The 68,931-nt window shown below is 38.1% G+C and overlaps 3 protein-coding genes and 1 long non-coding RNA gene across 8 annotated transcripts; all 4 read left to right on the top strand.

Moving 5' to 3' along the window:
• The first annotated feature begins 8,207 nt into the window (after nt 1-8,207).
• LOC135650463 (receptor homology region, transmembrane domain- and RING domain-containing protein 1-like) lies at nt 8,208-12,438 on the top strand. 3 transcript variants are annotated; one of them, XM_065169833.1, is made up of 4 exons: nt 8,208-8,774; nt 9,071-9,409; nt 10,227-10,631; nt 11,734-12,438. In XM_065169833.1, exons 1-4 carry the CDS (start codon nt 8,621-8,623, stop codon nt 12,228-12,230), a joined length of 1,395 nt encoding a protein of 464 aa, XP_065025905.1. In that variant the 5' UTR covers nt 8,208-8,620; the 3' UTR covers nt 12,231-12,438. The 3 variants fall into 3 exon arrangements, with proteins under 3 accessions (XP_065025905.1, XP_065025891.1, XP_065025897.1); XM_065169819.1 differs by having other exon boundaries at nt 8,209-8,774; nt 11,599-12,438; XM_065169825.1 differs by having other exon boundaries at nt 8,211-8,774; nt 9,185-9,409; nt 11,599-12,438.
• A 3,089-nt stretch (nt 12,439-15,527) lies between these two features.
• Nucleotides 15,528-35,191, top strand: LOC135650457 (transportin-1-like). Of its 2 annotated transcripts, XM_065169806.1 has the most exons (29): nt 15,528-15,936; nt 20,000-20,287; nt 21,507-21,596; nt 21,697-21,774; nt 21,863-21,943; nt 22,243-22,293; nt 22,719-22,804; nt 24,023-24,089; nt 24,177-24,233; nt 24,344-24,373; nt 24,465-24,524; nt 24,699-24,812; nt 25,418-25,531; nt 26,374-26,472; nt 27,845-27,970; nt 28,047-28,121; nt 28,259-28,330; nt 28,481-28,591; nt 29,357-29,440; nt 30,530-30,637; nt 30,925-31,026; nt 31,130-31,192; nt 31,318-31,392; nt 32,776-32,847; nt 32,916-33,040; nt 34,173-34,224; nt 34,317-34,385; nt 34,466-34,525; nt 34,620-35,191. In XM_065169806.1, exons 1-29 carry the CDS (start codon nt 15,760-15,762, stop codon nt 34,701-34,703), a joined length of 2,670 nt encoding a protein of 889 aa, XP_065025878.1. In that variant the 5' UTR covers nt 15,528-15,759; the 3' UTR covers nt 34,704-35,191. The 2 variants fall into 2 exon arrangements, with proteins under 2 accessions (XP_065025878.1, XP_065025883.1); XM_065169811.1 differs by lacking the exons at nt 34,173-34,224; nt 34,317-34,385; nt 34,466-34,525; nt 34,620-35,191 and having other exon boundaries at nt 32,756-32,847.
• Nucleotides 35,192-35,514: 323 nt separating this feature from the next.
• Nucleotides 35,515-39,424, top strand: LOC108952527 (uncharacterized). Its single transcript, XR_001977561.2, has 2 exons — nt 35,515-35,825; nt 39,173-39,424. It is a non-coding gene; the product is annotated as an uncharacterized LOC108952527 (long non-coding RNA).
• A 1,212-nt stretch (nt 39,425-40,636) lies between these two features.
• LOC135650448 (uncharacterized) lies at nt 40,637-42,303 on the top strand. 2 transcript variants are annotated; one of them, XM_065169793.1, is made up of 4 exons: nt 40,653-40,923; nt 41,240-41,655; nt 41,737-41,855; nt 41,955-42,303. In XM_065169793.1, exons 2-4 carry the CDS (start codon nt 41,263-41,265, stop codon nt 42,100-42,102), a joined length of 660 nt encoding a protein of 219 aa, XP_065025865.1. In that variant the 5' UTR covers nt 40,653-40,923; nt 41,240-41,262; the 3' UTR covers nt 42,103-42,303. The 2 variants fall into 2 exon arrangements, with proteins under 2 accessions (XP_065025858.1, XP_065025865.1); XM_065169786.1 differs by having other exon boundaries at nt 40,637-41,655.
• Nucleotides 42,304-68,931: the final 26,628 nt, after the last annotated feature.

Here is a 68,931-nt window from a genome sequence, read left to right as displayed (position 1 = left end):
ACCGACTTTAAGATTTGTGCAGCGAGTTGACTGGCTTTTCGCAGCCATTGTTGATTTTTCTCGTTACTGAGTTCCATATAAAACGATATACTTACTTTAATCAACAACATATAATATATATATATATATATATATAATCCTTCTCAGTGCTAAAAGACTTTGACTCGTCTTGCAACCGTGCCATAATGCAGATGATAAGGAGAGTGAGAGGAGGATTTTCCACAGCAGCCTTACTTATTCCATGTACTTAGCAGTCCATAACGAAGTTGGCAATTGGACTCGTTGCAATTGCAAGCAGACAATTCCAGAGAGTCCCGTAAACGTGGCGTGCCACTGTTGGTGCACCCGGTGGGCCCCCGCTGCGAAGGAAAAGGCGTTTGGTGCCGAGTATTGTGTGGAGAATCAAAAGATTTCGAAAGCTAATTAGAATTTATTTATTTTTATTTATTTATTTATAATCAAAATAGATGAATAATTGAAATTAAAATATAATATTGATTATTGAACACATATTTCATATATATATATATATATATATATATATATATATATATATATGAGAGAGAGAGTGAATCTACGGAATGCTCCAATGTAAATGCGAAGAATACCTTATCGTTAATAAGATCCAAACACTGATACAGTGACCAAATTTTGCTGCCACTTCTGAATAATTTGTGTCCTTTCTCCACCTCACGATATAAATTTTCTTTTGGGAGGTAAACCTCATAAGACGAACAATTACATGTATCCCTTCAATGGTTTTTTTATTTATTTATTCAAATTTATTATATATATATATATACTCGTAAAATTTCTTTTGTGCTGTCTATTGTGCACACAAGACATTCAAACTTTATTTGATATCAATGACAAATAATTTAACACTTAATTTTTTTTAATATATTTTTTGGATAATTTATCTTGAAAAAAATAGTCATAATCAGTTTTTATTTGGAATGTCTCTTTTTTTAAAATTTACTATTCACACACTTAAAGCAAAAGTCATCGATATCGTATTGCCTTAATATGATCGAGAAATATGTCTCCATCGTCTCATTATTTTCATCATTAATTATAACAATATAATCGAAAGAGATAGAGAAGAATTAGTTTCGGAAGAAGAGCTTAATTGAACCAGGTTAGAGTAGGCAAAGTTTGCATCATCTCAAGCTCCCCTAACACTTCAATAGCTTCTTGTTGACACCTCGCTCGTATTGAATCGATATCATTTTTAAAAAACTCTATTTGATATCAATAATAAATATTTAAATATTTAATATATTTTTTGATTATTTATTCAAAAAATACTATAATTAGTTTTTACATGGAACACCTCTTTTTTCAAAATTTATTTTGAGGTATATGATTTTTTTTTAACTTTTGAATAATGTTTATTTAGTTAGTTTAGTTCAGTTGTTTATTAAGTCTGTTTATTTCAATTAAAATTAGATAAAAAAGTATTTAATATTTATTTATTATTAAGAGTCCAAATAATTATGATCTTTAGGTGGAACTCTATAAATAGTGATGTAATCTTTTCTTTCAATCAATCAATCAGTGGAATATTATTTCAGTATGTGACGAAACCCTAGGAGCTTGATCAAGGAGGCTAATCCCCTCGAAGCGATCATTTCCTTTTTTTTTTTTTTTTACGATAAAATCTAACCTTAGGATCCTATCATTTGGTATCAAAGCGATGAGACGATCATTGATGTTCTCGTTGCAGTGTTGCCATAGTTATAAAAAAAAAAAAAAAAATTGTTGGAGGAAGGATGAAGCCGACATCCACGAACGCCGATCAATCGAGAACGAACCTCAACCGCCGCCACTATTGCCCAGCCACTAAGTAGCTATCATCATTAAAAAAAAAAAAAAATGGTGACAGAGAAGAAGAAGAAGAAACGGCGGCCACTCCTGCTTCCGGCCAGCCCACTCGCCGCCGCTGCTCTTCGGCCAGTGGTCACTACCGCCGCTACTTCCTGGCCGACGGACCACCACTGCCGATGTTGCTGCTCAGCCAGCAGCCACCACCACTGCCTCCTTCTCCACCGCCGCCCGCATCCCCTTGCGTCGCAGCCGCAGCCGCTCGACCTCCCCTCCTCAGCGATAGTTGGAGACGCTGCTCCCAGCCGCGCCACCACCGCTGCCTCCTTCTTCACCGCCGCCCACCGGTCTCCCCTACCGCTGCGAGCGCTGGTTGCCTCCCTCCTCGTGGTGACCCTTGGTGATACAGCTCCCAGCAGCGCCACCACCGCTGCCAGTTGCCGCAATCCTCTCCTCGTCGATCCTAGCCCTCGGTGAGGCTTCGGCGTCACCAGTGGCTCCTTCTGCGGTGCGACAGAAACAGAGCCCTCTGCTGCCGCAAACCCCAACCCCCCCCCCCCCCCCCCCCCGGTCGATCCTTGTCGCCGCCATTGCTCCCCGGCCACCAACCTCCTCCTCTCCAGCATCGCCACCCCTGCTTCCCGGTAGCCCGCACCCCTACTGCAGCCCGCCGCACCTCTGCATCGTTGTCGCAGCCTCAACCCCCTTGCTCTGCACCATTGCCACATAACTCAGTGAAAGCATAAATAATCGACCGCAAGAAATACTTAATGATTTCAAAAAAAACTTACTAGAGAGCCTCAGCAAATTTCAACAAGATGGGAGCTCAAGTTCTACGTTGCACAGATCTGAAAATACAAGAAAATGGTCCCAAGATTGTGACACAAATTACTCACATATGAAAGTGAAATTTTCGAGATGGGAAGATGGAGATCCGACCAATTGGATCTCTAGGGCAGAAAATATTTTTCGTTTTCACAGAACTCCAAAAGAATCCAAGGTGGAAATAGCCTCAATCTAACTAGAGAGAGATGCAATACAGTAGTGGTATAATTGGTACGAAACTTGCCACAATATCTCCTCGTGGGAGTAATTTAAGAGAAGACTTGTTATTCGCTTTGGACCATCTGAATATGAGAATGTTAATCGGCAACTCATCAAAATTCGTCAGACTTCTACGGTGTTGGAATATCAGAGTAGGTTTGAAATATTGTCAAATTAAGCTAGAGATTGGTTAGAACGATAACTTCTGGGTACATTTATTGAAGGGCTTAATCCGGAGATTCGGTGTGAAATTAAGGCTCGTCAACCTCGCACCATGATAGCTACGATTTCATTTGCACGCCTGCATGAGGAAAAAATCAGCATGGAATATCGTCGAAATAGAGGTGTCAATAAATAGGTGATTAGCAAGCAGCACACCCCATATACTCCTAGTCGAAATCCTATCACTTGCAGACTAACCTGAGAAGAACTTAAAGAAAGATCAATGAAGGGTTTGTGCTGGCATTGCTATGAAAAGTGGAGTAAGGAGCATCGATGCAAACATAAAAAACTTCTGATGATTGAGCCGATCGAGGAGGAACCGGAAGTAGAAGAGTTGGACTCGGATCATGAAGGTGTGGAAACTAATGAAGATATTGAAGCCATCACAAATACAGTGCATGTATTGGCTGGCTTCACTAACCCATAAACTATGAAAATCAGAGGAATTTTAAAGTATCAGCCTATCACTATTTTGATTGGTATGAGTAGCACTAATAATTTTATGGACAGGAAGGTTGCAGCCTGATTAGCTTACCACATTGAAGGCTATAATAGATTCGAAGTAAAGATCACTGATGGACGGATTTTAACTTGTGATAACAAATGTTCAAAGATAAATTTGATTATACAGGGCCAAGAGTTTCTTACAATGATTACTACACTGAAAGACCGACTTGTTGCTTACACTATCAAAAAGTGGAGACCTTACTTGATCAACGGATTGTGATGTGTTATAGATAGCCTATGACTGAAGCGTTGAAAGAGAAGCTTCCCGAGTTTGATGCTGCTCAGCCTTGAGGACAAGGCTGATTTAAAGAGGGAGGAATTGTTAGGACCATTTTTCTGAGCTTTTGAATAATGTTTATTGAGTCAGTTTAGTTCAGTTATTTATTGAGTTTGTTTAGTTCAATTAGAGTCAGATAGAATTTTATTTAATATTTATTTATTATTAAGAGTCCAAGTCCTAGTGGACTCTAGGTGGAACTATATAAATAGTGATGTAATCCTTTCTTTCAATCAATCAATCAATGAAATATTATTCCAGTCTGTGACGAAACCCTAGGAGGTTGATCCCCTCGAAGCGATCAAGGGGATTGATCCCCTCGAAGTGATCAAGGAGGCCAATCCCCTCGAAGCGATCATCCATTTTCTCCTTTCTTTTATGATAAAATATTAGGGTCTTATCATATCCCAATTTGTTCATGCACTTAAAAGGCTAGAACATCCTTCGAGGGCCTCGATGCACTTGTTATAATATTCAATGATCACGTACTTGAAGGACATCACGAGGCTTCAATATGACCTAGAGGCTCATATCTGTGCTTTCACTATCTTCATTGAGAGGAATAACTAATTGATAAAAGAATATGAAACCATTCTATTTCAGTAGAGGTAAGGGAAAGAGTTGGGGGCATTGAAGTAGATGAAGTGGTTAGATTTTACAAGCTATTCCAACCACTGCTTGATGTGATTCCAAGAGCCAAACAAGAACGAATGCTACAAAAAAAAAAGTTAAGATCAAGCTCCATAATAGAATGTTTAATCAATCCATTTCGAATCGATTGAATTGGTATAGAAGTTGTAATAGGGGAGAACCATAAAAAATAAGATTTATTTGAATAGAATCTTTGGCTAGCAATAAAGTCATATCGGAAAGATATTTAACTTAAAAATGTAAGAAAGGGTAATGAGAGTAGTGAAAGTAAGAAATCAGTTTATAATATAAACGAAAAGCATAAAGTACATGTAAACCAAATTTTATAGTGGTTCGGTCATCCCGACCTATGTCTATTCCTGATTCTTTTTCACTTGAGGCTACCGGCTTTCACTATTGATCTTATTTCAACAAGCGAAGATCAATTACCCTTATAACTCTTTCTCCTTTTTATAATCTCGGGAGAGAACCTTTACACCTATCTTTTAGACCTCACTCATTCCTTAGAAAACTTTTAACTCTAGGAGAAAGAGACTCTAAATCCTAAGAGAGTTTCTAATTTTTCTTAAGTATTCTTTTCCCCCTTTATACTTAATTTCGTGCTTTACTAGGCATGAAATGGTGGGGTATTTATATACCCCAAATGACTTCAAAAATGGAGCCAAAAAAGGTTTCATCCCAAGTTTCCTAGGTCTTAATAGTACCACCACCTGTGCTGAGCAATACCACCACCCAAATTGGTGGTACCACCGCCTGACATAGTTTGAGAGACTATGTTTGGATGGTACCACCGTCCAGTCTAGTGGCACCACCGCCTGACGCATTGTTACTGGGCGATACCATTACCTAACATAGTCTGAGAGATTATGTCTAGGCGATACCACCGCTTAGTCTGGCGGTACTACCGCCTAACCTTGCTATAGGTCACTGAATTGAGCCAAACAACAAACCTAATTCAGGCCCAATTGGCCCCTAATTGAGTTGACATTGTTTCATCCCAAAACCAACTCAATTATGACATAACTACGACCAATTAAGACACCCAATTACAAGACTAGAATTTTATGTTCTCCGATATATCATTGGTTCATCAAGAATTTCGTCCAATCCTTCGACGTATCATCCTCTCTTTTGGCATATTGTCCAATCGACATATTGACCTCCCGCAATTTCTGATCTCCTTGGCATAATGTCTGATCCTTCGGCCCAATGCCCGAACTCATGGCACAAAGTCCTTCTACCGGCATGTCGACTGATCCTCCGACCCGACGTCTAATCTTTTGATATGTTCCACTCTGGCCCAACGTCTGATTCCTCCTGTTTTAATCGATTTGTCTTTTCTGATCGAAGTTAGTCATGCATCACTTAAAATGCAAATTAGATCATAAATTCATCAATTTATTTTATCATCAAAATCTGAGATTCGACAGTTCTGAACTGGTGTCCTCTTGGTCTATTGAATCTTAGATTTTAATAATAAAATTAATTAATAAATTAATAATCTAATTCATATGTTGAGATAAGTGATGTAAGACTAACTGAAAAAGGTAAAACAATTAAAGAAGAATCAAATGTTGGGCCAGAGTCAAGATCGGGCATCGGGTCAAAAGAATCGGGGGATACACTGAAGGTTCGAACGATGCGTCGGAAGCTCACTGAGAGTTCACTAGGGGTTCATCGAAAGTTCGCCATAAGATCATAAAGAGTGCGTCGAAAGTTTCGCCGGAAGTTCAGATGAACAATTAACGTACGAGACAACTAGGATTGCTTGTATTGTAATTATTTAGCCTTAATTATCATAGTTAGGATTTCAATTTGAGTTAGTTTTGAGAGAAATCCCACTAACTCAATTAGGAGCCAATTAGGCCTAAATCAAAGCTGAATTAGACCGATTGGATGACCCATTTAGTGACTTGAAGCCATGTCAGGTGATGGTACCACTGGAGCTAGCATTGGAACTGCTTGAGGCTCAGCCTCCCAAGGAGTCTGGGCGATGGTACCACCTAGAATGGGTGGTGGTGCCATTGGCAGTTAATGCTGCTAAGCGGTAGTACTGCCCTCTTAAGCAGTGGTATTGCCAGAGTCTAGTCTTGTAGGCTCTGTTAGGCGATTGTACCACCTAGACTGGGCGATGGTACTACCCAATAATGGTGGTGGTACTATCAGTACCCTAGAAACGCAGGATGAGACACTTTTTAACTCCATTTTGAAGCCATTGAGGTCTCATAAATGTCCCACTCTTTCTTACATGAAAGAGCATGAAAGTGTAAATAAAAGTCTTATGATTTTGAGTTATGAAAGTATTGAAAAAGTACTGAGTGTCCACCTCTTCCTTTAGATTTGTGATCATTCTAAGAGAGATATGAGGTTTGTAGGGGTTGTCTCCTAAACCTGAAAAAGGAGAAAGGGTTGTAAGAATGTGGTTGGTCTTTACCTATTGAAGGATAACTGTTAGTGGATGTTGGTGGCCTCAACAAGGAGGAATTGAGAGTAGACGTAGATCACAACGATTGAACCACTATAAATCTGGTGTGATCTCTACTTTGTCATTCCTATTCTGCTTTTTCTTCATATTGCTTATTGACTTTGCTTCTTACTCCCCTTCACACCTTCTTTACGATTAATGCATTTCTGATATAGGTTTAAATTGAATGAAAATTTTGATTCGACGTAATATTTTCATAAGCACTAATTCACCCCCTCCTCTCAGTGCCAATTTGATCATAACAATTGGTATTATAGCAAGGTTACTCTCTACTTGGATTAAAACTTAATTGAGATGGCTTTTGCTGGTAATCAAGAGGGACTTTCTATCACTTATCCTCTTATATTCAATAGGACATACTACACTTATTGAAAAACTAGGATGAGAATTTTCTTACTTTTTATGAATTTTGAATTGTGGAATATTGTTGAAAGCAGTTTTAAGAAGTTTTTCAAACCAATAAATGAATGGAATGATTTGAAAAAGAAAACCTTCTCCTTGAATGCTAAAGCGATGAACGTTTTATTTTGTGCTCTTGATAAAAATGAATTTAATCTGATTTCTATATGTGAAATTACAGATAAGATTTGACACGCACTCGAAGTCACACACGAAGGCACACACTCGAAGTCACACACGAAGACACACACTCGAAGTAAAAAACTAATCTCTTTTTGCATAATTTTGAATTGTTTCGAATAAAACTAAGCAAAACCATTGGAGACATGTACATTTGTTTTACGGATATCGTTAATGGTTTGAAAGCACTAAGTAAAAGTTTTTTTAATATTAAATTTATTAATAAAATATTAATATTCTTTTCAAAAACTTAGAACCAAAATTAACGGTAATACAAGAAGCAAAGGACCTGAATAACTTTGCTCTTGATGAACTTATCGGGTCATTAATAACCTACGAAATGACATACAAAACATATGATGAATATAAGAACTACCTTCCAATAACCTTACACATGTACTTTGACATAAAGTCCAGTGAGCAACAACCTTCTCCGTAAAATGAGGAGGAGGAGAAGAAAGAAACAAAGGAAGAGAGAAGACTTTGGATCGGACAAAATTAGTCGATAATCATTTATCCAACAGAAGCCGTCATCCCATAAAAATAAACTAACGAGGGTTTTTACAATAAATCTTAAAAATATTTGGATAGATTGCCATTATAGAGCATTCTAGGGGCGTTTGGGGCATCAGGAATAGGGCAGATATACTCCGATGCTCGGACCGACCTCGTTGCTCCACCGCTCTCCCTGTCGATACCTCACCTCGCCCCTCTCATGGAATCCGCTGTCTTGGTCCTTTCCTTCCTCACTGCTCCTCTCCTCGTCCAGAATTCTCCGGTGATCTTTCACCAATCCTTTTCTCCATCTCGGAGCTCCATTATCCCGGTTTTTCTCTCTTGATTTCGAGAAAGATCCCTTCTTTCTGTGAAATATTTTATTTTGGTGGTCCTCTCGTCGTCGATGACTCGTGTGCATTTCTTTCAGAGTCCCGGGACTTCGATGAGTTCTGGGCAGTTGCAGCTTTAGGAGAGAATAGAAGGACAAATTTGGGTTTTTGGAAGTGGTTAGGGTTGCGTATTGCTGTGAGTTTATGGGAATGGGTTTGTCGAAGTATGAGGCTGTGCCAAAGACTACCTTATTCGCTTTCCTTCTTCTTTGTCTGCTGGTTGGGTCGGCGGGTGGCAATTTGGTGCTGATCGGCAGAAATGTATCATTGACATTCCCGGATGTCGAGGCCAATTTTGGTGAGTGCTTCATCTTTTTGAAACTAAATGTCATTCTATATGTTTATACTTTTGCTTGTCTTAGTATTTATTAGCTATGTACGCTTCCATATTCCGCATATGCGCAATACGGTACCTTGGCCACCTGTTAATTGTCACTGCTTCCTAAAACATTGTGGTTTAAGCACTTTTAAGCTGGATGACCTGTTATTGGCATGTACACATTTGATATTAGCCTATATAGGTTTGTGATTTAATTGGTTTTTTTTATGTTAATTCTGTCATTTTTGTCAGTTAAAGATATCTTCGTTCACCAGGGTTTTCAATACCATGGGGAGGATCAAGCAATCACAACAACATCCACCGTGCATTTCTTATTTTCTTTTTCTCATGTGTAGTTGCCACTAAGTTGTTTTTCTTTTTATGTTCAGCTCCATCGGTAAAAGGATCTGGTGAGAATGGGGTATTATATGTTGCCGAACCAACTGATGCATGTGCTCCATTAACAAATGAAGTTGCTCAAGGTTTAGATTCTCGATTTGCATTGATTATAAGAGGAGGATGTACATTTGATGTTAAAGTCAGAAGTGCACAAAATGCTGGCTTCAAAGCTGCAATTGTATATGACAATGAAGATAGAGGTTCCCTGATTTCAAGTAAGTTGCCTTAATTTTGTTTGTCATAACTTGCATTCTTTCTAAGCAATAGTCGCTCTATGTTCTATCTACAAAGTTGAGCATTTTATAATTCTCAAAATCCATCAAAATCTTGATAAAATATAATATGGTACGAATTCTCCATAAAGAATTTTGCAACCCTTTTTGTGATCTTGACTCACCTGATAAACCATTTTCCCAAATTGTTCGCCTCAAACATATTGCTTTCACGGAATTTTGAGTTTGTAAAAATTTGGATGGATTGTTTTTTAGAAAAAAACAACTCGAAAGCAATAAAGGTGTTTCTATGCAACTGATTTCTAACTCACCAAAGTATAAAAAAACATTTGACAACTTAGGAATAGGCACAAACAAATACAATCATACTATCATGCAACTTACTTCTAGTAGTATTCATCAAGTAAACTTAACTAGTACACTTCCACCGGAGGAAAGAAGTTGTGAATTGACAAAACTTAAGGTTTTGTACTTACTCTAGCATGAATCAGCGTTAACCTAGTGAAAGTTACTATCTATCTTCTAAAAACTTACTTGATGTGTATAAGATAGTTTTATCTGACTTCCATTTTCCTTTTCCTTGCATCTGTCCCAAATTGTGGCAGCTGCTTGTGTTCTGTTTGTGAAGGTGCTGATGGATAAGACTAGCTTTGCATTTAGTCCAGATGATATCCGGACACTGCTTTTTCCATGCTTCTTCCATGGAGGCAGTAATGGAAATCTGGTTTTCAGATATTGTTGTCAAATTCTTGAAGTCCTTTGATATCTATTGATCCATCGTTCTATGAACATATTGTAGTGGCAGGAAACTCAATTGGCATCCATATCCATGCTGTGTTTGTTTCTAAGGCCTCTGGCGAGATACTAAAGAAATATTCTGGTCGGACTGATTTGGAGTTGTGGATTATACCCACCTTCAAGAATTCAATATGGTCAATTATGGCCATCTCCTTCATATCACTACTTGTCGTGTCTGCTGTGCTTGCTATGTGTTTCTTCATCCGCAGACACCATATCAGGCATGAACGGCCTAGAGTTTCTAACGTTCGAGAGTTCCGTAGAATGAGCAGTCAACTGGTTAAAGCCATGCCAAGTCTCATATTCACCTCAGTTGTGGATGATAATTGCACTTCAACAACTTGTGCTATTTGCCTAGAAGACTACAATGTTGGGGAGAAGCTTAGGCTATTGCCATGTCATCATAGTGAGTATCTTGGTTACAACTTGATCACCATTAAATTTTTTTTCCCTTTTTAATTATGTGAAGCAAAAGGCCTTTTGTTTTATAAATCTACCCCATTTAATGAAGTTATTTTCTTCTGTGTTTGACTTGGTTATCTGGATTTCTTGTGTGCATATTTGTATGTTAATTCTTTCTTGCCCTTTTACTTGCAATATTGTTAATCTTGGCATATCAAGACTTTACAATTTTCATATCATCCTTATGCAATCCACAATATTAATATGTTGATCAGTTTTGAGATCAGAAATTTCCAGAATGTAATTGTGAATTTTGGTCATCAATTTCAGTGGAAGTATAGTGAGCTTCATATACCATCTACCCTCAGGAACCAGTTGGGAATCTGATCTTTCATTCAAAATTCAACTTTCTAATGTCTGCTTCCCTTTTCAAACAAAATTTATAAAATAGTTGATATTTTTCTTCATCACTCAGATAACCATGTTTAAACTTCTTGTTGTGGTTCATACTATCTAATGTCAGACAATTGTACTTAATTATTCTTGAAAAATTTTTCAGTTGTTTATTGATACATCATTTTGGTGAGAACTAATGTGGTAATAAAATGAGTCAAAAGATCCACATTGGTGGTTTATAAGCATAGATTTTTCCATTCCCAACTGAAAAAGCCCCTTTAATGGGGTGACCAATGGGCTAAAGTGGACATAAATCATCAAGAATATCATTATGTTGTTTGTAGGAACCTTTGGCCTATAATTTTAATGTTGTTTTCATTTTTTTTATTAAGATTTAACTATCCTATGGTTGGAGTCACTAGATCATCAATGACTTAATCTAAAACCACCACCTAACCAGCAGATAATTCATTACTGTTTCTATAATACGTTTAACCATTTCTTTTTCTGGTGCAATATAATATGTATATTTAATTTACTAATCAATCTAATATTCCTTGTTAAATCATTGACAGAGTTCCATGCATTTTGTGTCGATTTCTGGCTCACTACTTGGAGGTCTTTTTGCCCTGTTTGCAAGCAAGATGCTAGGGCAGGAATACCTAATATTCCAGCTTCTGAGTACACTCCTTTACTGTCTTCTGGTGCAGCAACTCCATCTTCCAATGCAGGACTATCATCATTTTGCTCATCCATGGCATCGTCCCCAGCCATCGAAATATCTCCTCGGCGGTCACAGTCAAATTGCCAACCACATTCATTCTCTAGTGCTCGTTCCCCAGCTACTCAAATAGCTACAATGACTCCCCATTCACAATCAAGTTCGTTCTCTAGTGCATGTATCGCTAACCCACAAAGCTCTTATGGTCACTCACCAGCATTTAGAATTGGTAGAAGTTCTTTGGACCCTAGAAATGCATCATCTCATAGACCTCAAACTTATCTTCTATCATCTCGTTCCTTGGAATTTCCTGGGTCATCGTCTATCAATTCAGGACTTGCATCCTCTTATATTCTTGGTTCAAGTTATGTGTCCCCGAGCAACCTTGCTGCATCTTCGAGTCGACAGTCATACTTGAGACATTGCACTGAATCAGGTGCAAGCCTATCTGAGTTGGCCTCGGCTCAATCTCCGCCAGGATGTTGATTTATATCAATTTTCTGCAATGAGGTCTTGAACTATGTACAGCTGCAGTTTTGCTGCACGTTATCAATTCTTTGTTGTATGGGTTGTCAGATCCTAGATGGCAGCATGAGTTGCAGTAACAATTTGATTCACTGTTCTACCATGATGTGGTGATTCATGTGCTCAACATGATTATTCAGGTTTTATGGTTTCGATCTAATTTTGTGTTTGGCTGCTGTCATCATTGTGTGATGGGATCACAAGATGCTGATTTGCTTTGATGTGTACAAGTGTTGGTCATTGATTGTTTGAGGACAAAACATGCACTTACTTGAGACAGGGGTTCTGTAATCTGTGGATGAGTTAGCCTCCTCTAAGATCTGTGGCTACAGTGTATCTTTCAGACTTACAGCCCAAGGGTGTCAATTGAATGTTGGATGTAGTGTGCCATGTAGTTTATTACCCATGATACGCTCGTGGAGAGGCTTTGCAGGTATATAAAAAAACTGATTTTTTTGCTCATTATCCTGACCCATGTGACATAAATATGTCGTGAACCCTATGTAGTTTTATCTACCATTGGCGAAGCTAAATCTTATCTGTTAGCCACTGTTTTACAGTTCTACTCTAATGGTTTTGTTGCTCGACTCCAGAGAAATCCATCTACAAGCCAAAAATTTTGTTGCTCGGTTAGTGGCTGTTCATTCACTGAATCATAAATTGTCACAAAAATCACTGCATTCTGGCATAAATTTGGATGCTGTCAGGTTGGATTGTTTACTTTCTCACACTTTTTTCTTTCTGTATCTCATAGATCATATTTTCATCCAGAATACAAGCTGTTCATTGTCGCTTGACATGGCTGTCAGATTGCAAGTCACAACCTCAGTCTACAACAAACTGAGCCACACAAGTGCAAGCTAAGCTCCCAGTCGACTAAAAGCTTCAACAAAGGCAGTTTAGGATGCTTCTTTAATTGCTCGTGCTCTTCTTGTTCCTTTTTCTGGGGCTCTGTAAAAGCAGAGATGCTTTATCTGATCTTTTTGTTCTTACTGCATAAAGGTCTTCATTCTTTCAAGGAGGAGGTCAGGGAGCACTCTTTATGTAAAGAATGTGACACGCTTCCATAAATAAATCTGCCTTTTCCTCCTAGGAAACCGAGGTAAAGAAGGTAAGAAATCAAAGCTAGAGGTGATTGATTCTGTAACAGCCTTAATGTTGAGTAATATTGTGAAATACACAGAATAGTTGAACTAAAATTGTTCTTGTGGAATGTGTATAACAGGATACCTTCTCAACCAAGGATCTTCTCGTGAAATCTGTGTGGCAAGTGTCTCAATTATGTGTACTTGGGGAATTGTCCTTTTAACAGGCTAAATGATGGTAATCTTGTGGAGATTGGCCTTTGCTGATTCAGGTTGCTTGAGATCAGTGGGTTGTGCCAACTTTATCATGATAAGATGTTGGGGACTATGATATCTCCTGCTGCTTCATGCTGTCATGGGGTCATTTCATCATAGGTTCTGAATCTTAATCAATTCTGATTTACTTCTCTCTCCACTTCTTTTCGTTTTCCTGGTGGATAAAAGTCACATTGCACAGAGACTCATGGAGATGCAATAAAAATGGTATAATTTTGTATATAAATAGGCATAACTTGTTCTTCTCCATGCAACTGCCAGCTTGATGATTGTGTAGGACTGATGTTGCTGCTGCTTTTTTATGTTCTTAGTACTTCCTTCACATGAAATTAAATTATAGCCTGAAGTATCAAACACAGATAGTATGTTAAATCTAATTTAAAAGAGTATATAATATAAGATCTATTCATTTATATATATATATATATATATATATAGAGAGAGAGAGAGAGAGAGAGAGGGAAGAAGCTTTGAATATTGATGGGACAAATAATTATTACGCTTCCACAAGGGAATTAAATAGGATCAACTCATGAAATAAAATATTGATAATATGTGCTCCCAAGTTTATCAAATGTGTCGTCTCCCTCAATTGAGACAATTGAGTTAAGCACTTCATGGATCATAAAATTTTCAAAGAAATATGAAGTGAGGCAATGTTGGAGGAATAATTCCACTTCGTGTCCTTAACTATGCTTTCGTAACACACTCTAAATTGAACTTATAATGGAGATTCTATTCTTCGTACCAAGTACAAGTATACTTTGGATGGAGTGAGTTGGACGAGATCTATCAATTGAGTTGTGTATGGCTCAAATATATAATGCAAATTATGTTGTGATTGGTCCTTGGTGAAATTCACCATTGCAAACGGGGGTAAAATAGTCATTTTAACTTACACAGTTGCCACCCTTAATCATGTCGATGCAATGATGAGATAGTTATCGCTTTTTATGAAAAGCCTAAATTTACGTGAAAGTCCAAACCTATATCTAAATTCTAACATTCCCCTCCAATTGGATGAAGAATTACTAGGGCTTGACACATGATTTATTTAAACTCATGATTTACTCTAAAAACATGATAAAAAATCATCAGCATTACGAAGCACATAACTTATCAGCATTACTAACATGCTAAAATTAAGCTAATAAATTTTTTTTGATCGGTGATCCCTCCTTTCGATAAAGATTTTTATAAGAAAAAACTTAGATCTAGTCATAAATTAGTAATTTCGAAAGAAAGATGACTTAAGATTTAGAAAAATGATGAGTTTTGAGAGTTTCCGATGAGGAAGTGTAACCTAAACTCTTTGATAGAGCTAATTGGTAATTATCGATATTTAACGAAGAGTTGATTAGGTATCAATTATATCCATGGATATGGGTGTCTATCCATAATGACACCGAGATAGAAAAACTGAAAAGCATGAAGATATGAAAAATATTTTTTATTATCCGAACAATTATTGAGTGTGGATATATATATATATATATATATATATATATATATATATACTCAGTTTATATATATACATAAACATATATATATATATAATATTTTTATTAATATAAAAAATATATATTTTAAAGAATTGAATCCAATAGTTATAACTCAAACATTCCAACATGGATTACTAAACTAATTTTTTATTTAATTTTTAAAATATATTTTAAAAAATAATAAAAAAATATCTCATAAAAGTTCAAAACCCTAATATAGAAAAATATTAATTTATAAATTTATATAGATATATTTGTATTTATTTGGTTATGAATAAATAATAATAATAATAATATTATTTATGAAAATTTGATGTTATTAAATAATTTTGATAAATTGCCACCAAACGTTGCCTTCGTTACTTTTTACCCTCGTGGATCCTCCCCTCGAAGTGAAACCTTCACCCCCGGCTCTTTTTTCATTACGTCGACGGCGCAGCCTTTTGATTCCTATCAACCTACCGAGCGTTTCCCCCCTTCTGCTTTTTCCTCTGCTTCGAGTGCCTCAAGAACTTGATCTCTTCCCCAAGAACAATTACGGTGCCTCGAGAAATCGATCGTTCGATTCGAATTGGTTCGCCTCTTTTATCTTCGTTTCGGTTCGGATCGGTCGGAGGCGGCGGAGAGATGGCGGCGGCGGCGCTGTGGCAACCGCGGGAGGAGGGGCTCCGCGAGATCTGCGGCCTCCTGGAACAGCAAATCTCCCCCAACGCTGATCAGGCCCGGATTTGGCAGCAGCTCCAGCAGTACAACCAACTTGCCGATTTCAATAACTACCTCGTCTTCATCCTCGCCCATGCCGTGGTACTCTCTTCTCATTCCTTCTTGTTTCCCTTCTTGATTGGATCTTTTCTTGCTTTTGGTCGTTTGCTGCTCGGGCACCGTTGGCTTTTGGTTGGTTACTTGTTTGATATTCACCGTGTTAGTGGTTTTAGAGGGTTTTCAGTTTTTAGCGTGTTTCTGGCTAAGAAGGAGGGCATGTGAGGAGTTTGTGGTAACAAAAAATGGCCGAAATTAGGAGACAATGCTTTGTTCTTAATCGTTCTGCAAAGTGTCTTGCGTTTTTGGATATGGACACACTTGAATTGCTGCTTGATGACGATCGTAGATGGTCCTTGTTTTTACCATCCGATGGAGGATTTGTACCGTTGGAAGGTTAATTATCCTTTTTAGAAAAAGTAATTTTAGTGATGTAATGTTACAATGAAAGGATAAGAATTTCTTTGAGGAGATTTATTGTCAGAAGCTGCTCTATGTGTAGCTTTGAAGTCAGAAATTTCTCTTTTAGATCAAGTAGGTATGCGTTATCTCACTTTTTCCTCTTGGGGTGTCGTCTTCAATCTAATGCTGCATGTGGAATTTAAGTTTAATATTCTGCTCTTCCCTCCCCCCCTCTCCCCTCCAAACCTAATGGTTGTGCAAGACTGTACAATGAGATGTCATGCAAATAATGTGACTGCCGCTTAAGTTAATGATCCATCTCCAGATGTGAGTTTTTGATGCAGAGGATTGACAGAACTTTACTGCATTTTCCCCTGAGCTTATCTCTTTTGTAATTTGGAGCCTCAGGGTCCTCATGCACGATCTTAAAGCCATAAATTAGCTGTACAGAGATTTTAAGACAATTGACTTTGAATTGTTGATATATCATTATGTCTGGTGATGAAGTCAAAATGATGTTATTTGGTTGTGTTGGCCTCCTACAATCTCTTTAATAGAGGAATGGAGCTTTCTTAGGAACTTAGGAAACTTTGACATCAATCGATGTGTTTTGATCTTGTAGCCTGGTCTTTCTTCTCATTGTTAATTAATTATGATTTCAAAAATTGAAAAAATTATTATTAGACATGTAATGGGTGCTATTTGAGAAGTATGTATGGCTATTTTAGGAAGAGAGCTGGCTAAATGGACATATTCCTTTCGGCCTGAATGTGATAATTGATATTATATATGGGTGCTACTTGAGAAGTATGTATGGCCATTTTGGGAAGAGAGCTGGCTAAATGGACATATTCCTTTCGGCCTGAATGTGATAATTGATATTATATATGGGTGCTACTTGAGAAGTATGTATGGCTATTTTGGGAAGAGATCTGGCTAAATGGACATATTCCTTTTGGCCTGAATGTGATAATTGATGCTATATATGGGTGCTACATGAGAAGTATGTATGGCTATTATGGGAAGGGGGCTGGCTAAAAGGACATACTTTTGGCCTGAATGTGATATTAGGTATGGTTCATCGAACAAGATTTAGAATGAAGCTTACGACTTGAAATTAAGTATGGTTTCATTTTTTATTAACGAGCTTAAGCTTAGCATGAAACACTGTGTATTAAAGATCAACAACATGCTAAAACTACTAGTTGATGTATCCAAGCTTCAAGAGTGATCATGGAATATTGATGATGCACGAAGAAGAGAATAGACTCATAGAGATTGATGTTGAATAATATTTTGGAACTAAGAAGGCCTATATTGAAAAAGGGCAGAGGATATGAGAGAGGTAGATTACAATCATTTACTTCAGTTTTATTCGGTTTTCTGTATTATTAGAAAGTTGGATAAGTAGATGAGGCGTTAAAGTGATTCATGGTTATGTGACATAGAAATTGACATAGAAATCTGGGGATTCCATGGGCCAACTATCACTTGAGCCAATGGTAGGCGAAATAGCAACACAGTATTGGCATGGATGTTTATCATGATTCCGCAAGCTAGAGCAATGTTCGATATACAATGTTTTGGAAAGAAACAGGACACTGTATTACCTTAGGTCCCAAGTGTACAGACTGAAGCAAAGCATGGCTGTCAGAGCTCTGGTCCCAAGTGTATGTTATGTCACTACATTTGTGCAAAATCGCCAGTCTATGTGCAACAGTGTTCCCCTCGTTATTTACAAACAAAACCTCAGCACATTGACTTCATTGACCAATCACAAAATGTCTTTGACTAGAGAGTCCAGATGGAATGCGACCAAATTTGTTCAATTTACAAATTTGACAGAAGTTTGTGAATCAGTTTTGACTAAAATGTTCCGTATCCCCTCCCTCTTAGCTCTCCACAAGCCCTCATAAACACTTTTCTTCCTCATGAAGAGCCGAGAGCATCATGCATTTTGAGAATCAAGCAGCAATTAAATCATTCTGTTGGTTCTTCATTTAGTATCCAATGTTTGCCAAACCAGAGATAGAGTTGCATGAACCACACAGTTCATATTGTTGTCCCAGCCTATAATATCACTAGTCCTAGCATGCACATTCTGAATATTTGTTGGACATACATGGTTACTAGACATGTTGATTGGCATGTATCATTTTAGAATGCGACTCATCCATGAAGGTAAAAACCTTCATCTAATTGGACAGTGTTGGTTGAGCCATAATCATTTTTGTGTTTGAGTTTGCAAATGTGAGCTGTGTTTTATAGATAGTTGATCAGAAACAATAGAATTCATTGAGATATTCAGTTGGTGTGTAGATGGACCAAAGCTAGAGAGTATGATCATTGTATTTGTTTAGTTTTTTTCTGGAGCTTCTGATTGAGCTGCAAAGTTGACATGTAGGGATAAAGATATTCCTTTAAAGCAAAGAAATAATCATGTCTTTGATCGAACCAAGTTTTGAGTGGTTCTTTGTTACATTTTTTTTGTTTCATTGGTGCATGCTTAATTTACTATTTGGTTTTATTTGATTATTGAAGTGTTGGTTTGAAATAGTGTTAAACATAAAGCAGCATTTGTGGTTCCTTATGATCAAACTCCTGAGATTTTTTAATTCTGCACTCAACGTATACTGCATGTGCATTTTATGTTAATTGCATCTAGTACTTATCCATTGCACCATCAATTTTCCATTTAAATTCTTATTTTATAACATCATATCCTATCTTTAAATCTGCCACATGGTGTTCAGCATCATCATAGCAAATCATAGGGGTGAATGTGTGTTAGATAACACTAACTTACATACGCTAGGCATGTGGCATGAAATTACATTATGTTTTTTGATTTGTTTTCCCAGAGAAGATGGTGTTTCTACAAGTAATTAGGAGGTTTGATCTTGCATTCTAGTTATGTTTATTGGTCTCTGGAAAATGGTTTAGTTGTGCAGATTTCAGAACGGGTCAAACAAACTAATCTTGCAGTCCAGGGAAATTTTTAAATATATGATCAGTTCTTGCTAATAAAGTACATGTAAACATTTTGCATTGGTTGAAAGTAGTTTGATGGGTCTCGTCTGGAAGTTAAGAAATTATTGATGGGCAAAGGAGCTAGGTAATTCCAAATAATTTTGGTTCCTTGCTGCACATTTCTTCTGTCAATTAAGTGCTGTATACTGGCGAAGATGATGGTCATTAATTCTGTTGCTAGGTGTTACATGATCCATTGGTTGTTGGGATCAAGGTTATCCAGATACTAGGACTGGAATCCGTACGGGAATCTTATTGGACAACTATGTACTGATTTGTATTGCATGATAAATGCTGTTGCAGCAATAAACTTACTAAAAAATATTCAATATGTTGGCAGTGACCAATTGTATCTGTGCACTGCTATGTCAGCAGATCCTTAGATCAGCATAGGACAGTCAGCATACCATGAAATTCAAAACCATAGGTGGTATTAAGTTATTTACGTGTCATTTAAATTTCATTCTGAATCATTACCTCATATTTTTCCTTGATAATGTGCTCCCTTTGTCTTTTACTTCCAAGTTCTGTTTCTGATTAAGTTGATTCCCAGTAACTACACTAATACTAATTTGAATAATCTGGTGATTAATTTTCACTCATTATTTTAATCTTTAGAATGCTCGTTTATCATCTTGCACTCATTATTTATGTTCTATTATTCTAATCAAACTAGGGTAAATCATTGGAAGTACGACAAGCTGCTGGTTTGCTGTTGAAGAACAATCTTAGGACAACTTTCAGTTCCTTGTCTTCTTCATACCGGCAATATATAAAGTCTGAGCTGTTGCCATGTTTAGGGGCATCAGATAGGACAGTTCGCTCTACAGTTGGTACAGTTGTCAGTGTTCTTCTTCAGTTAGAGACAGTTGCTGGATGGCCGGAGTTGTTAGAAGCTCTTGCTCAATGCTTGGCCAGTAATGATTTTAATCATATGGAAGGTGCCATGGATGCTATATACAAGGTCGAAGCTTCGCTAGCAAATCTTTAGTTTCAAATTATTTCTATTTTTTGACTTTATTTTTATAAAGAACATTTTTTTCATCGTAATCACTTTCAATTCTTCGAACACAAGTACACTGTGGGTATTTGTCTTGTAATCTATACTAACAAGTTTAGGATTATTGATTTCAAAAGCATGAATTACATTTTCAGTAAATTACACAGCTTCATCTTCGAAAAAAGTTGCATTTTCGCTAGATTATATTGTTCCAGATCAATATAGACATATGGACGTGTTGATTGGATGAGATGAGTCAATCAAGATTATCGGTGTGACATGAGGTGCAGTAAGACTTGAGAAAGCAACGAACAAAGATTTGATGGCTTAATTTCAATGAACAAAGATTTGATGGCTTAATTTCACAACATGGAGATAGATTTACTGGGTAAATTGTAGGAGAGAGAATATTTTCAGCCAGTGATTAGAAATTCATTCTGCTTAAAAGGTAGGAATAGGACTTAATTCATTGACTGTCCTTGTTTTTTAAACATGATAACTTGTGTAGCAAGTGATGGATGCCAATATGAATCATGATACTGTATCAGAATTGGCCAATATTGTGGGTCAGCGAATGAATGAACAAAATGGTGGTTGATGTTATTATTCTTGTTGACAGAACGCCAATTATGAGCTACTTAGTCTAGTTACCTCTCTAACATTTGTGTCTACAATAACCACACAAGTTATACTGAACACGTGTTATAAGCTCATCCATTATGAATGTGATAAAATAAAGAAATATAGTAGATCCTTGAAGTAAACTTAGAGTGACAGAGAAGTTACTAGAAATTCCTCTTATACTTCATATACTCAGTCGTGGCCTGCCTTGCTCTATTATGCTTGGTGGTCTTGACTTTAGTCTAGAGTCTGTTGACTTTGCTGACAATAATTGCTTAGTTACAAAACTTGCCGAAGTCATAATTAGAATTTATTGCTTCTTCCATGAATTGGATGCTCTTATTAATATAAAGTATCTTAGGGAATATCTACCCTAGAACAGAAATCACTCTGGAACTATAACATTTAGTGACTATGATTTCTGACGCGGTTAATTTATTTGGCAAGCGGTGAAGTTCTGTCGTCTTTAGTTTAGTAAGATTTATCTTTTAATCATTGTCCTCTAAGGAGAGTCATATATTCTCTTTTGAAGCCAAGAATCATCTTTACTTTGTCATGATAGATTTGCGAGGACATCCCAGAAGAGCTTGATGTGGATGTTCCTGGATTATCTGAACGCCCCATCAATATTTTTGTGCCAAGATTGCTGCAGGTAATTTTAACTGCTTACCTTATCAAGTTTGTAGTAATACAAACCTTGTACTTAAGAGATTAGATGTTGAAAATTTTGATTTGCCTTGTGTCTGTTTCAGTTTTTCCAGTCTCCACATGCGATATTGAGGAAGTTGTCATTGAGTTCTATCAATCAATTTATTGTATTTATGCCTACAGTAAGTAGACATGATGTCCAACTTGTTTCAGCCTTTTGCAAAACTGAACTTATAGTCTCTCCTTAATATAATCTGAATCCTCATGCAGGCCTTGTTTATGTCCATGGACCAATACCTTCAGGGTCTATTTCATCTTGCTCAGGACCCTTCTGCAGAAGTGCGGAAATTGGTCTGTTACTTGACTTCTAGCATTTTTAATATTTTCTGTTTATATTTTTGCAAAGTTTGTACCTAGTTCATAATTTACAAGTTTGAAAACTGTAGCTGATTATTGGATTTATGATGTGTTATAATGATGATATTCCTGTCAACAAAACTACTTAGATGCTCATCATACAACTTATATTTCAACTAATATCTCTCTTTGGAGCAGATTATGTGATTACCTTTCTTAACCTTGGATATTATTTTTGGATGACTTGAAGTGTTTGATACCTTTGGCATCGTGTCCTTTCTCTCTGTATGTAGGTTTGTTCTGCCTTTGTTCAACTGATAGAAGTTCGACCAACCTTCTTGGAGGTATGTAAAAATTTTTATTTTGACTCGTAGGCCCTTTTTTTTTGTTGGCAGACTGCCAATTTGAGCTCTGCTAGCCCACTGGTGGGTACCAGGATAGTGCATGGTGCCACGGGATACCTCCTGTGGTGCAACCATGATGTTGTGTAACACATGCTGAGACATGAAGCATGACTATCCTGGATGTGCAGCAGCAAATCATGGCTCCGTCCCTATTTTTGGTTTCTCTGATATTGGGGTACTTGAAGCTCTGTGAGTTCTCCAAGATCGAAGTAAATAGGCTGTACTTGTCACTTCAATATCTAATATATTGGATTGATACCTCTAATTCCAGAGTTCCCATAGTTTTTATGTCTGCCAGAGTATGTTGCTGTCTTTTTGTTAATTTTATGTGATTCTGTAAGTGACATTAGTCCTGGATATTGCAGCCCCATTTGAGAAATGTAATTGAATACCTCTTGCAAGCCAATAAGGACCCTGATGACGAAGTTGCTCTCGAGGCATGTGAATTTTGGTATGTTCAATGAGTTTGTTCTGCTTTCCTGTCAGCTTGTAAGTACATTTGGCTTTAATTGTTAAGAACATAAACTGAGGCATATTTGTTTGTCACTGCAATCTGATTTGTCGATGCCCATTTCAGGTTCATGTTTCAGTTGCCCTTACTGATGAAATTAGGCCATTGGAAATAATGTATAGAGACATTAAAATGACATTGTAACTTTATGCCATTTGAAGTTGAAAGATGATTTTTAACATATGATGAACCTTTAACCAAATATTTTAACCTAGAAGATTTTTATATACATTCAATTATTAGTATCTAGTACTTTCGAAGATTAAAGATTACTTAAGTTACAAATAATCAAGGTATGCAATTTTGAATAATACTGTTCGGTACGGGCGGTATGTACCCGTTCGTTAGCTGATCGGTACCCGGACCGTCCGTTACCAGACGGAACGGAATATATATATATATATATATATATATATTAATATATATAAATATTTATATATAAATATATATAATCTTATATATATATATATATAAACGAGGCGATGTGACGTCGCCTTATATAAAAAAAAAAATATATAAATATATATTTATTAATATATATATATATATATATATTATAAGCGAGGTGACGTTGCCCTGCCTAGAAGAAGAGAGAGGTGACGTCGCCGAAATATATATATATATATATATACCGAGCGGTATACTGAACAGTATATCGCTCGGTATACAGTATCGTACCGTATCGAGCGAACGTCGAAACTCTGGTACAGTACGATATTTCAATCCTTGTAAATAACCATTAAGCGGTAATCCTTAATTGTTTTCCTGTAATTTCTTTTTTGGTTATGCTATTGTCTGATTTTATTCGGTACATAACACTGAGCAACATGCCCATTGGTCCTGTTCTTTTTTTTCTCTTTTTTTTGCTTTGCACGACTTAACAATTATATTCATCAAGTAGTGCACAATCACTTATCTGTTTGTACCTTTTGGAAAAGTAAGATTATATTGACTGTAGTTAGAACAAAAAGTCAAAGATCCCACACTAGGTTTGCTTTTGACATGTTGGGCATAAACATGTTTTTGAATGCCTATGCTTATCTTTGCTTTGTCAAGGTAGCTTCTGATCAACTCATTTATTATTCTTCAAGCTTTAGGAAGAAGAAGAATTTGACTGATCTCACTTGTCATGATGCTGGTTGTTGGCTGATATTTCAGGTCAGCATATTGTGATGGTAATTTGCCACCTGATGGTTTACGAGAGTATTTGCCATGCTTAATTCCGGTATATCTTGCATCCCTATCAGCAGGCATTTTTAAAATGTTTGTCTATTTTTCTTTAATAACAATAATGCATTTATGCAAAAATCAGATTTTATTATCAAATATGGCTTATGCTGAGGATGATGAGACACTTTTTGATGCCGAGGTATGCTTTATGTTTCACTTAGTGGTTCCTTGTTTCCATTGTTGTCTTTAAGCTCCTATATCAGCTTGGTAAACTTGGATTCCTAATACATAGCTGTTCTTTGGTTATAGGATGATGAGTCATTTCCAGATAGGGATCAGGTATTTATTTTGCTTCTTTGAATTTTGAACTCGCTCTTCCTTCTGCATGTCTATCTCTAGTTTGGAAATGACAGACTTTTGTCTTGAACAGGATCTGAAGCCTCGTTTCCATTCATCACGTTTTCACGGATCTGATAACTCTGAAGAAGATGTATCATCTCACGCCTGTGGTTTTCCTTTATTGCTTTGGTTTCTAATTCATCTCTCAGTTGTTCTCATCATTCTCTCCAGCCAACCCTGGAGGATTCTTAGTGTAGATTGTCCATTGCTCTTATGCCAGGCTTTCTAAGCATCGTTCTTTGAGATCTTTTGCTGTTTTTCACAGGATGAGGACACTGTCAATGTTTGGAATTTGCGCAAATGCAGTGCAGCTGGACTAGATATCCTTTCAAATGTTTTTGGAGATGAGATTCTTCCAACTTTGATGCCTTTGATTCAGGTAATCTCAAAGATTATCTATGAATTATAGGTATCCTGGAGAAAAAAAATTCACTTTAGTTCCTGCTTTTAAGATAGTTTTGTATGCGCTAACTACTTTTGAGTTAAATTTTTTTTTTTTTGTTTATGCTAATAAAGTACGATCATTTTATATGTTCCAAAATGCAAAAAAAAAGGTCTGATATGGGTTTGGATTATGGTAAAACAAAAAGCTTGCTCAAATACTAAGCTTTACTGGATAGCGGACACAAGATGATTTTTGACTGTACTAGGTCAACATCGTCGAAGGTTGCAGGGTAGGAGATGCTTCAGATGTATGCTATATGATACAATAATTAGGATGTTATGATGCATATCAGCTTTGACCTGGGTAGATCTGCCCTGAACCTGCTTAGATCAGTCCTGGCCAAAAATCAGCTAGGCCAGCCACCCTTGGAGGTCCGGATGGAGGCTTGTTGATAGCTATGTTGTTTCCTAATCATTTAATGGTTAATGCCTGCACTTAGCATTTTTTTGCTAATAATATTAACATTAATTTACATGACAGTTAATAATTGATGCTCAAGAAGTTGTTTCATTTTACTTATAATGATCTGACTTTTGCAGCAAAAATCATCAACTACAAGTGACTCTAGTTGGAAGGAGAGGGAAGCTTCTGTTTTGGCTATTGGGGCCGTAGCAGAGGGATGCATTAATGGATTATACCCCCATATTCCTGAGGTACAGCTTTTACACTAGATAGTTGAAGGGGTAGTACCACAGTGCGACTACTATTTAGTTCTGTTCTAAGAAACAAACTATTATGGAGTATGATTTCTTACTTCTGTTTATTATATTTTGTCAATTTTCTTGCTTTAGTTTGGTGTTGAGAAGGATATCAATACTTGAGAGTCTTTTATTAAATTGTAATGGCCTGCATTCTAATGTTACAAAATCAATTTTTAATCTTATAAGTACCTAAGCCCATTTATAGTATAGTGTAGAAACCTTTAGCTCTCTTGCTTGGTCAAAATAATCTTGTCTACTAAAAAAGGAAAATGGCATGAAGTGATCAGCTACTGTGTTCTCTATGAATTTTATGTTTAAATGATGTTTGTTATGATCTGGTTTCCAAGAACTGAAAACTAATTTTCTATTATCAGTTAGCATACTACAGAAGTAATGCTTTTTAATTGTATGAGTTGTTATTTGAGTCTGACCAAAATTTCTTATGGCCTTTATGGTAGTTATCTTCTAATGATTCCTGATCTAATTTTTATCCATCTTTTCCTGGTATTTGGTATTTTTAAAGTTTTAGCAAGTGGTCCATTTCTTGTTTGGTTGTGGTACTTTCTTGTGAAAGGACTTATGTTAAAGTTTCTCTAGCTATTCTCATTTAGTTTTCTTGTGTAGGACTTGCTTCTATTTTGTGCTAAACTGATGTACTTGTGAATATTGTATTGCTTTCTGTTTCAAATTTTTAGATATCTATGATTTTATGTATTTGCAAATCTCAATGCACTTTGTCTTAGAAATTTTTTGTCTGCATTTAAATAACTGGTGTGTTATGATTTGGTTTACAGATTGTGACATTCCTCATTCCACTTTTGGATGATAAATTTCCACTTATACGGAGTATCACTTGTTGGACACTTTCTCGTTTTAGCAAGTTCATCATTCAGGTATAGCTAATATCTGCTTTGTTGCAATATTGAGACAAACACCTTTTTTCATATTTTATTTAGGTTCAATCAATGTCAATAGTGTGGGAATTTATTTAATTTTTCATTAGTGCCATTTTATCCATTCCATCTAATTCATATTTTTTGCTTTGATATAAAATAAAGGTGTATTAGTAATTATGTTGGTGTCGTAAAGGATATTTATGATAGTTACTGTTGATAAAAGCTGTCTATTAAGTTTTCTATTAGTACAGAAATACACCAATGATTCATATTAAGTTATACTTTTTCACAATGATAGTAGACGAACTTACTAGTCATGTTCAGGATAAACCTCGTCGACTTATTTTTTTGTTGATATTATTTTAATTGATGAGAGTTTAAGCAGAATTAATTTTAAATTTGAGTCACGGAGATAAACCTTGAAACTAGAGGTTTCAAATTGGGTAGGATTAAGACTAAATGTATAATTAAGACTAAGGTTTATGGAAATAGTCTCTTTAAATATTTAAATGTAAAGCTGCATACATTGACCCTTCTCACACCCCGCCTTGCCTCGTGCAATGGATACACCCTTTAGATGTTGGCTTAGTAATTGTAAGTGACATTTTAGGATATAGTTAAGTTGGATGCAGGAAATTTCATTAATTAAAAAAATTTAGATATCTTGCATTAATTGTTCAAAAAGAGGGAGAGATAGATGGAGATATTATTCAGAGTAAAAATTGGATGGTTAAACAAAGAGGGACATTAGTAGTATTGTATTATAAATAGGTTCCATTTATATTAAAAGGAAAATATATAAGATTGTTGATAGACTAGGGAAGCTTTATGGATCTGAGTTTTTGGGTAGATAAGGAATAATATATACAAAAGTTTGTATAGTTAAGATAAGAATGTTAAAGTTGATGCATGGAGTTACTAGGAATGATGAGAAAATGATCTCATTCGTGAATAATATGGTGTAGTAGAGGTAGAGATGAGGAGTGCATGTTGAAGTTTATATGTGGAGAATCATTTGAGATAGTACAAACATGGGCTAAGGAGACCTATATATTTTGTAGTTAGAAAATATGAAATAATCAATATTGATGGTATGAATAGATGTATAAGAAGACCAAAGGCTTTTAGAAACTATTAATAAAGACATAAATGCTCTGAATTTAACTAAGATTTATGATTTTTTATAGAACTCAATGGCAGATATAGTGGACCCCAACTCATTATCAAATTGCTCCCTTATAATTTTTTATAAATGTTAACCGGCTTTCTTATCCTTGCTTTCCTTATTCATAGTACTTGTGGTTTTCTCATCTTATTTCAAGAGGGAAACAGCATATGGACAACTTAATTCTGTTTGCCTGCTTTGCAGAATATTGGTCACAGAGATGGTTATGAACAATTTGACAAAGTTCTAATGGGAGTTCTGAGAAGAATATTGGATTCCAACAAGCGAGTGCAAGAGGCTGCATGTTCTGCTTTTGCAACACTTGAAGAGGTTATGGTTAAGTTTGTAGCTTGATGATTTTCCTGTCTGTATGCTTTCTTTACCAACAGGGACTCACTACATGCAGGAGGCTGCAGAGGAATTGGCCCCACGTCTGGAAATCATTTTGCAGCATTTGTTATGTGCTTTTGGGAAATATCAGGTTTCTTCTAGATCTTATGGTTTAGATTTAGATCTTTATTTTCTCTGCAAATGGAGTTATGCATGTCATGAATAGAAGTCAATTAGAAGAAGTTCTATGTTATTTTGTCCCTTTTCACTATAATATTCTTTATCCAGAGGCGGAACCTTCGAATTCTTTATGATGCTATCGGTACTCTAGCAGATGCAGTCGGTTCAGAACTCAATCAGGTTCTGTGGTTTTTGCAAGCTTGTGCTTCTTTTTGCTATGTCATTCACCTTCCACATAAATTTGGATAGAATTTAGATTCAGATTCTTAAATTGTGGTTTCATGAATACAACATATCTGAATGCTAATTTGATGTGCTGCTAAACTACAGCCAAAATACCTTGACATATTGATGCCTCCATTAATCGCTAAGTGGCAACAACTTGCAAACACTGACAAAGATCTCTTTCCATTGCTTGAGTGCTTTACATCCATTGCACAGGTATATGAGTTCTTAACTTACATTTTATTATTATTTTTAATTTACATCAATTGCTTGAATGCTTCACGCCGGATGTTCTCAAGAATGACTTATTATAAACTGAAGTCCCTGTAAAAGATAGGCTTTTGGCTTTTCCAACTTTTGTTTTCATCAGATATGTTATTCTATCAAAGTAAGCAATAAATATGTAATCCTAGGAGCTATTAGAATTCCATAGATTAGGCATACAGAAACATTTTAAAGTCACTGAGGAAGTTTGCAAAGAAATGCTTAACTTATGAACATTTTTTATAAACCAGACCTGTGTCCAATGTCTACTTTGGAAAAGTGAAGAGATTGCCCATAAAAGACGTGTGCTCAAAGGGTCCAAGGATTGTTACAAAGAGATGATTGGTCCTCCTTTCCAGCTGTCTTGCAAGTCTGATAGAACTTCATCATAAGGGTAAAAGAATAGGGTGCCATTAGACATATCAGACAGATTACTTTGGTTTCTTAGATCCTGACAGAAGCTCCAATTTGATGGTAAGAATAAGCTTTGTTGTGCATGCTATGACCCAATTTTAGAACTTATATGGGAACATATTTGGTGACATCCAAAACTGAGTTAGCTTCCATAAGTTTATTGGATCTTGAATGTCTGGCAATACAGTTACTTATATGGTCATATGTGCTTGAGATGTTAGTATATTTTCAGATTCTTGTCTTTTCTTGAACATTTCTTTAAGGCTTTCATGTATAGTGCTGCATTCTTTCCTTTTTCGTCAGGCTTTAGGACCAGCATTTTCTCAATTTGCTGAACCTGTATTCCAAAGGTGCATTAGTCTTATTGAGATTCAGCAATTGGCCAAGGTATTTTGCATTCTCTTTCTCAGTTGATCATTGATAACTTCTATTTCCACTATTACTATGGTTTACTGTTCCTTTATGGATTGCTTGATAATCATGACAAGACTTGCTGTGTTTATTGGGTTTTAATTGGACACATTTACTCAGTAGGCTTTTAATGGAGCAGAGCCATGAGTTTAGATTTATGACTTTGTTTCAATCGTCAATTTTGAAGATAGAAAAAGGGTACTGGAATACAAAGCTTTAATAGTTAATATGGTCATAATAGAAGAATGTACAGTGAATTATTGAAGTAGAATTTTAAAGATGGTGATACTGAGTTGTTTTTTTCTCCTGCTCAGAAAAATTAATGTAATTGATTATTTTGGTGAAACCTACTTATTTTCATGCCATGGTAGCCTATTTGGAGCCTTTAAAGTGAAAGCGTTGATGTGAGCAGGTGGTTGACCTAACTCTTGTAGTTTGTCAGAAAAAAGTCTGAGCAGGTGTACTTTTACAATCCACGCTGTATTTGACTTTAAACTTTATATTACTTAATCGACCCTATATTATGTTATGGTTAAGTGAATTATTCTAAAGGTTAATTGCACCATGCCTTTTTGCTACCCATTTTTATTAGTTGGTGATATTCCCCTTTGCTACTCCCATGTATTTTTCTTGGTGATGTTCTCTTTAATTTTTGAAATTTTCTTAATTGGGGCTATAAGTAAGTTGATATTTGATTTCAGTTTTATATTTTATAAACAATCTGCAATCACCCATCATTTATGTTATTCTCTGACTTTCCAAAACCAGCTCCCATTTCTGCTTGGTTGACTTTTCTTTATTATGCATAAGCCTGACCTGGCAAAGAGATACAATTTCAACCATTCTAACTTTATTGTGGAACATGTACTAAGTTGTCGAGCTGCAAATTTTCTCTCTAATCATATGTTTTTTCCTTAACTTTTGGAACTTAGCCATATTTCTATGACGATATGTTTATCATATTAATACACTACATAATTATTTGGATGATGGTACTCATCATCAAGTTTTATTGACTATTGGATTTAGCTTGTCACTCTGACATTCAATGCTTTAAATGCACAGGTTGATCATGTGACTGCTGGCGTCCAATATGATAAGGAATTCATTGTCTGCTCATTGGATCTGTTATCAGGCCTTGCAGAAGGTCTGGGCAGTGGGATAGAGACCCTGGTACTTTTTACTCTGACTTAAGCAGTTTACTGTTTCCGAATATATATATATATATATATATATATATATATATATATATATATATATATATATATATATATATGGTGTGGCACAATATATCTTTTTCATTTCAGTTCCCTTGTGACTGAGAGCAACATTTTTCGTGTTTTTCTGAAGCAAAGAACACATATTGCATGTTGTCTTACATGTTAAACATTTAGTGTGGTGTATTCATTTAGATATTTAACAGAAACCTAGTCATGCCAATATTGGCTGCTGTTTGGTAGGTTGCAAAATCCAACTTGAGAGACCTGCTTCTGCAATGCTGCATGGATCAGGCAACTGATATTCGGCAGAGTGCCCTTGCACTTCTTGGTGACCTTGCAAAAGTGAGTGTTTGCATCAATATTAAAATATTAAAGATATATTATGTTAGAAGGCTTCCTCATAGTCATATATGCTTCAATGTATTTAACTTTTGCAATATGACAGGTTTGTCCTGTGCACCTGCACCCTCGTATTCCAGATTTCCTAAGGGTTGCAGCTGAACAACTGGTGCGAAATACTTTGCTAGAAATTGGAAAGTAATCCCACTATATAATAGTTGGGACTTATAGCTTTTTTATTGTTGTTGTTGTAATCCCACTATATATGTTACTTACATAACTTTCTCATGGCAGAATATTACTGCAGTTAAGGAAGCTGTGTCGGTAGCAAACAATGCTTGTTGGGCCATTGGAGAATTGGCTGTCCAGGTCAGTGTGTGTCCTGGTACTAACTTTCCAGTAGAACAAAACTTTCTTCATAAATTTTTCTACTGTGTTCAATCTAGCAAAATTGTACTTGTCCTCTGAAATTCAGATAAGGTTGGGAAATTGTTCACCCCCCTTATGTCATATCTACATGGATTTCTTTTTCAGTTGTAACAATAAATGATTATCATTTCATGGCATTGAGCATGCCAATTACTTTTGGGCATGGTATGTTCCATTCTGTGACAACATGGTGGACCCAACTTGGGGCATTTGGCCTGGCCATGTGTGCTGACCAGCATATCATTCCTTGAAATCGTTGTCATCACTGGAAATTCAGCCATGTTACAATTAGCAAGAGAAATAATAATGGTACGGTTCCTTTGGCAGTTGCCTCCTAGTTTAACAGATCTATATGCAAATAATAGATGCCTAACCCTACAACCTGCACGATCATTGACAGCTCGTGCAGGGCCATTGATTTCACATTGGAGAAATACTTTGAAGTCTTAAACTTTATTATGGTCTGGGTTTCAGTTCATGATACTTCCTGTCGCCTTTTTCTATCACTTCTCATCATTTATTTGTACATTACAAAATGTAATTTGAAGTGAGCAGCAATATTCCAATTATGATGCATATGTTTGATTCTCTTGGTTTCACATTGATTATCATGATTCTTATTCATGTCGAGCTGGTTTTGTTTTTCTTCCAAATATTTTGTTGGTTTAATAATTATACGTATTGGCAATGATTGGTCAACCTTTTCATTATTAAAAGAATCATCCACTATTATGTTATAAGTTGCAGCTGTGCATATTATATTTCCCCTTAAATAGTTGATATAAAGTTTATAATAAAAAAGGTTGCTAATTGTTGTTTCTTGTGCGTTGCTATTTTTGTGTATGCATCTATTATGAAGATTCCTAGACAAGTATTTACTGCACAAGTATTCGGAGTACTTGGGTTGAACATTTCTTGAACCACTGTGTCAATAGTATACCACAAGAATCACAACGACATACATTGGAGTGAACTGGAATTAGTTGCAGCAGCTTGCCAGCTAACAACTAGCTGGTTAAGGTCTAAATCTCTCGTGTTGTTAAGCACCAATTACTTCAGTAAACAAACACACGAACATAAAGGTTGCATCTATGCAATTCCATATTGTTCCATTAAGGTTGTTTTCAACCCGGCCTATATACTATTTTGTATGAAAGTGAACGTAAGCTCCATAGTATCGATATTATCTACACTACCCTTTACCAGAATAATGGGCTAGGATCAAGTATTTTTAAATATTTGAAATGTGCATATTGGGCATACTTGAGAGTTTTACTGATATTATGAATTCTGATTCTTGAAGCTGCTGTTACCAAATTTCAGGTTCGTCAAGAAATTGCTCCAGTGGTTTTGACAGTAATATCATATTTGGTCCCTATTCTCCAAAATGCAGAGGTGATTTATTCTCTATTCTGATTGTCAACACTTTAGCTCAGTTTTCCTTATGACTTATTTGTCTACAGGGTTTGAACAAGTCATTGCGAGAAAATAGCGCTATCACCCTTGGGAGGCTTGGCTGGATTTGTCCAGAACTTGTGGCACCACATGTGGGACACTTTATACAGCCATGGTGCACTGCTTTATGCATGTAATATACTCTTTCTTTACCAGTAGCTTCTCAATGTTGGTATAAATTAGTGCGTAGCATACATTTACTAGGACTTCTTTGTTCCTTTGTTCTCCTTGTTAGCCAATGTTGAACTGCTTGTTGTTCATGAAGTTTGAAAGCATGTTTTATTCCAATAGTTTTCTGTACCATCCACAGTATTCTAAACTTCTTTATTGGATCCTATGCAAAATGAGAAAGATTTGCAGGTATACCTGATGGCTATAGTTTCAAATGAATCTCTTTTTTTTTTCTCCAAAATTATGTGATGTGGTTTAGTTAAACAAGTTTTACAGGGTACCCTTGACTTGAACCCCAGTGTAAATCTGTTCATACATAAAGTTATTGCTGCACACTGGGAGCTGATTGCTCATTTTTCTACATGTCCTTGACAAGTACCAAGAATTTTTAAATTTTCTACATGTCCTTGACAAGTATCATAATAGTGACTGCCAAATTCTAGGTAGACGATTGTGGCCAGTAGTGAAGATTTTTCTCTGTTTGCAGACCTTGGTCTTTGCTGTTGATGTTTTCTGCACGTAATTTTTCCCCCTATCCTTTGTCAGTGACAACATTTTAGAAACACATTCTCATTGGAATCCAGGAACTAGGACGATGCTTTGTTAAGAAATCATCTCCTCAGATTGGCTGCAAGTTTTCAAGAATATCCCCATAATTTTGTTCCTTTCAAGGGACACAAAAAACACAAGAAAAATCCTGAATTACTATAATAGGCCAACCTAATCTTGAATCACCTTGCCTGCTGCTAAATTCAAATTTTGATTGGGAGTCCTAATTTCATAACAGTTGCAAAAGAAGTTTACCCTTGAGTGCAAAAGATTTGTGCAATGTGCTAAATTGTTCAGAATTGGCATAAAAGGTGTCTTGATCTACTTATACCATGGAGAACATGCATATATTACTACTGGAGAATCTGCTTGTTATAAATAATTCGAAAATATTATAGATTTTTTCAAATATGACAAGGAGTAGCTTCGAACTTCAAGTAGTTACTAATTTTCTTGACTTTGATAATAACTTGATAATTAAACACAGCCATTACTTGGCTTTCATTACCTTTCCGGATTTTCTTATCCAGAAATTTTATGTACAGGATACGAGATGATTATGAAAAGGAAGATGCATTTCGCGGGCTTTGTGCAATTGTATGTCTACCTTTTTCTTTATCTGCTTATCTCATTTTCTTCATGATGTTCATGAATGGTGCTTGGCAACTAAATGTTTGTGATATCTGTAGGTAAGAACAAATCCTCAAGGTGCTGTGAATTCGCTTTCATACTTGTGTAAAGCTGTTGCTAGTTGGCATGTAAGGAACTCACTCTAAATTTTTAATGTCAAAATCGAACTAGTTGTACCTTCTAGCTGAGTTTTGCTCTTACCTTTCAGGAAATACAGAGTGAGGACCTACACAATGACATTTGCCAAGTTCTGAACGGATATAAACAGGTACATACTAATTTTTTTACATGCCACATACTGTCCTTTTTTTTTTTTTTTTTTTTCAAATTGACATTAAAAACTGTAAAATTATGTGCTTTAGATGCTTCCGAACGGAGCATGGGAACAGTGCATGTCAACTTTAGAACCTCCAGTGGTGCAGAGATTGTCAAGATTTCAAGTGTAACATTACTGAAGGAGAACCTCCTTTTACTGGTTGTCGTACTCCTATGTCGCATGAGTGAGATGGATGATAGTCTTGGTTGGAGGAATGGTTATATGAATTGTGGAAGGTTTACTTGTGCCAGTACCAGAAAAGTTCCTTTGCGGATAAAATCATACCAAGGCAAAATGAGTCAGGTCAAAATTGTTTTCTATATGAGGCCAAGGTGGGGTGTGTTTGGTTACCTTGAGAAACCAGATTGATCCTTTTGTCATATGCTCATAACAAATTTTTTTTATATTGTTTCAGTGGGCTCGTTTTTGCTTGTAACTCCACTGATTTGTTCGATGGCATTCATCGACTAGTCGAAAGGTTTTGTAATTTATATGTGATCGTTTCATGTGTAACAGTGTTGGTTTTGTCGGTAGGGTTTGTAGCTATTTTTGAACGATTTGTCGGTGCGCTGTACTGCAGGCTTATAGTGACTCCATTTCAATTTTGCTTGTACTTCATACTTGTGGTGCTTGAATTCTTGGAAGATTCGACCATACTTGTGTTACATCTGACAGTCGACAACCGTCCTTACAATATTTAGCTAGTGGAAATATAGAATATGGATAATTGTTTTGGATTCACAAGCTTCTCAGACGGGAGTCTGGATTTATATTCGGATCGACTTCCAGATCCTGACCTCCTGTGCAGATTGTTGTCTCCCAATCCTAACCGTCCATTCTATCTGCTCTTATCATCTCAGCCATTTTTATTATGATTGAAGCCAGGCAGGAGGCAGTTTTGATGATAATCGTTCCCACGTCCCCCCCCCCCCCCCCCCCTTTTCGTCCTCCCCTCAACGGCCTCTCTCCGCCGCTACCCCCTCGTTGTCAAGCCCACGAGGTGATGCAGAGCCGCACGGTCTCTGCCACCGATGACAAGACGGAGCGGTGTAACTGCTCTCCGCCGCTCCGCCGCATCTGAACCCCTGCTACGAGCGCCGGGTTTCGCAGGAAGAAGAAGTACCAGGCCCACGATCCCCGGAATCAGTTCGAGGCTCGCGACAATGTCCAGCTCCAGAAGGTGCCGCTACATCACGAAGACAGAAGACCGTCGTCGTCCCAGGATGTTTCCAAGGCTGTCGACGCTGTAGGAGTAAGGAACTCAATCCTTTTGTCTTTGTTTCCTTTTGATAAAATGGGCTGCGAATGCAGCCTTCAGCAAGTAGACAGGCTATCCTCGTTACTCGAACTCTAGTCATCGAGATTGCGAGTCGATGTTTACAGTCTTACCCGTATAAACATAGACCCCTAGATGGCTAAGGAGAAGTACACAAAGGTTCGTTCCTTCCAATGCAATTTATTTTTGCCTTGAACTTTAGATTTTGATGGTATTTTAGGGTTCTGCCATGAATTGGGTGGTACATTTTAGATTTAGAAATTAGTATGTTCTCTTAAGAATTTGATGTTTGGTAAAGCACAATTCTCCCTTCTACCTGTGCAGTTTTTGCTAATAAAGTGGAGATGTCGCTTTAAAAGTTCAGCTGATTCTAGTGTTGGATCAAGTTCTGTTAGCTACGTACCTAGATGGTTTGTGAAGAATTCTTTTTCTTTCTAGGTTACTATTAGAAGCATGGTTCCTGTCGCTTAGTTTAATAGAATTTTTAGTCTATACTATCTAATGTGACCCTTTTTCCTCAGCTAGATACATTTATGTCGAGTTTCATCTTCCTGTATAGACTGTTCCAAACCTAGAGTTAGGTTTTGATGGCTTACACAAAGTTATGAGCATGTAACTTATCATAGAGTAATTGTTTTACAACATCTGTTCGGCACTTCTAAATCACATTGTTGGAATGGATCTTGTTTGAAGTTCTTTGGCTAAAAATTAGCCCATGATTATGAATGATCAACATGAAATCTATAAATTATATAAGGTGTTCCTGGTAGATCATGCCTTCATCCTTGAAGCTGAACCTTTTAGAATTAGGTATAGGGATGAAGATTCATGTGCTGATCTGCCATTGGTATACTACTTATTTTGGTCTGTCTTCACTGTGAAATGTGTGCTTGATCTATTTCATATTGGTGTGTGTGCAAGTACTCGTTTTGAAAAGGTGCTAGCATAGGCTTTATAAGATTGAAATACCAACACGCTATGAAGCTTTCCATCTCACAATATGTTCGCAAATGACTTAATCAAAACTTGTCAGTTCATATCAAGCTTTCTCTTTTTATGAAACACAAGTATCATGTATAGCTTACTGTTTGCAATAAAATTGAGAAGCTTTGACATTTGTAGCTCTATTCAGGCAATGAAACACCAGTATGAAACGCAAGTATGACTTCATCAAAACATGTCAATTCATATCAAGCTTTCTTTTTATGAAACACGAGTATCATGGATAGCTTACTGTTTCCAACAAAATTGAGAAGATTTGACATTTGTAACCCTATTCAGGCAATGAAATACAGATTGAATGAAACTGACATCCTTGTCTTCTCCCCACACTGAGAAATAACACTTGGCTCCTTGATTTTTCTTTCATCTTCTGAACTTAGGAGTCTGCTTGCTGCAGTGTGGATGTATCCTGTCATTGGTTGGAAAGAGAGAATTAGATAGGGATGGATATTACTCTCTATTCATGGTCATGTATAGTCTAGGGAGGAACTTTTGAATATGTAAAACATATTTGATTGCTGGTGCTACCACAACAGTATGAGTGGTGGTGTATAATAAAGAATCTGATGATTGCTGATAATGTTTATTTGTCTGAATCCACAATTGTTTTGAAAGAAGACCAAAATGCTATATGTATTTGTAGCTGACTATATGATAAATATCATTTCAGAACTCTATTGTTGGTGATAAACTTCAATAACTTATGAGAAAAAGGGAGTTAATCTAGATGCATTTATGGAAGAAAGCTAACCCTCCTGTAGGACTTGGAGCTACCATAGACATATTAATCAGGGTGGTGTATAAGCATAAGAAAGTACCAAACACAAGTTGAAAATGGTGTGGACAGTGCTACACCATAATGATGATCCTGAATTAGTTTCTAGAAACCAAATTGCTGAACCTTATGAAGTTTTTCTGAAGGTATTCATTATGTCATGTATCATTTTCTAAATTTTTTATTCTTCATGGACTTCGGTATTTGGTTCTAAGCTGCTGGTCTTGGGGATAGTTTTCTCTTACCATTAGAATATTGGCCATCTGCAAAATGGCGACTTCAAAGATAAACTATTTTCTAGTCAGCTAATTTGTCCAAGAAGCATGGAGAAGGGCTTGAGAGTATGGAGTTAATGTCTCTTGATAGCATATGGAATATGTCATTTTTCTAGCAAATTCAACATGAAGGTAAGGTTTGACAGATAAAGTTTCAAGGAGGATCAATACATTAGACATTAATTACTATTTCACAACTGAACATGGGAAAAAAATTACTGAAATGATTTGAAATAGTTTTATTGTGTACTGTTTACTTTATGAGTTAGTAGAGAAACAGTTTTCCGGATCCAACGTATATTAGGTTTTAACATCTCTCGTGCAAGTCGATCTTGGTTTGGTATTTGAATGAAACCTAAGCATAAGTTGCAAACCCAAATGAAAAATGTCTCACATACATATTTTTAATTAAACACTGGTAAGATGGGTAGATGCTGGATTTGAGCCCATGGCTTGCTCTGATACCATGATAAATAATTGAAATGGACACTATTAGGCAACAAATTGCAGCACTATGTGAGAGAGAGAGAGAGAGAGAGAGAGAGAGAGAGAGAGAGAGAGAGAGAGGCTTACAATAATTATAAGAAGTCTACTGATTTATTGGTCCTCCTGCAATAGGCCCCGGTGGTGGTGGTCTGTAGGGTGCTAACTTTAAAGAACGTCGGTGTGTTTGGATCTGCACTTCACCTGCACGCATCATCACAATACTAATCCTTCTTTTAACACAATGTTTCCTAAACATGTGATGCTTGGAATCTATGATAAGTTTGGATCTGAAAACTTGCCTAGTGGAGTTCCAGACATGAGGAGCAGTTCACAAGTAATGATGATCACAAGCAGGATCACGCGGCAGGCATGGCTCAGGAACATTTTCATCATATCTGCCACAGGAAGTGTCTTAAGGTTTGCAGCTGTTCTTAAGAGTTCACCAAAACAAGGCTATATATATATATATATATATATATATATATATATATTTGTTGAAACTTCTTTAAGATGTTTTTAATGTGTTCTGAGTCTAATGGTTTGGTCAATTCATCTTTTCTGAGGGTTGAATGAGACAGGATAATTGTAGTGATGAAGTTGTATTTCTTGTTTACCATTCGCTTGGATGAGTCAGATTATAATAGTCAATTGCGTAGCAGTGAAGTTATTATTTGTCTCTTTATTTTCTGCAATAGATTTGGCAACAGCACATCTGAAGTAATTTGAGTACCGTAGACTTCTTTTTGTTCACTGATTCAAACATGACTCTCGTTGTTTTCTTGTAGCGGAGTGGAAGATTAATGGATGATATATGTCATCAAACTCTCTCAAAATTTTGGGATGATATGGATGGTAGCGAATGATGAGGCTCGCTCCTCACAATGATGCTGTTGATGGTAAGGAAGGATGAAGTCCTTTTCTCATAGGAATAATGATGGAGGTATTATAACATGGTCGACACCTTGGTAGCGAATGATGAAGCTTTGTCCTCACAATGATGCTGTTGATGGTAATGAAGGATGAAGTCCTTTTTCTCATAGGAATAATGATAGTGGTATTATGATATAACTGACACCTAGGTGGTCAACATTTCATCCTTGTGCAGTTAAATTTGGTGTCCCACGATGGGAGTTAAGTCCGAGCAACTTTTTATCCAAAAAAAAAAAAAGAAAAGTTGTGCAAGTCTATTATAAAAAGTCGATCTAAGCATTGGAAAAATATTATCGGGAACGATGTAGTTTAGCAAGCATTAGCGTGAATTTATTGGTGTTGGAAGGATTAAGTCGAAAGAAAAAGTCTCGATTGGATCTTTCAGTTGGGATAATTAAAATCTTTTTGATTCATTTAAATATAAATTAATACAACACGTATCATGTTATTAGACATTTGTAACTATGGTCATAGGAAACTAAAGATCATTTTTGTAGCAGGAATTAAAAAGATATATACATTAAGAAGAATATCTATCATCATTGTCCAGGCTGATGATAATATTAATAAACCAGAATCCAGACATGACTAATTGGATTAGTATGCATTCGAATATGGTACTTAAATCTGATTTAACTTGTTTCAAACCAGGTACACAGCCTTCAGTTGAGGGGCCGATCTAAGTCTCAAGTAGGCAGTGTCCTTTAGCCTGCAGGTCTCACTTCCATCAATGGCAGATGCCTTGACCATATACCGAGGAAGAAGAGGACCACTCAATGCATGCTTCTTCAGCCAGCTCAGCTCCATCTTCCTTCTTCCCTGATCCCAAAGAAGGTCTTCCTATTTTATTGTTCTTATTTCCTTAACTAATAAGGATATATATTTGAAATTATTATTATTTTTATATATGAGTTAGCTTTATTGAGTCTTAATTTCATTTGTTTTAGTTACAACGTTTATGAATATATTGATTGTGTTTTGATGAAGGTATCAAAAATATTATAAGCATATTAAAAATAAAGTTTTTTTATTTGATTGTTTTTATTCTTAAACTAATAATGATATTTATTTGAAATCTTTATATATATATATATATATATATATATATATATATATATAATATTATATTATATTATATCAGTTGGTTTATGTGTTTGAGTCAATTTGTTTGTTTCAGTGGAGATGCTAAAAATACTGGAACTGATGACATAAATTTTACATATGAGAATCGGAACGATTCACTCTATGAATATGATTTTCTGATAATCGACTTAATAATTTTGATTTAAATTTATAGAAATGTGTGTGTGTGATATGACTTGTTCTCAATCTTAGAATGCGTTGGAGACATTTAGTCCTCCCAATCCGGGGCATTTCATTGCAGGAGCTGTTCATCCTCTTCCCTCGTTTGGAACCTTGCCATCTAATGATGCCTGCCTCTCTCGCCAACAAAGCTTGTGTCAGCGAAAGGTTCTGCTTCCGAAGGCACCCTTCCAAGGGTTAAACAATGGCGAATGAGACAGCAGTAACAGTGACGCCATCCGCTTCGGAAGATGGCCGGCAAGTTGCACCCGTGAAGCCAGGAATCGCGCAGCGTAATGCTCGGGTGCGTCGGTGTCTTCTCTCCTGCTGTGTTCCTCTCTCTAAAGACATCAGCTCGACTTTTGTTTATTGGTGTGGCGTGATGTGCTGAACGTGAGATGGATCGGTTCTCTCAAATCCTGTGACCGGAAATGGATTCCAATTGCAAATCATTTAAAGCCGAGAGCCAGATTCGTCACATGTGTTTCTCCAGTCTTGGCTTTCCCGTGACTCTCTCCCACTTCTCTTGAAAGACTCTTTGTCCATTTCCCACCCTCCCCTACTTTTTAAGCTGCTATGCTACGTGCTCTGCATCCCCATGATCGGCCTGCTCGTTCCAGGAACTGCGGCACTCGTTTGAGTCATGGGGAGCGGTGGATACGGGAATTCTTTTCTGAGGCAACCGAGCGGTGGCGGTGAGGGATGGAGCTCCAAGTCGGCGAGGGGGTCGAGAAGGTGGGGGAGGAAGAGCCGGAGGGAGAGGGAGGAGGCCCCGAGCTGGTGGGGGGAGACCGGCGGTGGGATGGTGGCCAAGAAGAGAGTGCTTGTGGTGATCGACCACAGCGCGAGGGCCAAGCATGCCATGATGTGGGCGTTGACCCATGTGGCTAACAAGGGCGACCTCCTAACCCTTCTCCATGTTGTTCCTCCCGATCCCCACCAACACCACCACCACCACCACAGGGGTGGAGGAGAGGATGATGTTCCCAACCTCGCAAAATCTCTTGGCACCCTGTGCAAGGCCTGCAAGCCCGAGGTGTCCACTCGATCATGGTCCCCTCCCTTGTTGTTTTCTTCCTTGTTGTTGATCTCTTTTGCTTTGAAATCTGATGAGTAGGTGGAGGTGGAAGCACTGGTCATTCAGGGACCCAAGCTGGCAACTGTGCTCAGCCAAGTGAGGAAGCTGGAGGCTTCCGTTCTGGTGTTGGGTCAATGCAAGCCGTCTCCACTCTCTTGGTAAGATCAAGGACACACACACCCTCTCTCTCTCTCTCTCTGTGTTGGATCAACAACACCGAGACATCTCCAATTCCCTTTGCTCGTGAAACTTCGCAGCCTGTTGCGGAGCAGCAGCGAGGAGTTTGTGGAGCAGTGCATCAGCAACGCCGATTGCCTGACGCTTGCAGTGCGGAAGCAGAGGAGAGGAGTGGGTGGCTACTTGATCAGCACTCGGTGGCAGAAGAACTTCTGGCTCTTGGCCTAAGAAACGACTCTCTCTCTCTCTCTCTTCTGCTAGCTGGTAATGATCCCTGCTCATGTAAATGAAAGGCCCTCATCTCACCTCATCCAACATCTGCTACTGTTGAATGCCCTTCTTTTCCTACTTTTTCATTCTTGTTAAATTGGTGCTCATTTGTAATCTCAACAATCGACTCAACCTTAAGAACATCATTCCCTTCTCAAATATTAGAATCAACCTTAAGAATCTGTGCTACTATCTATCAGAATTTTGCAGTTTCACTGGCCTTGTGTGATCTATGATTTATAATTTAAAATTGTTTGAATCAATGTTCTCTATTTCGCTTCGATCGGTACATATCGATCTATGCATGGATCGGTACACACGAATCACTCTCTCGATTTGGACGGTCTGGTTCAACATAAAAAAAAAAAAAACTTTAAATCAGAGCTCACGTTTCATTTGACGTCGTCAATCATTTACCTCCTTCATATATTTCTTTCGTTAGTACCTTTTTCTCTTTTTTTTTTTTAATCTTCTAAAATGTCTATCGATGTACTATGTATCAATACACTGATATCGATTGATGTTATGCCGATGTAACATTTGTTGGCATGGTCCCACATTTATATCGGATGTTGATAGGGCATCAACTCGATAATGATATGTTATTTTACATGTGATAATTTAGGATTCATGATCAAACATCTTGCAATGACATGGACACTATTGGTGCCACATCAATGTCAAAACATCAATGCACTTACCAGGTCATCGTCACATGGTGTTGACGTGGACGCTATTGGTGGGACATCATTATCAACACATCAATTTATAAGGTGCCCATTGTGTTACATGGTGATGGTTATGTAGTCTAGCTGGAATAATTAATGTATATATTTTTTTAAGAAGTAATAAGGTCAGTCCTACATTTCAGTGGGATTTATTATTTACGTGCAGTGGTTAAATAGTAAATCAACAAGTTCGAAATCTCATCGTCAAATCTTTGACTTCACATGATGATATATGGAATCTTCGATTTTACATGATGATATTTGGAATCTAACTCATCAGATAAGATATCAACCATGTAGCTATGATAGTGTTTACAAGCTTAGGACTCATATTTCATGTGGTAGTAAATATAGAGTGTTTGCTTGTATCAGCTTGTTTGTTACCCTTCTGAGCCATTTGCCAGTTCTATGAAGATGATAGATATCACCCGAGAGCAACAAGCAAACTAAACTGCAAGAGAACAATGCTATGGAATCTGTGTGTCTGCAACATGTTTAAGCCTGATAAGCTCACTTGTCTTACACAAACAAAAAACATTGTCTCTGAAATCAGAAATCAGTGGATAATTTGGTCAGTCCAGAATCTGCTACGCTTACCACTGTAGAAGAAGGAAGAGAGATGTACACTGATTTGCTGAGGATTTATGTCTGGACAAACAACAAGAATGTTGTTCATTGGTCAGTTCAGAATCTTCTTCAGTCACTGCTAAAGTACATACAACTCAGTGCCTAATCCACCACCTATATATATAAAACAAAAGAAAAGAAATATACAATAATAATCGATACATAGTATAGAACTCATTGTTAAAAGGGAGTTCCTAATATGGATTAGGATGTTTTTAGTTAGATTCATTTAGCTTCCTAATGTTGTCAATATACAAATCCAAACAAAAGACATCGATCAAAGTGTGTAAGTGGCAATGTTTTTCCACTCACATTACAACAAAGTCACATCTGATCGGTATTTAGAATAATGCATCCGCACTTCTCCCGGTCCAAATTTCTAACCTAACTCTTAATTAGTTGCTAGAGGAAGCTTATTACCGGTGAGGGCTATACTTGGGACCTCAAAAATCCAAAGGATCAAACTTTAGAAGATTTACCTATTTATTTATTTGTGGATGCTTTGAGTTGGGATATTTAAAATTTCATAGGAAACATTATATGGGTCTAATGTTTTTATTAATCCATTTAAGTTATTAGCTGAGAATTTGTTGAGAAATATGCTAGTCATAGGTGCTCTAAAGCTAATCACGTGAGTGATGACACGTATGACATGATACACATTTTTTTTATTATTTATTAATATTTTCTCACTTTATATTGCTTGTTGTATATATTGTATATTGTGATGTCCATGGATTTATGCAATGAGAATCGGATCATGATGAGATCACAATAATGAGACCAATTCATCTTTAAATATAGACCCTAAATAATCTTACTCATAGGTCACTCGAGAAGGACATCGAGATAATTGGATAGACGGGTGTGTTGCATACTCGTCCATATGATGGAGGTACTAGTCTCATAGCTACTTATATGGGGACACTAGGGATATAGTGCAGGTGCTCATTGGAGGATGAGTTTACTGATTGATCCGCTCATAGAATGCTGGATGGTTAATGATATCTTATTGTTAGACAACAATTCCATAGTCATAGTTGTGTATCTGGTCCTTAAACTTGAGACATCAAGGATATCCTATATGAGTACTCTACTCTTTGATACTAAACTTATATGTTTGAAAGTTCTAGATCTAGCATAGTTGATTGTTGGGAGTGGTAGCCAACCTTACAAGGGCTATTGAGTGTCGATAGAGGATTATCTGCTCTCGGTGTCATGAGAGAAATATCTCATGTATTCTTGCTCAAACAAATCCCTAGCTAGAGTTATTCGGATGGAGAGAGAAAGAGTTTTCTAGGAGAATCCGATTAGAGCGAGACTCGAGTAGAAACTGTATGAGCATGATAGCAATATGCTTGGTAAACGATCTTTGGAATATTAAATGGATGAAGGACTATAGATACATGATAACTGAGGACAGATAGGTCCAATGGATTGAATTCCCTTATATCGTCTAGGGACTACAACGTAGTGGCATAGTACGTCTGTAGTCGATAAGTCATATGAATCATTATGAAGATAATAGTTCACTGAGCTAGAAAGAGTTCTGACAGGTATGACTCACGGCCAGCTCGATACTGAACCTAGAGGGTCACACACATATAGTAGGTATTGCGACGAGTAGAGGTTCAGATATGAGATATCCACTAGATCCCCTATTGTTGGAAAATTTGGGGTGACAACACATACGTAATAGAAGAATAGAAAACAAAAATCTTAGAATTCTCACAAAAAATAAGGTTTCTCATCGTGCAAAGGTTGGTGTGCAGAAACCCACAAAACTAAAAAACTATGCATAAGAGAATTACCCAGGGAGATCGTATATCCCTGAATTTATACAGATTTATGGGATTGGATGAAAGAGTTTAAATGCCCTCCTCTCTAGCGGTGATCCACATGACAAGGGCTGCGAAGATGCTCCTCAAATCACTACCTAAAACTCTTCCTCATGCGCACCACGTAATCAAGAAAGGGCTGCCCCTTCTTGCTGTCCACATGCCCTAAATAGGGGCTACAGTATGAGAAAGAGAGGGAGAGAGGAGAATAGAAGGTGGTAGCCAAAAGAACCCAGCCCATGGCCTATTGGTTCCCTCCTATTTATAGAGGCCCCCTATCAACTTAACCTTAATGAATCTTACCATATTGGGTATTGGATCTATTAGGATCAAGTCGGTACTAAGAGGGGGGGAGGGGGTGTGGGGTGCGTAAGTGCTATTGATAAAAATGCCAGATTTAAAAAATTACATTCGATAAAAATCGATATCTAAAATGAGCTTGACTTAGAGTGCACGTTCATAAGTATAGTGAAAGTAATAAGCAAGTAAATCAGTTTGTAATATAAATGAAAAGCATGAAAGAATTATAAACTAAGTTTTATAGTGGTTCAGTCATTATGACCTACATCCACTATCGATTCCTCTTCCGTTGAGGCCACCGGCATCTACTAACGGTCTTCTTTCAATGGGCGAGTACCAACTATCTATAGAGAAATCTAAGGAGGGCGACATCACATACACAGCGGAAGAACATTAAAAATAAAATCTCTAATTTTTCAAAGATGTGTTCGTCATCGTGCCAAGATTGGTGCCCAAAATCCATGAAACTTAAATCCATGCATGAGATAGTAGTGTTACCTAGGGAGATCGTATATCCCTGAATCCCTACAAATCTGTAGGAGAGGGTGAAGGAGGTCAAGTGTTCTCCTCTCTAGCGGTGATCCATATAGTGGGGTTGCGACGGTGCTCATCAAATCTCCATGCCTACTATTAGAGGAGGAGAAGGGGAGGAGAATAGGAGAGGTAACCCAAAAAGGCTCTTAGATTAGTTAATCTCTATCCAATAATCTCTCATTGGCTCTTATTATATCTCATCCATAGGATCCAATAATTCAGGGGCTTATTGGATATCCAATAAGATAGGGGCTCCAGCGAATATCTTATATCCGAACCTCTACTCATCGCAACGCCTACCATATATATATATGACCCTTTAGGATCAATATCGAGCTGATAGTGAGTCATACCTGTTAGAACTCCTTTTGGCTTAGTGAATTATTATCTCCATAATAATTCACTCGACTTATCGACTACAGACGTACTATGCCATTACACCGTGGTCCCCAAATGATACAGGAAAATCTAGTCCATTGAACTTGTCCATCCTTAGTTACCATATATCTATAATCCTTCATCTATCTAATATCCTAGAGACCATATACCGAGCATGTTAGGATCGAGAGCACTAAGAGGGGGGGGGTGAATTAGTGCAGCGGATATTTTTCAGCGATTAAAAAACGAAAGCGGCGTTCGTTCGATAAAGACTATTTTGATGCAAAAGCCGATTCTAAGATTACTTATGATTAAGTGCAGTTTACGTTTAAACACAGTTAGCGTCTAAACGCAGTTTGCGTCTAAATGCAGATTGCGTCTAAACTCAGATTGCGTCTAAGCGCAGTTTGCGTCTTAGCGCAGATTGCGTCTAAGCGCAGATTGCGTCTAAACATAGTTTGCGTCTAGAAGCAGTTTAAGCAGAAGTATAAAGACAATGTGCTGCTATTGTACAGCTCAAAAAGTAATCTGCAAAAAACAGATTTACGTCTAAACGCAGATTTACGTCTAGACGCAGATTTACGTCTAAACGCAGATTTACGTCTTAAACGCAGATTTACGTCTAAACTTTGAAACTCGTTTGTATACTCGCAGAAGGCAGTATGCAGTTGAAATCAAGACGTAAACGTGAACTGAGATCTGATGATTGTGCGAGGAAAGCCGATTTACGTCTAAATGCAGTTTTACGTCTAAATGTTGAAACTCGTTCGTAAAATTGCAGAGGACAGTTTGCAGTTATCAATAGAATCAAAATGTAAGTGTAAACTGCAAAGAAACTCGTTCGTAAAAGCACGGAAGACGGTTCTGCAGAATCAAACGTAAACGTAAACTGTAATGTACGAAAACACGAATTTACGTCTGAATGCAGATTCGGAAGAACAGCACTTAGAACTTGTTTGTGAAAGCGTAGAGAGCAGTAGTAATGAAGGAGGTTTGCAGTAATGATAAAGTGCTCAAAAATAAACGCAAACCAGAGATTTAGAGTGGTTCGGTCAGCCTTGACCTACTCCACTTTTGGCTTCCTCCACCGATGAGGTCGCCGACGTCAACTAGGGGCCTTCCTTCAATAGGCGAAGGCCAAACTCCCCTTTTACAGTTTCTCTCCTTTTGACAGGCTCAGGAGACAACCTTTACAGACCTTTCTCTCCTCATTTTACAACTGAAAACTTGAAGAACAGAAGGAGGAGACTTAAAGGCTTTACAACACTTTTGAGCTCTTAGAATCACAGAAAAGATCAAGATTTCGGTGTAGGTCTGTATCTTTTCAGTGCTGAATGGGTGGGGAATTTATAGGCCCCAACCCAATTCAAATTTGGAGCTCAAAACAATCAAATCCCGGAATTCTAGGATCAGGCGGTTGCACCTCTTGACTGGAGAGGTTGCACCGCTTGGCAGAGCTCGAAGACCGAGCTCAGGCGGTGCCACCTCTCTGCCAGGGAGGTTGCATCGCCCAGTCTTGCTCGAAGACTGAGCTCAGGCGGTGCCACCTCTCTGTCAGGGAGGTTGCACCGCCCAGTCTAGCTCGAAGACTGAGCTCAGGCGGTGCCACCTCCCGGCTGGGGAGGTTGCACCGCCCAGTCTCGCTGGGAGGCTTAGCCCAGGTGGTGCCACCTCCTGGCCTGGGCGGTTGCACCTCCTGGTGCAATCAGGGTCCGAATGGTTCATTCCATTCGGCCCAATTTCAGTCTTTCAGGGGCCCAATTGCCCCAAGATTAAGCCAATGGGATCACCTCCCATTTTCCAACTTAATCAACGTGCTAACTATGATTAAATCTAAGACAACTTCTACAGCTTTGCTCCGGTGCGTCAATCGCTCCTTCCGGCGAGTTTCCGGCGAACTTCCGTCGATCATCCGATGAACCCTCGGTGATGCTCCTGCGGACTTCCGGCAAACTCCTGGACTTTGCGACGATCCACTTGGCAAGTTTCGACGAGCTTCGCTTGGCAAGCTTCTGGACTTCTCGGATCTGTTCTCGCAGAACCTCCGACGACCGTCCGAACTTCCGTCGAACTCTCGAACTCCCAACGTGATCATGAACTTGACTCCGGCGCAACTCCTGCTGCTTGTCTATCTTTCATCGTAGTTAATCCTGCACACTTATCTCTACACATAGATTAGACAACAAATGACAATTGACTTCATCATCAAAATCCGAGATTCAACAATCTCCCCCTTTTTGATGATGACAATCAATTGATAATGGAGTTATCCTTAACTCCCCCTGTCTATATGCCATAGTTGAGATAAGTCAACCTTGAATTCAAGACCTAAGAATTCAAGTGACGTATTGATAAGTTAGATCAGTTAAACTTATCAATACTCCCATCATGATACTCATCATGATGTATCTCTTGAAGGATGATGTCAGGGCTTGACATACATCAACAAGTTTGTATGATTGTGTTTGTAACTATTCATCATGTAGTTTGAACATTATCATATAAAGCTGTGAAACTTATTACATGATGCACACATTTGAAATATTCTAGCAAGTTTTGCATTTTCTTCACATGATAAGATATCAACTCAGGGCATAATGCAAACTTTAGCACATGTTCATATATCTCTTGGTGATGCAAGGATGGCATAATCATAGCAGCATCATTCATAGTATTTCTAATCATGGCAGTGTTTATCAATTCATATATATATCTCCCCCTTTGTCATCAACAAAAAGCATAGTAATCATGATACCAGAAAATAATGATAGCAAGCTTATAGAGGAATTTTACATAGATTGCTTTAAATACTTCTTCCCCTTTGTGTAAAGATTTTGCAGGATGGAATACATACACATGAATCACTTCATCAAATTTATTTCAGAAACTCAATTTTCATGAAGGTGTACAAGAAAATCTGTTTCATAAATAAGATGCATTCGGATAAGATTTTGTTGCAGATTTTCTCATATAATCATGGAAATCAAGTGATTTGATCATACAATATAGTCCGAAAGAAAAAAATGATTTTAACAAATTTATCTGTTCGGACACATCATCATTCTTCGAATCAAAGCACAAGATTTTCAATACTTTTAGCTTCAAAGCACAACATTCTTATTTTGGACACATCTCATACCAAACAGTAATGATACCATAAAAATCTGAGATAACTTTTACCACAATAGATGTTTACAGCTAGTACATCAGAAGTATCATAAGAAGTTTACAACAGCAACAGGTGTTCAATAAGTTCATTGATGCGGTGGAAAATTAAAGTGCCTAAACAAGGAGTCAAATTGACTATGAATCTGCTGCAGCTCAGATAGGATTTGATCTTGTCTTTGTTCAATCTGTTCTTGTCTCTGTTCGAATCGATCCATACGAATCCCAATTTCTTCGATGGATGTATGAGTTTGCTCAACTGGATGTGTTTCCTCAAAGGGAAGGGTCGGAGGAGATTGGGTACCCCTAAATACTGGTGTTTCCAGTTCTGGTTCAGGTTGAGGGTGATCAGTCCTTCTAGGGAGTCTAACCCAGTTACCGTTTCTATAGTAACATCTTAGTCGGTGAAGTAGATTTTTGTTTATTATGCTGAATCGATCTACTTTCATTACTTCTTCCTCTGGTGATATTAGAATGTCGTAAGCTTTTATTATTCTAGTGATTATACCACCATATGGGAGCATTATATCTTTTTTAGATAATTCTAACATATTTTGTTGAATAAGATAGCCAAGACAAATGTCATGTCCCTTCATGATTGAGTACATAGTTCCTAATTCTAGTTGACTTATTTCATCATGATGGTATTGTTTAGGAAGAATTATACTGGTCATGATATAATGAAGTATCTTAGTGTTCAAAGGCAATAGATGTTCACAACTTTTAGGAACCAATGCTATGTTGGGATTGGCAAAGATTGTTCCTAAGGCTTCAACATAGGATGTTCCAATACTTTCATCATCCCATGATCCTCTAAAGTAGAGTCCTATGCTTTTTATGGGAATGCCTATCATATCACAAATGAACCTATCAGTGATTGAGATGTGTTGTCCCAAAAGATAGGTGGACATCCTTCCTTCATCATCTATTTGTATGTTATTGTAAAATAATCTAACAAGCCTAGGATAGATGGGTTCGTTAATCTGCAAGATTGGAAGTAGACCTAGGTTTGCAAACCATTGGATGGTCTCTAAGTCTCTTAGTTCATTTAGATCTACGTATTTTCCCTTACTGATACATCTAAGTTCGAAAGAGGGAAATTTTTCAGCATGGTATTTCGAATCGAAAAGAGTGAAATCAAACTCTTCTACTAATCTCCTCTTTCCCTTGTCCCTTGAGGATCTTCTAGATCCCATAACTACTGCTGTTTAGAGGGATGATGATGAGCTAGAGTAAATGAAGAACAAAACAGAATTTAAGAGCTTCTTAGAGAGTACCTTTGTGAAATCTTCAAGAGAAGGAAGGATTCTTGATGTTTTGCTCCGAAATGGGAGGTATTTGGAAGGCTTAGAGGAGTGAAATGGGAATGGAGGAGACTTGGAAGAGTAGAGGAGGAAATGGGAGTGAGTTGGGGTCGGTTCCATAGCCGGCCCTAGTGTGGGTTTAAAAAGGCAGAGTTGCGGGCGGTTGCACCTCTGGCTGGAGCGGTGCAACCTCTGGCAACCCGTGATAGCTGGAGGTGCCACCGCCAGCTGGAGAGGTGCCACCGCCTGCAGCCAGTGAGCACCTAATATGATTTGATCAGGGAACCTTTGCCTTGAGGAGAGTTTCAGAGCAATTAGTGTTTGTTACATGATTTCGTATGAGTTTTTATTTAAGGAGGAAGCTCTTGTACGATCAAGATAGATCTTTTAACGTTCATACGTATGTTGATAGTTTGTTTGGTATCCCTTTCAAGATCATGATGATGGGGATAAAAAGAGGAATAACCTTTGTATAGGAACAAATACTAGAAGACCAAAATACGCAGCGGAATAAAATGGAAACACAATCAAACAGAACACCAAGATATACGTGGAAAACCCCTTCAATGTGAAGGGTAAAAACCACGGGGCAAACTAGAGATAATCCACTATGAGAATAACGAATATACAAATCTCAATCTGTTGCCCAAAACCCTAGCAACAACCACAAGAGAATAACTGGGATACAAGGATCACGTCACTGCCCACAATATCTAAAACCTCCCCAAGTAATCACAGCAAGAGTCTACTGTAGATTTGATCTAACCTGAGATGAGAACACTGCTAGATGATTGTGAACAGTCTCTCTGCGTTGTCCTTGTCTTCTTCCCTTTCTTTCTCTTCCTTTTCTGCCTTGATCTCCTTCTTCTCTTTGGAATCCCGTGGCCTCAAAATTCTGCCTCGTTGCTGCCTTTTTATAGCCTTAATCTGCCTCTAAAACGCAGCCACCACACCCCCCTAATCTTAATTAGGGTTAGGTTAAGAGAGGGTGTGGGCTGTGGGCTGATAAAGCCCACATGGGCTGAATATGGGCCATCAGCCCAACAACCTCCCCCTTCAGCCCATAAGGGAGGCTGTCCCATGACTCCTCAATGTGAAGCCTATATGCCGACCAACTGTCGGCATATCTCCTGTCTTTCTTTTGGTAAGGTCTTCGTCAACATGTCTGCTCCGTTGTCATCTGTATGAATTTTCTGAAGCTGCAACTGCTTCTCTTCAAATACATTTCGAATCCAGTGGTATCTGACATCTATATGCTTTGACTTGGAATGAAACATTGGGTTCTTACACAAATGGATGGCACTCTGGCTGTCACAATGCACCACATAATTTTCCTGTTTCAGCCCCAATTCTTGTAAGAATTCTTTCATCCATAACATTTCTTTGCATACCTCTGTAGCAGCAATATATTCTGCTTCTGTGGTGGAGAGAGCAATACACCTTTGTAACCTGGATTGCCATGACACAGCTCCCCCTGTAAAAGTAAGTACATAACCTGAAGTAGACTTCCTCGTATCTATATCTCTAGCCATATCTGCATCTGTGTAACCTGTCAACACAGGTGGTCCACCTCCAAAGCTTAAACAAACCTTAGAGCTCCCTCTGAGATATCTAAAAATCCACTTCACCGCTGCCCAGTGCTCTTTGCCTGGATTTGCAAGAAATCTGCTAGTAACACCCACTACATATGCGATGTCTGGCCTCGTACATACCATTGCATACATTAAACTTCCAACTGCTGAAGCATAATGAACCTTTTGCATTTTCTCCTTCTCCTCATCACTTGACGGACTCTGTTCTGAGCACAACTTGAAGTGACCTGCAAGAGGAGAACCAACTGGTTTAGCATTGCTCATACTGAATCTTTCCAATACCTTCTCGATGTATTTCTCCTGTGACAACCAAATCTTCTTGTTTTTCCTGTCACGAGAAATCTGCATGCCTAGTATTTGCTTTGTTGGCCCCATGTCCTTCATTGCAAAAGACTCACTCATTTCTTTCTTCAACCTGTCAATTTTAGACATATCTTTCCCAAGAATAAGCATGTCATCAACATAAAGTAAGAGAATAATAAAATCCTCACCAAACCATTTGATGTACACACAATGATCTGAAGCCGTTCTTTTGTATCCATTTTCTGTCATAAATGAATCAAACTTTCTGTACCACTGTCTTGGAGCTTGCTTTAGCCCATACAAGCTCTTCTTCAACTTGCAGACAAAATTATCTTTACCTTTGACTTTGAAACCTTCTGGTTGCTCCATATAAATTTCCTCCTCCAAATCACCATGAAGGAAAGCTGTCTTCACATCTAACTGCTCAACCTCCAAGTCCTGGCTAGCAGCAATACCAAGAGCAACACGAATAGAAGACATTTTAACAACAGGAGAAAATATCTCTTCAAAGTCAATACCTTTCTTTTGACCAAAGCCTTTCACAACCAATCTAGCTTTGTACTTTGGTTGAGAACAATATTCTTGAGTCTTCAACCTAAAAACCCACTTGTTCTTCAAGGCCTTCTTTCCATTTGGTAGCAGCACCAAATCATAAGTGTGGTTCTTCTGAAGAGCATCCATCTCTTCCTGCATAGCAGCTAACCACTCCTCTTTTTGCTCACTCTCAACTGCTTCCTGGTAACTCTCTGGTTCACCTGTATCAGTAAGCATCACATACTCATCTGTAGAGTATCTTCTGGAAGGTTGACGTTGTCTAGAAGATCTTCTCAACTGAGGTCCTGCGGGAACTTGCTCTCCTACTTCTTCTTGCTCAACATGTCCTACAGGTAGATCAATATCAGGTTCTACACCATCTTCCTGCATATCTCCCCCATCACCCTGATATACTGGAGGAGTAACTGGGTCACAATTTGCTAATCCTTCTGCAGAAGTCTTGGCTGGTGCCTTCTTCTTCAAATCCTCAAAGGTTTGATCCTCAAAGAAGATCACATCTCTGCTCCTGAACACCTTCTGCTTTTCTGGATCCCAAAGCCTGTAACCAAACTGATCATGTGAGTAACCAAGAAAAATACATTCTTTAGACTTACCATCCAGCTTGGACCTCTCATTATCTGGAACATGTGCAAATGCACGACAACCAAACACTTTCAAATGCCTGTAGGAAACATCTTTCCCTAACCATACATGCTCTGCAACATCACCATCTAGGGCTGTACATGGTGATAAGTTGATCACATCAACTGCAGTCCTCAAAGCCTCATCCCAAAACCTTTTGGGTAGCTTGGCCTGTGAAAGCATACATCTGATCTTTTCCATGATGGTGCGGTTCATCCTCTCTGCAATTGCATTATGCTGAGGTGTACCAGGAACTGTCATCTCATGTTGGATTCCATGTGACCTGCAATAGTCATTAAACAATCCTGTATACTCACCACCATTATCTGATCTTATGCATTTCAATTTCCTTTCTGTCTCCCTTTCAACCCTGGCATGAAACTCTTTAAAGACATTAATAACCTGATCTTTGGTCTTCAAAGCATAGGCCCAAACTTTCCTAGAAAAATCATCTATAAAAGTGACAAAATAAAGTGCACCACTTATACCAAGAACATCAACAGATCCACTAGGAGTTTTTGTCCTCAAAGGACCACATACATCTGTATAAACACGGTCTAAGGCATGCATTTTTCTAGACAAAGCAGCACTAGCAAATGAAACTCTATGTTGTTTACCAGCTAAATAATCAATACAAGGGTTCAGATGTATACCTCTGAGATCTGGTAATACCTCTCTCTTGGAAAGAGTTTGCAGCCCCTTCTCGCTCATGTGTCCCAATCGCCCATGCCACAACTCCATACTGAAGTCTTTCTCTGTAGCATTTAACTGCTCACCATAAGCTTTAGCCTGCAACCTGTACAAAGTATGACATTTCTTTCCATTAGCTATAACAAGAGAACCCTTACTGAGTTTCCATTGCCCTCTGTGAAATCTGCTTTCATAGTCTTCATCATCTAGTCTTCCAACTGAAATTAAATTCAGCCTCAAGTCAACCACATGTCTCACATCCTTAAGTACCAACTTGCAGCCAAGGTTGGTCTTTAAATGGATATCACCCATGCCAATGATGTCTGCTGTGCCATAGTTGCCCATCTTGACAACACCAAAGTTTCCAGACCTGTATGTAGCAAAAAACTCCCTCCGAGGTGTAGCATGATAAGAAGCACCTGTGTCAATCACCCACTCAAGATCCTGACACACACAAGAAAAAATATCATCAGAAGGAGACAAAATCAAATAATCACCACCCTGCACTGTAGCTGTAGTATTATCCTTTGACTCTGTAGACTCCACTTCTTTTCCCTTTTTCTTGTTCTTCTTAGGTTGCTTACATTGATTCTTGTAATGTCCTTTCTCACCACAGTTATAGCAAACAATATCTTTTCTTGATCTTGACTTGCTCCTACCCATACGTGAACTGCTTCTAGACTTTGACCTTCCTCTGTTCTTTGAGATAAGTGACTGTGAATCATTCGGAGATGTTGCTGAACTCTTTCTTCTCAACTCCTCATTCAACAAACTGCTTGTTACTTGACTCATAGTGACAATACCATCTGGCGCAGAATTACTGAGGGAAACCACCAGTGTCTCCCAACTTTCTGGTAATGAACTAAGAAGTAACAATGCCTGCAACTCATCATCAAGAGACATTTTCATAGAGGATAACTGGTTAGTAATACTCTGCATTTCATTCAAATTCTCAACAATAGAAGCACCTTCTCTATATTTTAGGTTCACAAGTTTTCTGATCAAAAAAGCTTTGTTGCCAGCTGTTTTTCTCTCATAGAGACTTTCCAATTTTTTCCAAAGAGAATATGCAGAAATTTCAGTAGAAACATGGTGAAAGACACTATCATCAAGCCACTGTCTAATAAACCCAATTGTTTTTCGATCTAACCTCTTCCACTCATCATCTGTCATAGTTGTAGGTTTTGCACTATCCCCCTGCAAAGGTCCATACAAATCTTTGCAATACAAGAGATCTTCCATTCTTGGTTTCCATATCATCCAATTATTTTCATTTAAACTAATCATGCGAGAAATATTACTGGCCTCCATGTTCAAATACAAAAATTAAATCACCAAAACCCCGCTCTGATACCAGTTGATGGGGATAAAAAGAGGAATAACCTTTGTATAAGAACAAATACTAGAAGACCAAAATACGCAGCGGAATAAAATGGAAACACAATCAAACAGAACACCAAGATATACGTGGAAAACCCCTTCAATGTGAAGGGTAAAAACCACGGGGCAAACTAGAGATAATCCACTATGAGAATAACGAATATACAAATCTCAATCTCTTGCCCAAAACCCTAGCAACAACCACAAGAGAATAACTGGGATACAAGGATCACGTCACTGCCCACAATAACTAAAACCTCCCCAAGTAATCACAGCAAGAGTCTACTGTAGATTTGATCTAACTTGAGATGAGAACACTGCTAGATGATTGTGAACAGTCTCTCTGCGTTGTCCTTGTCTTCTTCCCTTTCTTTCTCTTCCTTTTCTGCCTTGATCTCCTTCTTCTCTTTGGAATCCCGTGGCCTCAAAATTCTGCCTCGTTGCTGCCTTTTTATAGCCTTAATCTGCCTCTAAAACGCAGCCACCACACCCCCCTAATCTTAATTAGGGTTAGGTTAAGAGAGGGTGTGGGCTGTGGGCTGATAAAGCCCACATGGGCTGAATATGGGCCATCAGCCCAACACATGACATATTTAGTTTCTTCATGATACAAGAATTAATTCGTAGATGATAGTGTTAACGGGTTTTGAAGATCAAGGGGGTATGTGAATTTGGATATCATATGTTTCTAATAAGGTTGTATCCAAATCGTATTTGTGATTTCATAACTTCCACTTGTTACTTAAGCGTTGCGAGTTCCTTTTTGATTCTTGGTTTATGACCATCGAGAGTCAAGGAGCAGAATATTATTTCTTGCTCCGGCCTAAAATTTTAATGTTTTTATAGGAAGGGATGATCTTTAGGAACCCATTTGCTTTTGGGTGCCTCATAAATAGATCTACATTTCTTATCATGTTGCATAGAATTTGTCATGGTTCCTTTAGGAACCCAGATTAGTTTGTTTGGACTTATTTTCTTGAATGGACAACAATGTGTCTTGTGTCCAGATTTGCAACAAAAGTTGCACTTGGTTTGGTGTTGAACATGTAAGATGGAGCCTTTTATGAACGTGGTTGGATTTTGGTGAGGACTTCTCACAAATCCTATTCCGCTCCTTTTTGGAATGTGACCCTTGTTTGCAAGGATCATGTTTAATGACTTGCTACCAACCTCGAATTTCTTCAAGGTGTCCTTGAGTAGTAGGTTTTCTTTTTGCAAAGTTTCTAAATCATGACATTTGATACATGAATTTAAACTATCATGATGTTCGACTTTTAACTTATCAAACTCACACGTAAGACTATCATGCATCTTTTTCAGCAATTTATATTTTCTACTTATACTCTTGCATTCGTCAAATAAGTCATTGAAAGCATTTAATAATTCATCGAAAGATAAATCAGCATCTATTGAATTTGTTACCTCATTTTCGATGGCCATTAAGGCGTAATGAGCAACTTGCTCGGTGTTGGACTCCTCTTCCTCAAATGCGCTCGAATCATCCTATGTTGCTTGGAGCGCCTTCTTCTTTGTTGTTCTTTTCTTGACTTGGGGACAATCACTCTTGTAGTGTCCCGGTTTTTTGCATTCATAGCAGATTACTTGGTCCTTTTTGGGTTCAAGTTTATTTTTTGCATCATTCTTAAACTTGTTTCTTTTAAAGAACTTTTTAAACTTTCTTGTTAGAAGTGCCAAGTCATCATCACAGTCCTCATCACTTGAGTTTTCTCTCAAGTGGCATTCTGAAGTTTTGAGTGCCATATCCTTCCTGTTCTTTGGAAGGATGTCTTCTTGCTCTTCATGAGCTTTACAAGTCATTTCGTAGGTCATTAATGACCCGATTAGTTCTTCAAGAGGGAAATTTCGCAGATCTTTTGCCTCTTGAATAGCGGTGACTTTAGGATCCCAACTCTTAGGAAGGGATCTTAGTATCTTATTAATAAGCTCAAAATCCGAAAAGCTCTTTCCGAGTCCTTTTAGACCGTTGACGACATCCGTGAAACGGGTAAACATGTCGCCAATGGTTTCACTCGGTTTCATCCGAAAAAGTTCGAAAGAATGTAACAGCAAATTGATTTTTGACTCTTTTACTCTACTTGTGCCCTCATGGGTCACTTCGAGCGTGTGCCAAATATCAAACGCAGTTTCACAAGTTGAAACACGGTTAAACTTGTTTTTATCAAGTGCACAAAATAAGGCATTCATAGCCTTTGCATTAAGAGCGAAAGCCTTCTTCTCCAAATCATTCCAATCGATCATTGGAAGAGAAGACTTTAAAAAACCATTCTCGACAAGATTCCAAAGATCAATGTCCATAGAAATAAGAAAGATTCTCATTCGGGTCTTCCAATAGGTGTAGTCCGTCCCATTAAACATGGGTGGATGTGTAATGGAATGGCCCTCTTGGTTTCCGGCGTAAGCCATCTCTCTTGGGTTTTAATCCTTTTGAGAGTTAACCGGGCTCTGATACCAATTGTTAGGATCGAGAGCACTAAGAGGGGGGGGTGAATTAGTGCAGCGGATATTTTTCAGCGATTAAAAAATGAAAGCGGCGTTCGTTCGATAAAGACTATTTTGATGCAAAAGCCAATTCTAAGATTACTTATGATTAAGTGCAGTTTACGTTTAAACACAGTTAGCGTCTAAACAAAGTTTGCGTCTAAATGCAGATTGCGTCTAAACTCAGATTGCGTCTAAGCGCAGTTTCCGTCTTAGCGCAGATTGCGTCTAAGCGCAGATTGCGTCTAAACGCAGATTGCGTCTAAGCGCAGATTGCGTCTAAACACAGTTTACGTCTAGAAGCAGTTTAAGTAGAAGTATAAAGACAATGTGCTGCTGTTGTACAGCTCAAAAAGTAATCTGCAAAAAACAGATTTACGTCTAAACGCAGATTTACGTCTAGACGCAGATTTACGTCTAAACTTTGAAACTCGTTTGTATACTCGCAGAAGGCAGTATGCAGTTGAAATCAAGACGTAAACGTGAACTGAGATCTGATGATTGTGCGAGGAAAGCCGATTTACGTCTAAATGCAGTTTTACGTCTAAATGTTGAAACTCGTTCGTAAAATTGCAGAGGACAGTTTGCAGTTATCAATAGAATCAAAATGTAAGTGTAAACTGCAAAGAAACTCGTTCGTAAAAGCACGGAAGACGGTTCTGCAGAATCAAACGTAAACGTAAACGTAAACTGTAATGTACGAAAACACGAATTTACGTCTGAATGCAGATTCGGAAGAACAGCACTTAGAACTTGTTCGTGAAAGCGCAGAGAGCAGTAGTAATGAAGGAGGTTTGCAGTAATGATAAAGTGCTCAAAAATAAACGCAAACCAGAGATTTAGAGTGGTTCGGTCAGCCTTGACCTACTCCACTTTTGGCTTCCTCCACCGACGAGGTCGCCGACGTCAACTAGGGGCCTTCCTTCAATAGGCGAAGGCCAAACTCCCCTTTTACAGTTTCTCTCCTTTTGACAGGCTCAGGAGACAACCTTTACAGACCTTTCTCTCCTCATTTTACAACTGAAAACTTGAAGAATAGAAGGAGGAGACTTAAAGGCTTTACAACACTTTTGAGCTCTTAGAATCACAGAAAAGATCAAGATTTCGGTGTAGGTCTGTATCTTTTCAGTGCTGAATGGGTGGGGAATTTATAGGCCCCAACCCAATTCAAATTTGGAGCTCAAAACAATCAAATCCCGGAATTCTGGGATCAGGCGGTTGCACCTCTTGACTGGAGAGGTTGCACCGCCTGGCAGAGCTCGAAGACCGAGCTCAGGCGGTGCCACCTCTCTGCCATGGAGGTTGCACCGCCCAGTCTTGCTCGAAGACTGAGCTCAGGCGGTGCCACCTCTTTGTTAGGGAGGTTGCACCGCCCAGTCTAGCTCGAAGACTGAGCTCAGGCGGTGCCACCTCCCGGCTGGGGAGGTTGCACCGCCCAGTCTCGCTGGGAGGCTTAGCCCAGGCGGTGCCACCTCCTGGCCTGGGCGGTTGCACCTCCTGGTGCAATCAGGGTCCGAATGGTTCATTCCATTCGGCCCAATTTCAGTCTTTCAGGGGCCCAATTGCCCCAAGATTAAGCCAATGGGATCACCTCCCATTTTCTAACTTAATCAACGTGCTAACTACGATGAAATCTAAGACAACTTCTACAGCTTTGCTCCGGTGCGTCAATCGCTCCTTCCGGCGAACTTCCGTCGATCATCCGATGAACCCTCGATGATGCTCCTGCAGACTTCCGGCAAACTCCTGGACTTTGCGACGATCCACTTGGCAAGTTCCGACGAGCTTCGCTTGGCAAGCTTCTGGACATCTCGGATCTGTTCTCGCAGAACCTCCGACGACCGTCCGAACTTCCGTCGAACTCTCGAACTCCCAACGTGATCATGAACTTGACTCCGGCGCAACTCCTGCTGCTTGTCTATCTTTCATCGTAGTTAATCCTGCACACTTATCTCAACACATAGATTAGACAACAAATGACAATTGACTTCATCATCAAAATCCGAGATTCAACAGAGCATGGTGTTGTCAGACCTATACAATTTTTGCTTGAGTCTCGCTCTAATTGAATTCTCCCAAAGAACTCTTTCTCTCTCAATCCGAATGATCCTGACCAGGAATTTGTTTGAGCAAAAACATATGAGATGTTCCTCTCATGACACCGAGAGTGGATGATCCTCTATCGACACTCAATAGTCCTCGTAAAGTTAGCTACTATTCTCGATGACCGATTGTGCTAGATTTGGAACCTCAGACCTATAAGTTCGATATCAAAAAATGAAGTACTCATACAGGACATTCTTGGTGTCTAAGTCTAAGGACCAGATACACCACTAGGACTATGGAATTTTTGTCTGATAATAAGGTATCATCAACCATCCTACATTCCATAAGCGGATCATTCAGTGAACTCATTCTCCAATGAGCACTTATACTGTATCCCTAGTGTCCCCACACGAGAAGCTATAAGACCAACTACATCTATCATATGGACAGGTATACAGCATACTAGTCTGTCCTGTTATTTCGATATCCTTCTTGAGTAACCTATGATAGGGATTATTTAAGATATGTGTTTAAAGGTGAATCAATCTCATTATCGTGATCTTATCATAATCCGATTCCCATTGCACAGATCCATGGATATCACAATATATTCAAGCAACAAGCAATATAAAGTGATAAAATATCAAATAATAATAATAAGCAAAAAGACTGCATGTTAAGTCACACGTGCCATCACTCATATGATTGGTTTGTAGGGCACCTATGACTAGCACTACCTTTACAACTCTATTATCCTTTTGATAAGCTCAGGAGAAAACCTTTACAACCCCACTCACTCTTCTCTTAAATATAAATCAATACTTAGATTAAAGGAGGAGAACTCTCGCAAGATTATAACAAAGTTTTCTCTTGTTTTTGTTCTTAGTTCTTGTGTTTACTGAGCAGGGATGAGAGAGATATTTATAGGCCCCAAATGGATTTAAACTTAGAGCCAAAACTAGTCTCATCCTGGGTCTTCGAGGTACTAGCGGTACCATCGCTAGTACTGGGTGGTACTATTACCTGACACTCTAACACTAAGCGGTACTACCACCTAGTCTAGTGGTACATCGCCTAACAAAGCCTCGGAGATTGGGTCTGGATGGTACCATCGCTTGACACAATCTTGAAGATTGTGTCTAAGCGGTGCCACCGCCTAGTCCGGGCGATGCCACTATCAAACCCTACTACAGGACACTGAATGGGCCAAACAATAAGCCCAATTCAGCTCTGATTCAGGCCCAATTGGTCCCTAATTGAGTTGACATTATTTAACTCCAATACTAACTCAATTAGATCTAAAACTAGTTTGATCTAGATAATTATTATAAAGCATTAATCATATGTTGTCCGATATGTCATTGGTTCATTCAACGCTTTGTTCGACCCTTCGGCACATCGTCCTCTTCTTCAGCATATTGCCCAATCGACATATTGTCTTTCTGTAACATCTGATCTCCTTAGCGCAATGTCCAATCTTCTTGGCTCGATGCCTGAACTCATGACACGAAGTATTCTACCGATACATCGATCGATCCTTCGGCTCGACATCTAATCTTCTGACATGTTCTACTTTGGCCCAACATTGATTCTTCCTGCTTTAATCAAAATTATCTCTCCATGATTGAAGCTAGTCCCGTGTGACTCAAAACGCATATTAGATCACAAACTTATCAATTGATTTTATCATCAAAATTCGAGATTTAACAATCTCCCCCTTTTGATAATGATAACCAAATTGATGATGGAGTTTAACTAAACTCCCCCTATCAATATGCCATATCAAAATAATCATGTGTAGCAATTCATTACATTCATCATTTCCTACATAATTCAAAATTTTAAAATCATCATACATAATTTTAAATCATCATTTTAGGCATAATATGCATGATTATCATCATATATTCTCCCCCTTTATCATCAACAAAAAGGAGAAGTGCAGTTAGCAAGTTTTTAGATATGCAAGCTAGTAAGAAAGTAAATTTTAAACATGCAAGCTAGCAAGTTTTTCACATATGAAAGTTAGTAAAATTTTTACATATTTTGATATGTGCAAGATAGCATGTTTTTGCATTTTCTTGAGATATCAAAGCTAGCAAACTTTGCTTCTATTTTAAGATGAGCAAGCTAGCAATTTTAGCAAGTTTTACATCATGCAAGCTAGCAAATTTTACATCTTTTTACAACATGCAAGCTAGCAAATTTTACATCATTTTAGAACATGCAAGCTAGCAAGTTTTTTTTCTCTTTGAAATGTGCAAGCTAGCAAAGTGCGACCAAAGATGCCCGTAGGTGAAACTATTACTACAAGACTAAGAAATTATCACTGACTTCTTTCTCCTACCAATTGATGACTATGAGGCCATACTTGGCATAGAATGGCTGACTATGCTAGGTGTTATCTCTTGGATCTTTTCCAAATTAATTATGAAATTCTACTATAAAGGCAAACAGATCATCCTACGCGGGAAACGCGGAAGTAACGTAACCACTGTTTTGACCTTATTTGATCGGCCAGCAATTTCAAATTAAAACTGACCATAGAAGCCTCAGGTACTTTTTGGAGTAGAAGATATCTTCCCTCGAGCAATAAAAATGGGTAACAAAACTTCTTGGATATGATTATGAAATAACTTACAAAAAGGGGAAAGATAATGTTGATGCAGATGCACTTTCATGGCTACCTAAGCATTAGATGAACTACCTAAGCATTAGATGAATCTTTTCTGCAGCCTTTGAGCAGCAACTTGGAGGGAGGAACCCTTATAGAGTTCCAAGGAGGCCGATCCCCTAAAGAGATCAACCCTAAGTTTAGAATCTGCAAGGGTTCTAACACCTGGTATCAAAGCAGCGTTCTTAGCATCTCGCTGCCCTTCCACAGCCATCCATCAACCCTCCACAGCCGCCCAAAGCAATTCCCACAATTGCTTAAAAGATCATCGTCAAATTTCGTCATCAACTCCATCACCACGGATCATCCTTTGATCTCCTCGTGAATTGCAATAGGTTATAGTTTCCTACCTTACTGCTACTGCAATTTAGTTATCTTTATTCAAAAATATAAAAAAAAAAATTGTTCCAAAATTGCTTCATAAACTTTTCGTCGTAAAGTTTTCATCTCTACAACGAAAGATACATTACAAAATTCCAACCGCATAGCACAGATTGTCTGATCTTGCTACTATGTTTTTTCTATCCAAATCTCTACAAAATTTTTATGACAGCTTTGACACTTCCTAACAGCATATTTCCCTTTAGTTTTGTTAAAAAATTCTCAATATAAACCATTGATCTTTTATGTCTAATCTGCTATACTTGAAAATCTGTACTATAAAATTTCAACCGCATAGCACTGCTTATTTGATCTTGATACTATGTTTTTTCTATCCAAATCTCTATAAAATTTTTATGATAGCTTTGAAACTTCCTAATAGTGGATTTCCTTTTAGTTTCGTCGAAAAATTCTCAATATAAACTATTGATCTTTTACATCCAATCTGCTACACTTAAAAATCTGTGCTGCAGAAAATTTCAGCCGTATATTGTTGCCTTAACCCATCTATTTGTAATCTTTTTTGAATGAAATTTCTTATACACTTTATAGATCATCTTAGCTTCCATCTAAGATTGATCTATTGAGGAATTCATCATTAAAAATAATTTTTTGTTGCTGTAAATTTTCATCATAAACCGCTGAATTTTTTTTGACGAGAATTCTGCTATCTCAACTTGCACTAATTTTCTTACTGTTACTGCTAAAATTTTCTTAATTAAATTGGACATCCTTGCTGTCATATAAACTGAAATATTGCTGTCAATTCCCTCCTCAAATCTCTCAAGTTTTTGGTGGAAATTTCATTGAGAGACCACTATTTCATCGACGACAATTCTGCTCTTACAAGACAGCACATATTTGTAGCAACTTCCACTGATTTCTATCAAACCTTTGCTGCCATCTACCACAGATCCAAAACTTTCATCCACAGCCCTAAAACTCCACTAAACCACACCCTCAAACTGCACCCAAAACAGCCACAAAATAAGCCTAAACCGCAGCCTACATCCACCAATCCAGCAACCCTTTCGATCATCACTTCTCTCAACTTATACATGCCTTTAACCCGACAACAAAAGAGAGATCTTAACATCACAGATTTGGAGGCATATACTATGACATCTGAGGAGGTAATCAAAGTTAAATTCGAAGCTTTCGAGGCCCGAATGGATGATAAGATTCGAACTCTCTTTACCGAACTCAGTTTGGGCTGACCACCAAGCCCGAAGAAATCACATCAAGGAGAGAGCTCTAACCAATCGCACCAAGCCCGAAGAGATGACTTCCAAGAGAGGAGAGGCTCTATGACTGACCCCAACTATCCATGCATGAGAGTGGACTTCCCTAGATGGGAAGAAGGAGACCCGATTGGTTAGATCTCGTGCGCAGAGTGATATTTTCGGTACCACAAAATCACGGACGCATCTATGGTGAAACTTGCAGCTATACATCTTGAAGGGGATGCCATACAGTGGTTTGACTGGTTTGAATACACTCATGGACTCCTCTCATGGCGACAATTTAAAGAATGATTGCTGATCCGCTTCGGACCAACCGATTATGAGAACATTGACGGACAACTAGCAAAGATCCGACAAACCTCCACCATTCAAGAGTACCAAACTAGGTTTGAAAGGTTATCTAATCAAACTCATGATTGATCTAAAAAATAGCTATTGGGGACCTTCATTGAGGGCTTAAAGCCAGAGATCCGGGGAGAAGTTAAAGCCCGACAATCATACAAACTTATGGCAGCCATCTCTTTCGCATGATTTCAAAAGGAACGATTGAACCATGAAGCCGGAAGAACTAGGGTTGCTCCCCAACCAGTAATACCGAAGCCCTTAGCCCCTCCTACTATCAACTGAGTCCCTACACCAAAAAATTTGACAAGAGAAGAACTTCGGGAGCGATCTGCGAAGGGGTTATATTGGCATTGCAACGAGCCATGGAGCCGTGAGCATCGCTGTAGTAAAAGAAGCCTTCTTATGATTGAACCAGTAAAAGAAGAGGTCATTAAACATATAGAAGAGAGCTTTGAACATAAAGAAGAAGATGCAGAAGAAGAGCCACAACCGACCGAATTTACAGTACATGCACTAGCCGGCCACTCAAACCCACAAACGATGAAAGTTGGAGGCCTTCTCAAACAACAACCGATCACTGTTCTCATCGACATGGGCAGTACTAATAACTTCCTAAACAGTAAGGTTGCTATCCAGATGGCCTTACCTATTAAGAATTGCAACAGGTTTGATGTTAAGGCCGCCGACGGATGGATTTTGAAGTATGATCGTAGGCGCCCGCGAGTTAAACTGTTGCTGCAAGACCAAGAGATAATTGCATATTTCTTCCTCCTCTCTCTTGATGATCATGAGGCCATGCTCAGAATTGAATTGTTGACGACATTAGGTGATGTTTCCTGAAATTTTACGAAACTAATTATGAAATTTTACAGTAAGGGGAAACAAGTGATATTGCACGGGAAACATGGGGGCGACGTAACGACGATTTGCACACAACAAATAGAGAAGGTTTTGCATAAAGTATAAAGCGACTTTTTGGTACAACTTGAGTTGCAAACTAAGAGAGAGCCAATAGAATTTGAAGATCCAAACCTACTTCCTTTGCTTGCTGAATTTTCAGATATATTTGATGAACCACACAACCTACCTCTTACCCGTCGGCATGATCATTATATAACGATTCTTCCAGGAAAACCTCTAGCAAATACTTAGCTATATCACTATATACATCTCCAGAATGATGAAATAAAAAGGATTATAAAAGAAATGCTTGAAACAGGAGTTATTCGGCCAAGTTGCAACCTCTACTCTTCACCAGTGCTACTTGTACGCAAGGATTTAACATGGCAAATATGCGTCGATTACCAAGCTCTCAATAGCATAACCATCAAGGATAAATACTCTATTCCAGTAGTAGATGATTTGCTAGATGAAAAGGAGCACATATCTTCACAAAGCTGAACCTTCAATCCGGATATCATCAAATACGAGTGTGTGAAGAAGACATACCTAAAACCACCTTTCGAACACACAATGACCACTATGAATTTTTACTTTCTTTAACAAAAGGTGGAATATCTTGGGCATATCATATCAGAGGAAGGTGTGACCATGGACCTCTCCAAAATAGAAGCAATGTAGAACTGGCTAACCCCGAGGAACATAAAATTGCTATGTGGCTTTCTTTAACAGGCTACAACTGTAAGTTCATGAAAAACTATAGAAAGATCAGTGCACCACTCACTTCTCTACTGAAAAATGATACCTTCCAATGGTCGGACAAAGCCTCCGCTGCCTTCAACAAACTTAAGGCAGCCATGACGACAATGTCGATGCTAGTGCTATCAGATTTCAACCGACCCTTCATCATTGAGGTCGATGCATCTAGAGTCAGAATTGAAGACGCTCTCATGCAAGATGGTTGAGCACTCATATACACTAGCAAGGCATTGTCTCCCTCCCATCAAAACATGTCAACATATGATAAGGAGATGCTTGCCATTGTGTATGCAGCAACGAGGTAGAGATTGTACTTGATCGGGCGATGCTTTCAAATCAAGACCGACCATAAAAGCCTAAAATATTTCTTGGAGCAGAAGATATCTTCCCCCGAGCAACAAAAATGGGTAACAAAGCTTCTTGTATATAATTATGAAATAACTTACAAAAAGGGGAAAGGGAATGTTGTTACAGATGCGCTTTCATGGCTATCCTTCTAGGCAAGCCACCAACGAACACTCGACCGTATTGATATCCTTACCTCCAGAAAGATAAAATTGAAAAGATCGTAAAGGAGATACTTGAAACAGGGATGATTCGGCCAAGTTGCAGCCCATATTCCTCACCGGTGCTACTTGTATGCAAGAAGGACGGAACTTGGTGGATGTGCATCAACTACCGAGCTTTAAATGACATCACCGTTAAGGACAAGTACCCAATACCAGTGGTGGATGAACTTCTTAATGAATTAAAAGGAGCTCAAGTCTTCATGAAGTTGGACCTCCAATCTGGTTATCACCAAATTCGAGTATGTGAAGACGACATTCCAAAAACTACATTCCGCACACATGATGGCCATTATGAATTTTTAGTAATCCCTTTTGGACTCATTAATGCTCCTTCAACCTTTCAAAGTCTTATGAACGATATTTTTCAAAGCTTTCTTTGTAAATTTGTGCTAGTATTTTTTGATGATATTCTCATTTACAACCCTTTTCTTGAGACTCACTTTCAGTATTTACGGACTGTTTTGATGATCCTTCAGGAGAATACTCTTTTTGTTAAGCAACCAAAGTGTAGCTTTCTCCAGCAAAAAGTAGAGTACCTTAGACACATAATATCAGAAGGAATGGCGGTAGACCCAACAAAAATTGAGGCAATGCAAGGTTGGCCGAAACCTACAAACGTGAAATTACTATGTGGGTTCCTTAGACTAACAGGCTACTACCAAAAATTTGTTAAGGACTATGGAAAGATTAGTGCACTCCTCACTTCTCTACTGAAAAAAAATGCTTTCCAATGGTTGGACAAAGCCTCCGCTACCTTCGATAAACTTAAGGTAGCCATGACAACGACACCGGTGCTAGCGCTACCAGATTTCAGTCGACCCTTCATCATTGAGGCCAACGCATTTAGAGTCAGAATTGGAGCCGTTCTTATGCAAGATGGTCGACCACTTGCATACACTAGCAAGACATTATCTCCCTCCCATCAAAACATGTCAGTATATAATAAGGAGATGCTCGCCATTGTACATGTAGTAACGAGGTGGAGACCCTACCTGATCGGCCATCGATTTTAAATTAAAACCAACCATAGAAGCCTCAAGTACTTTTTGGAGCAAAAGATATCATCCCCTGAGCAGCAAAAATGGGTAACCAAACTTCTTGGATTTGATTATGAAATTATTTACAAAAAGGGGAAAGAAAACATTGTTGTAGATGCACTCTCACGGTTACCTGAGCAAGCTAAGGTTTCAGCCATCTCCCTTCCTACCACTAGTCTCCTCGAGGACATTAGGGAAGAATGAAAGAAGGATCCATAGATCAGCAACATCATAAAAAAATTGGAGGAGGATCCAAGTGCAATAGCCCACTACACTTGGGATTCGAGGGATCTACGCAATAAAGGTCGCATTGTGCTT

Source organism: Musa acuminata, chromosome BXJ1-4, assembly GCF_036884655.1.
Source record: "Musa acuminata AAA Group cultivar baxijiao chromosome BXJ1-4, Cavendish_Baxijiao_AAA, whole genome shotgun sequence".
Taxonomy (NCBI): domain Eukaryota; kingdom Viridiplantae; phylum Streptophyta; class Magnoliopsida; order Zingiberales; family Musaceae; genus Musa; species Musa acuminata.
Note: the sequence above shows the minus strand (reverse complement) of the source record. Positions and strands in the feature narration are given on the sequence as shown.

What these genes read in the sequence shown, in the direction of transcription:
- LOC135650457 (XM_065169806.1), top strand. Translation starts at nt 15,760, where the DNA reads ATGGCGGCGGCGGCGCTGTGGCAACCGCGGGAGGAGGGGCTCCGCGAG. An exon ending in TTAGCAAGTTCATCATTCAG is followed by an intron (nt 26,473 to 27,844) that starts GTATAGCTAATA and finishes CCTGCTTTGCAG; the next exon opens with AATATTGGTCACAGAGATGG. An exon ending in CTATTCTCCAAAATGCAGAG is followed by an intron (nt 32,848 to 32,915) that starts GTGATTTATTCT and finishes ATTTGTCTACAG; the next exon opens with GGTTTGAACAAGTCATTGCG.
- LOC135650448 (XM_065169786.1), top strand. Translation starts at nt 41,263, where the DNA reads ATGGGGAGCGGTGGATACGGGAATTCTTTTCTGAGGCAACCGAGCGGT. An exon ending in GCAAGGCCTGCAAGCCCGAG is followed by an intron (nt 41,656 to 41,736) that starts GTGTCCACTCGA and finishes TCTGATGAGTAG; the next exon opens with GTGGAGGTGGAAGCACTGGT. An exon ending in AAGCCGTCTCCACTCTCTTG is followed by an intron (nt 41,856 to 41,954) that starts GTAAGATCAAGG and finishes GAAACTTCGCAG; the next exon opens with CCTGTTGCGGAGCAGCAGCG.
- LOC135650463 (XM_065169819.1), top strand. Translation starts at nt 8,621, where the DNA reads ATGGGAATGGGTTTGTCGAAGTATGAGGCTGTGCCAAAGACTACCTTA. An exon ending in GGATGTCGAGGCCAATTTTG is followed by an intron (nt 8,775 to 9,070) that starts GTGAGTGCTTCA and finishes TTCGTTCACCAG; the next exon opens with GGTTTTCAATACCATGGGGA. An exon ending in TAGAGGTTCCCTGATTTCAA is followed by an intron (nt 9,410 to 10,226) that starts GTAAGTTGCCTT and finishes AACATATTGTAG; the next exon opens with TGGCAGGAAACTCAATTGGC.